Genomic DNA, 52,921 nt, shown 5'->3' with positions numbered 1-52,921 from the left:
GTGGGGTTGCTCATTTATATACAACAGCTTGTGCTGCCGGTGTTGGTGAGGGATTAGTTTTCTACTTAGTAGTTCTTTAATTAGAGTATTGTTTTCTGCTTGTTTATCTGATGTTAATCCCAGTTTATTTGGCTATAGGCTGCTGAAGCAGATGTATTTTGGTCTGTTTCCTTTTAGCTTTTTTATTGTTTCTTTTAAATAGTATGTAAATGTAATTTATCTCTGTGTGTCTATTAATGGCTGATTTGTCAGAATACTGCATTCCCAAGAATTCCCTAGTGGTTTTGAATTTAGCTTGCTCTAGGATGCTCACAGTTTCCCGGATGAAATTATAGTTGAGTTTGTCAATGTGTTGTAACTTCATTGTGTCTTGTGACTGTTAGTTGGTATTCATTGTTGTGCTGTGCTATCTTCTGCCTTCTATCACACATAGTGGATATTAGTCCTTACACTGTATGTTGCAGATAACTTCTGGGGGTGTTTTTGTTTATCATATTTGTATAGTTGCCTGCCTCACATGAAAGTGACTCTGGGCAGTGTTGTTCTTGAACAACTGGGTCTACACTGTGGTTTACTGGATATGTTTTGAAGATTCATGTGGTTGTTTTTAAGATGTCTTTGTTGCAGGGCAGTGTTATCCTTTTCAAGACTTGTATTAATTGTGCCATAGTGAGTTAAATACCTAGTCAGGCACACTTTGATAATGTTGCATGGCGATCCATTCTGTTGGAAGATATATAGGCTGTCTGTTTCCTTTTTCTGGTGTTCTGGATGAATGCAATGGATTTGTACTCATCTGAATAATGTTCTTATACAGCTTCTCTTGTGGGAGGTTGGGTTGTTACCTTGCCAATAGAGTATTTGGTTAGTATGGGTTGTTTTTCAATTGGGTTGTTTTTCTAATTTGCTGTCATTTCTTCTGCTGGTGAGGATATGTAGGGAGGGTAGTGAATTGCTGCTTTTATTCATTTCAAAATGCTGTTGATTGTTTCATGTATCTTTTCCACCTGTTCCTTTTTTTATTATGATGGAGATGTCGTCTACATACTGGATCCACTTTTAGTTGCACATGTTGGAGTGCTATAGTTTCTAGATGTTGGATTATGGCCTCTGCTGAGCCCTAAGTGTGGTGATCCTATGGGCATTGCTCTGATTTGTTGGTCTATTTGTCTATCAAACTGAAAGTTGGTAGTGAGTCAGAGATCAATGAGGCTTAGGATTCTGGTTATTTCAATCTTAGTGTATTGGGCTAGGTTGGTGTTGTATAGTTGTGCTGCTGTAGACCTTTCACTCCTTCTAGAATCTAGATCTATGGGTGTAATGAATGCTGTGACATCAAATGAAATCATACTTTCATTTTCTATTTTTACATCTTTGAATTTTCTGGAGCCACTATAGTGAGGAGTTAATAGAATATTTGTTCCCGTCTGTGAGATGTCCAAGCTTTGGACATGTCCAAACTGCTGATTCTGCATTTGGGAAGAGAACAAAGAATGCTAATCTGAATACAAACAGAAAAGTAGTTAGTCTTTTTTAGAGTTATTTTTTAGAGCCTCATACCTTACCCCCAGGTGATTCCACTTTTAGCTGCTTGAGAAATACGGCTCTACCTCAGCATAATGTGAAGTGGACTTAAAGCATTTGGTATTCTAGGCTCATACAAATAAAATCAGTGTCCTTAACTTTTGGGCCTTTCATGGGTGTGTGAAGTTTTTTGAAGTGGTTTGCTACTGACCTTCTTTTGGATATTTTTTCCACTTTCTATTTTCCCTTAAAACCTGATCCCCAGAAAGGTTAGGTGTTACTATGCACTATGACTCTGCCTTTTATTTGTGATTTAATTAATAAAATGCTGAATGCTCAAACTGAGATCAATTGCTTAAGAAGTGTGGCACCTTTTATTTGTAAATCCTGGATTGTTTACACCAAAATACAAGGACTAAAAAAAAAGTTTTAGTTTTGTATACTGGATATTAAACTGCTCCAGCATCCCAAAACGAATACAACAAATTTCTTGGGTCAGGATTGGTTCTAGATAAGCATTAGGACAAACAGAATTGACTCCCTATAGTTCCAAAATAAAGTTGTATCTTTCATTAAATATACCCCATTTTTCAAAAGGAGGTAAGCAATTAAACACGTCTATACAATTAGCTAAAAGTTAATATTGTATCTCAGAAGCAGGGTGGAGTTTAAGTTGAAATGGTTAGGTCCAGGAAAACCAAATGTGAACCTGTAGTAGTCCAGTATTACAAGTTTAACTTGAATAGTGTAGTAAAATAAAAATAGGCATGACCGCTGTTCCACACTTATTTTAGAACCTTAAAATACTACACTACTTCAATTTAGAATTGAACAATTTAGAATTTGTTCAAGAGAACAAAATTCTAACAGAAACTAATACAGAATAAAAGGGAACAAAGAAGGGGGGAAAGGGGAAAAAAACCCCAATATAAAAACAGAAAGAAGCTTCCAATTTCCTTTTTAGCAAATGAGTACAAAGCTATCTCTTACCTGATGATTTCAAAAACCCCTACCCTTTTCTATTATCCACTTTATTTTCTAATCATCAAAACCGCAAATCAAGTGCATTGTTTTATGCAAAAAAATTATAAGACATTTTCAGTTAGCCATAAACGTATATAAATGTATTTTCTCTAATAAAAAAAAAAGGTAATTTAGCTGTCTCTGCAAATTCCACCAGCTTCACCGATCATTGTGGGTAGTGTTGAATCATTCCACTTTGGAGCATATGATAATCTTGCGGCAAGTGTCATATATAAGAACAAAGATTCATGACTTTTTTCTAGTTGCCTACTAGTTCTGAAAGAAAGCCTCTGGTTTCAATTGTACTTTAATCTTTAAAACGTTCTTAATTAATGTACTGTATGAATTTTGTATCCATTTATTTTAGCTTTTTTACATAATAAAATGTCCCTTCCTATTCTTCTCTCTACTAGTTCTTTGTACAGTATATTTAATTCTACTGTCACTGATTTATTAGGATACTTCTTCTAGAATTCAAGGTTATCTGCCTTTCTATCGCTTAAATCGTTATTCCAGGTTTTATATGATGGAATAAGAGAGAACTGGTCTTTTATTTTCTTATGTGCAGCATTCTTTTAGTGTTTGAAGAATCCCCATAGTCTTTCTTTAACCCTATGGCCCTAAGTTTATTTTATCTTTTGACAGGATTCTGTTCTTAGTCCTCTGATAATCCTCACTGCCCATCTCTCCACTGATCTAAGTCATCTAAAACAGAGGTTGGCAACCTTAAAAACTCAAAGAGCCACAAAGGTCCTAACTGGAAGCCCCCATTCAATTCTGGAGCTGACCGGAAGTTCGATTCCTCCATCATAGTTTTCTCCTAGTGCAGCGTCCTTTTTATTCTGCTGACCGGAAGTCTGGTTTCCCCACCATAGAGTGTCCTCCTAGTGCAGCATCCTTTTTCCTCTACCTGTCCTAACCAAAAGCCCTATCAATTATGGAGCCAACCAGCAACAGGGAGCTGCAGCAGAGGGATGAAAGAGCCACATGTGGCTCCAGAGCCGCTGACCCCTGATCTAAAACCTTCTTCGAAACAAGGCATCCAGGACAGAGAGGGTAGGGCTGGGGATCTGACCAAATACAGAATAAGTGGATTACTTCTTATGACTAAGAAACAGCTCTTCTGTTTATGCAGCCTAAAATTACATTTGCTGCTTTGGCAACCTCTGTTCACTCACATTCAGTTTGTAATCAACTAGTATTCCAAGTTGTTCAAAAGTATCATTAGGAAGTGAGATATCCCTGATCCTCTCTCAAGTAGATTTGATTTGATTCTCCTCTCCAAGACAAATAAAACAAAAAAAAATCCTTTACCTTTCAATGTTATAGTCATGTTTAGCTACTCTTATGAGTAACCTACTTTCTAAAATATAAAAGAATCAAAGAGAGAATTAGGAAGGGAATGAAACTGAAATTGTTCGGAGAATCAGACTGAAAAGTTGGAAGCTGCCTCTGGACTTTGAGACAAGGCATTCTAATAAATAGCCTTCTGTTTCATTAGATTCAGATTTATTTTTAATTTCCAAAAAGGTAGCATTTTAATATATCAAGTTTTATTGTTTGCAGTAATAAATACACTTCAATGAAAAAAATATTATAGAAGTATATAAAGAAAATATTATCTATATTGTTTATATTATGCAATATAAATAAATGTATGAACATTTTACAACATCCTTGGTATTGCACAGAAAAAAAAACTTTGGTAGTCAGATGTCATATTTTCTACAATTTACTTGATGAATGGATGTGCAAAATTCAGTTCAAACATATTACTCATCCAACAAATTCAGGTTATAAACTCAGTTTGTATGAATTACAAACTCAAAAGTTTCCCAAACTGGATGTTTAGGAAATGGGGTCTTCCCAGTATTATAGGTATTTTGCAGAAAGCTGTTGTTTAACAAACTGGTTTATCTTTTACAAAACAAAGACTGCTAAGCAAGCGAGACCTGAGAAAACAGAGGTAGTGTTCGAAGTCATCACTGATTTTTTTTCCCTTCACAAAGCTTGGTTGTTAGATTGGGCATTTGTTTTCTGTCTTCCTAAATATAAACTAATTTCAGACAGGATGCATCTTTCTTAACCTGATGGTTTCCATGGAATTAATGAGATGGAGCATGAAACTTACATGGATTATTTTTGGTTACTATAGGTCTTCATTACAATAGTCATTGGTCTTACGACTTTTCACTTTTTTTGAACTTTGAATATTCTGGACTTCATATGCAATTTGGAATGAAACAGTTTATGTTCTATTGTAGATACTTCTTCATGGATGAGGTAGGGCTGAACTCTCAGGAGGAAGGAAAACAGATCTAGCACAAACCGATAGGTATGGGGGAAATCTGATTCACTGTACCGTCCATGAGGACTGCGCGTCCTAACAAAGAAAGAAATAATGTTGTAAGAAAAGTAGCACAAATGTATTCTAAAATTAAAATGTTCAGGGAAAAAAGAAACCAAATCACAAATACTAATCATCTTGTGGGCTTAAAATAAAGATCTCAAGTCAATTTCCTTGGAGGAAAAGCAAGATATAAATACAAATAAATAAAAATAAATAACATACAAGATAAATTAATTAAGACTGGTTTGTCTTAATGTACTACTTCTGGAATCACAGGAATTATGTCCAAAATACCTGCAGATAAAAGACAATAGGGAAGAGGGCTACTGTTTTCCCGTCCATGTTATTAGCTTCCTGAATGCATCTGGTTAGTCATAATGCTAGGCCAGATGCCCCTCAATGAAACCATCACAGATCATCTAATGTTCTTTACTGCAAAGCACTTAGATACTACCACAAAGTAGTGGTGTCGGATAGAGGTCATTCCACCAGTAAAACAAATCATAATTTCAGATTCATGTTCCTTTCTCTAAAAATATATTTTCCAAAGCAGAACTGGGATACATTTAGGAAATGAGTGAGAAAAGTGAAAGTAAAGTGAGTAATCTATAATAATGGATGTAGTCTATAATCTTTTGCATTGTTTGCCTTCAAAATAAATCTGTCAAGTCAGACAGTCCCCATCTACACATAGATTGCTGACACACTGAGGCAGAAACTTAGATAAGGATCCAGAAACATAAATGTTGAAGACTATAACTTCAACTAGTCATAGTCATATAAACTGGGTAAAAGATGGAGTGGATTAGGAGTTTTTTGAAATGCAAACCACAAGTATATACTACATATAATTAGTAATATTCAACTGCTTTTGTGTAGAAGTTTTCATTCTCATTCGGGTACTGGAAAGTATAAGCTCTAATGGCAAAATTAAAGGAAATGAAACTACACAATTCTCCTTAAAAACTGAGTTTAATGACTAATTGGGTTGATGGAGCTGTCTTAGTCTGATTGATTTTCAACAGCCATCATACTATATTCATGTAGAAGTAACACAAACAGGAATGGCATTTTGTTCTAACCAGGCAACCCTGTAAATTTCTCAAACTCAAGAGCTGGTACAATAACTCCTTTTCCAATATTTTGAGACAGCTAAAAGTCACAGCAGACAAAATGATGCCATCAGAACATTAAGATTTTCAATGATAGTGACAACATAATTTTTTCAGAGTTTATTAGATACGCTTAAGTCTATTTGATTGTTTATATGCCATTTTTGTTTGGTTTTCCATTGAAAACCGGTAGGAAACCTTTACTGTTTATCATTTGCCACAATTTTTGCTTGCCGCACTTAACTTCTATAGTATTTAAAAAGTAGATTTGGGGCCATATGGAGCCCTGAGACTTCCAAATTTATATTAATAGACAAGGTTTACAAGACAATTCAAAGTCATCTATTCTAGTCATTATTAAGTTTATAATATAATTGCTCTGATGCTTGTGGAAAATATCTCTAAGAGTTTCTATAGCTTTACTGGAGCTTACTTTTTAAAAAAAATAAACTTAAATATAAATTTATATTTATATAAAATTATACTTAAATAACTAATAAAAATATAAAAGACAAAATCAAAACAAAAGCAATGTAAAATAAAACCCAAAATATATCGTTTACATCTAACTTTAATTAAAATGCTCATAGTTGATAGGATTCCTCTCAGATCATGTGATTAATAATATTCCTCACTGATCATTTTAAAAATTATTCTTATTTGGTTAACAACTCATAGGAAGCAACTCATCGGAGAAGGAGTGGCAGAACCTGGGGGCCTGAGTTAAAAGAGGAATCAGCCTAGAGTCTCTATGTGGCCACAAATAAACAATGTTCAACTCCTCTTGAATTCCATTGACCCTTATCGAGAGCCAAAATAGTGTTAACCATTAGCTGAATAGATTCCTGTGCTATAAGCATGTTGTCAGTTTAACTGAAACTTCATGCCTGACACAACTTTTGGCAATCTCTCGATTGGTTCACCAACAACACTCGGGCTTTAGTTTGTGTACTGGTGCTCTAATATAGGCACTTTAATTTAGCCATTTTAAATTAGAACATACATTTTCAACAAAAGCATTAAATATTTACCTCTTGCGGTTTTTAACTGTACACAACCAATAGTCTCTGTTCAGAGGGGTAAAGAGATCCCCTTTTTGTTGCAAAAGTGCTCCGAGACTGTGACCATGAAAACAGTCCTTTTTTGTGCTTTCTTCGGTCCAGTTGAACTGGAAAAGGGAAGGTTTTCGCTTCTCAGTTAGCTCCAGGCAGCCTGTCAGACTACGAAACTGTCTCTGAAGATCCATTACCACCTCTATACAAAACAAAATGCTACAATAATAAAGTGCAACCATTCAAGATTGTTTTAGATACACCCAAACATTTCAGGTTTTATGAAGGAAACAAACTTCACATAACACATTCAAATCCTTTGTAAAAGTTGCCTTGAAATTCAGAAGAGATAGAAGTGGTTAAAGTGTTATGAAAACTTGCAAGACTATGGGCGTCTCACAATGTGCATTTTAATTTAATGTCAATTCACACAAATAGTTCTTACAAATAGTTGAGTAGACACAAACAAACTTAGAAAACCTCATCCTTTTAAGAAAGGATGACATAACATTTCCTCGTGAATTTCTGTTCTTGGAGTCTCACAAGTAACTGCAAGAGGGTAGCTCCAGGAACAAGTGAGGAAGGATCCAATTTCTAATTTTGTCTCATTTGTTTATGGGTTTCAATTTAGGTACTATCTGATCCTAAACCAACCATGGGCAGCTAGCAAAATTATAAACAATAAAAACAAAATACAACACAAAACAAATGGGATCTAATTGGTCTACACAAGGACTGTCCCTGCCTAAAAAAAAAAAATCTCAAAGGGAGCCATCATCTCAATTATTAGATCAGACTGAAAGAACAGTGCAGTAGCTCAAACCAGCACTAACATATGCCTGAAATGGAAAGCTCTAACAACTGGAGCTGTCAACAAACTAGAATAGTTAAGCAATATAAGAAAAAAATGCAAAACAGGAATTTCCAAGAATGCTATTTGATGTTAATTTGTTGTTAAATTTGTGGTCCTTTTCTGGTCTTAGAAAAAAAAAAGATGGCCAAACCCTTTCCATGGCATTTAATAGAAATTGACAGTAAGGAAATTATGTGTACATCCAGCACCCGCTTCCTCCCACCCTTCGCTTCAAAAGGAACATTTGCAATCTTGGGATTTAAGAAAGCATTAGAAAGAAGTTTTCTGATTATCAAACATTTCTGCACCACTACTCTCAGCCAAAACAGCTGGACCCAGGCTAAAAAAGTTAGTAAAGAGGGGCATAATAAAACTCAAGTCCTGGTTTGCATAGTTACTATGAGGGAAGCTTAAACCACATCTAATCTATCTAGAAATGGAAATGCAAAATCTTAGTAGCCAAGGACCTCCCGTGAATAGCCACCAAAATATGTGGCACAATTCTTTCTGGAAGGATCCAAGTTGCCAACACTATATTTCTCTTGAGGAGGAAAAGAATGCAGGCAAAGTTAAAAGAGTACTTTTTTGTGCATGGAGGAATTATCCTGAGGATAACATATACTAGACCTCAGCAAGCAAGCACCAACTGAGAAATTTCAGTTGGAAGCCTAGTTTTTGGCCAAGGAGATGGTCAGGTGATTTCAATTACAGATGATACAGGGAAACTTCACAAGCCAATTTCTAAGCCTGCCAGAGTTGTTCGCAACCCTACAAACTTAAAAGGTAAAGGCTGAAAAAAAAAAAGAATTTTAATTCAGTGTGACAGAACATAGATAGTAAATAAAACTAAATGATCTAATCTGAATAAATGGGTGGATAAAAGGAAAAACCTACTCAGCAGAAGCTATTCAATGCTAGTTCTTATATCTTAAGGAATTAGAAGTGAAATCTTTTAACAAATCTGGCCTACAGGTTATTACAAAAACCATCTCCTGAGTTCAGCAATTTTCTTAAGTGAACACCACGGAAGAAAGCTGTTCATTAGAAATTTTGGAGCGCCTACAGTAAAACATCTCTTTAATTCTAACAACATTCAAAATGATGACTTCTTGAGGAATTCCACTCAGCTCACAAAGTAGGACTGGTGTGGGGATCAGGATGGCTCTTTTTTCTGTTGAATTAAAACAAGAAATTAGACTTCGTGCTTTCTGGAAGGAGATACTCTTCTAAGATGTTCTTATTAGGGCGCAGAATGGGAAAGAGAGCCTGGAAATGGATTCCCTGGAAGGAATAGTTCTAGAAAATGTTTAATATTATCTACTCAGAAAGATTAGGGCGAGTGATCTGGCTAGAGAGGATCTGCTCCTGTAATCTTAATATGTCGCACATACTCTGGTAAATCACCTAGTAAGTCACCTGTGTAAGATGGGCAGTCATATAAATCATATAAACAAATAGTCAAATGAATAAAATCGATTTTATAATTGTAGAGCAAGTTATTTTGGCTTCTCATTCTCTGAAAAAAAAGAATATAATGTATATTTTAGGAAAGGGAAGTAACAGTAAGTTTACTCACGTTTCTTCTTGAGGACAACGTACTTTTCAGAGGCTGAATATAATAGTGGCTTCTCACATCGCCATAAACGCCTAAAAATGAAATAATGGCTGTGGGTGCATGGAGGAAACATCTAAATATCCCCAAATGGTCATGTTACAATCAAACCCATATACAGGTCCCCCTTCTCTTAAGTTTTGAGAGCTGAGATACACACAGAGGTTACGTTATGTCATGCTCCCCACATACACAGTTTTATATGACTTCTAACTTTATCTCATTATCTCTTTAGTATCATTATTCTTTCCTCAAATGGAAAATGTTCCAACTTGACCGGTTGACCAGTACTGACCTTAACTGTTAGCAGGGAATATTGCATGCAGGCTAGATGCAACTGAACCGTGTAACTTAGGCTACACTTTTCCAAATCACTGGAAAACATTTGGGGAAAGTTTAATTGACCTCTAGATGGTAGAGGCAAGTACTTAATGGTCTACCTGGTGACTATGGAAAATGGAAGACTATCACATAGAGCAGGGGTCCACAGCACCCAGCCTACGGCCCATTATTAGGCCGTGAGCTCTTCAGAACAGGGCTGCCCAAAGCAGTGTGCAAGCACATGCACATCCCCACTTACGCAAGCAGTGGGCGAGCGTGTGCATGTGTGTTCCATCTGCACAAGCAGCAGGCATGTCTGCCTGCCACTCACACAAATGGAGCTGTGCATGCATGTGGGTGCTTGCCCACCACTCATGCAGTTATCCCCTCCCCCGGTCCGCAAAGCCAAAAAGATTGGAGAACTCTGAGACAGAGAATAAGTGGACTCAATGATAAATACTATGAATTAACAGAAGAAATTAAAAAAAAAACAGTTTGATATGTTGCATATATACAAAACTAAGGGAAACTGGAAGAATTGTAGATCTGAATGATCTTGATATTATAGATCAAAGTTGATAAAAACAGACATGAAAGCAAAAGTATAGGTTTGATTATAAATGAAATGGCTAACCTGTGGTTTAGAGTAAAACTCCAGAAGATGAGAAAAGCTGTGCATGTTATGACATTTATTTTATTAATTTATATGGATGAGTGGGTGTGAACAAAATGAGGGAGTACAAAACAAAAGTGCTTTTGGCCATTCAGAAATGAATACCAATGGTGAGTATTTGATGAGCATCTGCTTGGAAAAGTCATCTTTAATACCAATAGCAGTAGCACTTAGACTTATATACCGCTTCAGAGTGCTTTACAGCCCTCTCTAAGTGGTTTAGAGTATATTGCCCCCAACAATCTGGGTCCTCATTTTACTGACCTAGGAAGGATGGAAGGTTGAGTCAACCTAGAGCTAGTGAGAATCAAACCGCTGCCAGTCAGCAGAGTTAGTCTGCATTACTGCATTCTAACTGCTGCGCCACCACAGCTCATATCTGTTTAATTGTATGTATAGTCAATAAATAATAAGTGTATTAAAAAAGACTGAGTACACTAATGAACGATACGAGAAGAATGAGAGTTTGAAATGTGGGATCATTAGTTGATACAGAGGGAACCTTGGGGAAAAATGAAAAAAGAAATGAAAAAAGAAACCCCAAAATGAAAGTTGAAAGCCTGCAGGAAGACAAAATATTAACTCCATACGAAAAGGGAGTAGCAATACAACACAACAAATAGAAAATAAATAGATAAAAAGATGTGGAAACCCTTTGGAATACACTGAAACAAATTGTAGTACAGAATACTACATAAAAGAGTATGGAGCTATAGATATGAAAAAGAATACTAGGCAGAAATATAAGTGTCTTTGTGAACGAGGAATAGAACAGAACAGAACAGAACAGAATCAGTGAGAGAAATTTGTGAACTTTTTAGAATTATCCATAGTGCTGTATAATATTATGGCTTGCAGTGTGATCTGGGCTTCATCCAGTTCCTGCAAATAAATATTCTGTTTAAATAAACCTCACAGAAAACAGTGCATTTCATTGTTTGTTTAAGCAGATTCTCTTTTCTGTGAATCAGATAACCTCTAACACAGTAGTACAATATTACGTATAGTTCTGAAGAATTTACACTACAGTGTATTAGCTAATGATTGCTGCAAAAATAATGAAAGAAGCATACAATATAATGTGAAATAAAGAAAGCTGCAATGAACAAAAACAAACAGAGCAAGAATTAGTTAAACAAATTATTGCTTAAAGGAGGCTGGGTAATGGAAAACAATTTAGATTATAAAAAAACATAGTTCTTCAAGTGAATGAACATGCCCAATAAGAAACTTCCAGCAGAATGAGTTGAACTAAAAATAAAATTCACGAAATAATTTGAGATAAAACTGACATGAAGGAATATTTGGAATATTTTTGACATCTGTAGGGGAATATAGTGATTTGCCAAAGAATGGGACTAAAATGCACATCCAAGCAATACGCTGATGAAAAGGAAACCATAAATATAGTGGGAATGTTGAAAAATCAGAAGACTACATGCATAGAATATATATTAAAGAAATGTGAAAATACAGACATGCTTGTGAAGTGGCTGGTTGACATGTGAGTATAAAGACTGCCTGAAAATTGAAATGTAACACCAACAATATCTGATAGGGAACTTGAACTTAGAGAACAGCAGCAATGGCAAAACTAATAGCATATATCCACAACAGAAGCCTAACACAAATCCATATATACAATTTATCATGCAACTAGGCAAAAACAACCATTTACAGTATGGCTTCTAAGGAGTTCTAAATATTTATACTCACTACAAATTGGTCCAAGTACAAAAAAAGGGGAGGTTATGACAGGGGAAAACCACAGCAAACAGAGTAGTAGCGTAGCTTGAAATAGTGTTTTAGAATATGTATTAAAGATAGAAAATGAACACATTTGAAGATGAGCCAGTGATGTGATTTGTTGCAAGGAATAAACATTTGTTTAAAAAGCAAAATGGCTACATTTAAGAGAAGGCTTCTGTTCACTTTGTTACCGGGAAGTGAGAGTTGGATGTGTTACGGAAACAAATAGAATGTTGTGGAAAGCGGGTATTTAAGAAGTCTGACATGAAAAATAAAGAGATAAATATCATGACTGAAGAAGATGGACCAAATATTAAACTGAATGATATATACTAAGCTGGTTTGGTTTTTCAAACAGAATGAATGAGGATCGAGTTCCAAAAGAAATATATGAAGGATGAATAGGTTGAGAAGAACAGGAAAACCGATAAAATTATTATTGACTGAAGTCAATGAGAAACTGAAAAAAGGAAAGATTAAAGGACTAAAATAATGGATGAAGCAGTGTATACATGTGAGGGAAGCAAGACTGGTTCAAATGGATATAAAAATAATGGAAAGATGCAATGATTGGTAAACTACATTAAGCTGTATTTTCTTTTCTTATAATGCCCTATTTTCTTTGGCTCACTGTTTCTTACTTCTTTGTTTTGTTTTCCATAACCTAAACAGAATATCACAATAAATAAGAGTATGTATTTAAAAAATATACCTGATTCTTTCTTCATTATATTTCTTCTGCTCCACATCCAAAATATTCTTTATAACCATGTACCATTTTCTAATATCAAAAATTGGACAACCTGTAGAACAAGACAACTTGTAACTCTTCTCATAAAAGCATTCAATAGAGAAGCAAACTCAGAAATAGAGACAAGCCTTATTACACAAACAAAACATGCTAACTCTCTCCACTTTGTAATTAAAAGTGCTACACTGATTTTCCGATATCCTAAGATTAAGGGCATATATTAACTAATATAAACAAGTCTACTTCCTAATGCAGATTTTTAAAGATAATGCTTTAATCCCAAACAACCTACACTGAAGCCCATAAAATGATTTCACAAGCTTTGTCACCCTGTGACAAAACAATCTTCGTTAAACCATAATAGCTCTGGGACACACAGCGCTCCCCTGACCAAAACATGTAGGTCATCAAAACAATTGAATACTAATCACAGCTATGCACAGCAGCAACATTTGAGGGAAACTGCATCAAAAGGGTGAGAGATTGTGAGAAAGAAAAGCATAAACTTGCAGCCAGTCTGTGAATGCCTGTGACTGAAGAAATAGTTGATTCACATGATCTCTGAACTCATTGACTTAAAATCTATATCCTCTAAGTAGCATAGATATATAACTCTAAAATTCAGGCAACCCCTTGAATATTCTTAAAATAATCTGCCAACATATTCCTAACTATGCAGAGTTTTTTGTTTTCTCTTTCCTAATTTCAAATATTTTTCAGATAAGTCTTGACAATTGTGCCACCGATACTTTAAGAGGAATGGTTGAAATTTCAAAACTTAATTTATATTGTTATTTTTAAAAAACTTAGTTACCTTCTTCATTTTTTTTGTTTCTTTCCTCCACATAGTTTGCTAGCAACCTAAAAGTACAAAATACTAATCAGATTGGCTTATTTATTGGAATCATGAACCTGTGTTTAAACTTATCAAATGTATTTAATATTTGAATTACTACCACTGGGCCGTTTAAAATTTTAACAGTCCAGAAATCTACTTTAGTCTGTCAGCCTTATACTACGTACAAATTAGCACCTGCTGCCATCAAAGGGGGGCATTGTTAAATTTCCACATGTAGAAATTCAGGTTGCCAGTGCAGCCCAAATATTAGACCTCATTGTATCAAAACAATTTTTATCTGCCTGCACAAAAGATAAATAATATTTTGATTAACATTAGGTTCAATAAATTCTGACACTATTAGAGCTTCAATGAACACAATCTGTCATGGGAAAATGGCAAAAAGAAATGCAGGTTGCAATTTATTTTTTATTTATTAGGTTTACGTATTGTCTCTTGTACAGGAGCTCAAGACTGTACATTGACTCCTTTTTTTTCCTACAACAACAATCTGGTGAAGTAGGCTGGGCTGAGAGAAACTGACTCACCCAAAGGTATCCAGTGAGAGTCATGGTTGAAAATTAATATTAACCAAGCAAGAAGCTATCTTTTATCTAAACCAATTTCAATTTTTTTAAAGATTTTTATAATTAAGAACATTTGACTACTGATTTTGCAATTCAGAGCTGCAAAGTTAAATATTCTTTTTTTTATAAAGCAAAGGACACTTACCACTCATATTCATCATCCAACAAGAATAGAATTTTCAGCACTACTATAATAATAGCTACGGCAAGTATATCGTATTTCACTTTCCACGTGGATTTATTGCCAGGTTGAAGCGTCAGAAAGTCTGTTTCACCAACACCAATTTTTTTTATCACTCTACAAGTCCATTTATTCATATCATCTGAATGGGGAAAAAAGATTGAGACTGGCCTCAAATGTTACAGAATGCAACATCCTGAAATAGTCACACCAACCAATAAGTTACATGTTGTCTCTCTGAAATAGTTACATAATTGTAAGTAAACATGTTTAGCATTTAGGAATTAGTATTTCAGATAAAATGGAAAATCATATTAGAATATCTCCCAGCGCAAAGTAGCCCAGGTCAGTAAAAATAAAACTCTAACAACTAGTTATTTTGGCATTACATAACCAAAGTAAAACTCCATAAACGTCCATCAATTTTGTTAGAAAATATAAGTAATCAGAAACTTAATACACTAAGTAAAATTAAATTTTACTTACTATAAAAGTAACTACTTACTATAAAATTATAGTTCATGTACTTCAAAAATTAAGTTTAAAAATGTATCTGGTGATGATAGTATGATATCATCAGTCGCTCAGATATAAAAAAAATAATACACTAAATTCAGAGCATAATGAAAGAATATTTCTGACTTCAAGTTAGCAAGGATGTCACAAACCTTCACTAGATCCAGTGATGGTCTGAATAGATGTGATAGATGATAGAAAGACAGACAGAGAGACAGACATAGATCTTTATTTTTGTTTTGTAAAGGTCCAATTGCTTGTTCATTGTACCCATTATCTTGTTTTATTATAGGATCCCCGGTCTCAAAAAATAAGGTTTTGACCAAGAACATATAAACAACTAGAAGATACTAAAGTAGACTACTAAATATTTCCTTACCAGGCAAGTTGATTTCCAGCATGTATTTCATGCAAAGAATATTTGGATGAAGGAAGCTGCCCTCTGTTATATCTGGAAAACAAGGCAGGTCCATGAATTCTGCAAGGGCATGCATTTTTTTATAAACATCATCATATTTAGGCCAAGACTGAAAAACAAAATATGTAAATAAGTATTAGAAGATATTTTGGGTTATGAACGTGTGTGAGTGAACAAACTCATTTTCTACAGGATCATTATCCTCATCTTGCTCAAAACAGACACCTATGTTTTCTTAGCTACCCTACAGAGCCCCAAGTATTATGCAGAATTTCTCCAGCATCAACTTTAATCAGTTACACTCTTTTGAAAAATACATAGCCAAAACATAAATATCACAGGAACAAATTAAGTAACTTTAATTTTAGGTGTCACATCATTTCTCCTTTTTTCTCTGACATATCTAGAGTGCTTGGGACACAGAAGCGACCTGTAATTGTAGTTGTGTTGGGAACTAGCGGTCAGCAGACATGAAGAAAACTCCTTAATTTCACAACACATGGGCAGACTTAACATACCGTATATACTCGAGTATAAGCCGATCCGAATATAAGCCGAGGCACCTAATTTTACCACAAAAAACTGGGAAAAACTATTGACTCGAGTATAAGCCGAGGGTGGGAAATGAGGCAGCTACTGGTCAATGTAAAAAATAAAGATAGAGCCAAGTAAAATAACATGAATATTTATTTGAACGAAAAACAATAAAAGTGCAAAAGGGGGAAGGAGGATTCCCAGCTTTAGAAAATTTAGAACTACTACTTTGGTATGACCTGAGCATAGCTCATAAAATTATCTGCTACAATGTACTTCCTATCAATGACTACTTCAGCTTCAACCACAACAATACACGAGAACACAATAGATTCAAACTTAAAGTGAACCTCCAATCTAGATTGCAGAAAATGTGACTTCAGTAACAGAGTTGTTAATGCCTGAATGTGCTACCTGACTCTGTGGTCTCTTCCCAAAATCCCCAAAGCCTTAACCAAAGACTATCTAGTATTGACCTCACCCCATTCCTAAGAGGTCTGTAAGGGGCGTGCATAAGAGCACCAGCGTGCCTACCATCCCTGTCCTAATGTTCCCTTTAGTTGTATTCCTTTTATGTATTCAATTCATGCTTATATTTATATAATTATTTAATATGTATTTGACAAAATAAAATGAATGAATGAATGAATAGAATAGAATAGAATTTTTATTGGCTAAGTGTGATTGGACACACAAGGAATGAATGAATGAATGAGTGAGTGAGTGAGTTACTTCAACAACATTGTCTCACAGAAATTGACAATACAACTGCAAGCATGAAAATGAGTCCTCCTTTAGCTTCCAAGGGACCAGGGTGCCTCTGAAGGTCAGTGCTCTAAGCACTAAGAACCCAGCACAAATCTAAGCCTGTATGCACACCAATAGTGAAAATACCCTGCACAGTGTCTCTTGGCAGAGAAGGTTAATTTTCATAGACGTTGGGGTGGCTTTTTTTTTTTGGCAGGGCAATAAGGGTCTCTAATATCATTAAACCCAAGTGTGAGGAAAAAGACAGCAGCTAAAATGTTAAGGCCAGTTGTGTGACCTTCTCCAATACAGTTGGCCTGGCTGTTTGCCAAAACTTAAAACACCCTCCCATCCCCCTCCTGCTAAAGCTTCTTTCTTAAAACAATTGTGGTCTTTGCCTTTCATGTCGCTCAACCTTTCACCTGCCAGGTTCCTAGCCCTTCACCCTTGACCCACTGCTGTGTTTGCTTAGCATTGTGCCAATCGACTTTAGAAGTCTGTGTGTGTGTGTGTGTGTGTGTGTGTGTGTGTGTGTGTGTGTGAGAGAGAGAGAGAGAGAGAGAGGGAGGGAGGGAGTGCAAAAGGGGGAAGGAGGATTCCCAGCTCTAAACAAAGGGAAATCCCGGAATGCCAGCGCGAAAGGCGGTGCTCGCGTTCCTCCTCCCTTGCTCAAAAGCCCCAATAACCTTCACCAGCAAGGCAGACCCCCACGGGAAGGAAGGGGACGGGCTGACTCACCGAGCATCTGGCTGAAGAGCAGCTGCTCCAGGTCGCCCAGCACGGTGACTACTAGCTCGGGATCGACCTTCAGGAAAGCCTTCTCCTCCGTCGGGGCCCCCTTCCCGGCCGGTTGAGTGGCCGTTTGGGGCGGCCGTTTGGGGCAGCGCCGCCGAAGAGAAGGAAGGGGACTAGGGCACACAGGCGCGCACACACACGCCCAGCTTCTGAAGCACGGAGGGAGAAGAAAGAATGAAAGAAGGGGAGGAACGGCCCCTCCTTTCTCTCTCTCTCTCTTCCAGCGCCGCCGAAGAGAAGGAAGGGAACTAGGGCACACAGGCGCGCACACACACGCCCAGCTTCTGAAGCACGGAGGGAGAAGAAAGAATGAAAGAAGGGGAGGAACGGCGGTGGCGGCGGCGGCGGCGGCACCACCGCCACGGAGCGAGCCCGACTCCTCCTGCCCGAATCGCGCCGTGCGAGTGCTGATGGGGAGCTGCCGAGTCCGGCCTGAGCTTGGCGGCTGCTAGAGCGCGAGGCCCGGGAGGCTGAGGAAGGAGCGGCGGCGGCGGTGTTGCAGCCCAGCCGGGCTCGCACAGCATGGGTAAGGCGGGAGAGGAAGGAGCCTTCGCTCCATTACTCCGATGGAATGACCTTTTCTTCTGGCCTTTGGGGTGGCTCTCGCGGCGGCGAGCTCTCGCGGTCGGGGAAACCCTCCCTCCCTCAGCCGAGAAGGCTGGCGGCTCCCCTGCCCAGCCCTCTCACTGCACCACCAGGGCTTCCCCGCGCCAATGCACAGCCCGCCAAGTTTGCGCCGTCCGCCCACCAGACACGGGAATGGGGGCCGGCCTGGGGGCGACAAATCCCGCGAGACCTCGGCGGGCCCGCTCCCCGTCCCTCCCATGGGAGTCCGTTCGGTACCCCCTCCTGTGCGGGGTTCCCGAAGACGTAGACTCGAGTATAAGCCGAGGGGGCGCTTTCCAGCACAAAAAACGTGCTGAAAAACTCGGCTTATACTCGAGTATATACGGTACTTTTCACTGGGAAACTCTTGAGTATCCTAGGCCAAGCCAAGTTTCAAAATGCTAGAGAATTTCTAGAAACCTGGTACTCAGAAAAATTGGCCATCAATGGGCACATAGAGATAAATAAGATCTATGTATCATTCAAAAGAGGCAAGCTAAAAGCCAAAAAAGGAAACAAAGACCAAAACACTTCCTCACTAGCAATCACTATTCAGATGAACAGACATTAACACTGAGATTAACACTAGACAACAATCAAGAAGTAATACCCTAATCCAGGAAGCACAAAGTAGAAAATAACATTTCCGGCAACACTGTCAGTTAACACCTAGTACATAAAATAAGAGCAATTCCATCCCTTCTTGTACTGATGATGGTACCCAGCATGATAATGAAACATCTACAAGGAAACAACCAAGCTCAGAGAGCACCAAGGACCTTATAAGAGCCAGCTTCCCCTGGCCTTTTCCTGCTTAAAAGGAAGTATAACACACATGTTGGCGTAGGATAAGCAGCAACAGAAGAGAAGACATTTCGCCTGGTGCGCCAGTTGCGCCCCTTTCTGGACCGGGATGCCCTGTGCACAGTCACCCACGCACTCGTGACGTCTCGCCTGGATTACTGCAATGCTCTCTACATGGGGCTCCCCTTGAAGGGCATCCGGAGGCTGCAGTTAGTCCAGAATGCGGCTGCGCGGGTGATAGAGGGAGCCCCTCGTGGCTCCCGTATAACACCCATCCTGCGCAGACTGCACTGGCTGCCTGTGGCCTTCCGGGTGCGCTTCAAGGTTTTGGTGACCACCTTTAAAGCGCTCCATGGCATAGGGCCGGGTTATCTACGGGACCGCCTGCTGCTACCGAATACCTCTCACCGACCCGTGCGCTCTCACAGAGAGGGACTCCTCAGGGTGCCGTCAGCGAGGCAGTGCCGTCTGGCGACACCCAGGGGAAGGGCCTTCTCTGTGGGGGCTCCCACCCTCTGGAATGAACTGCCCCCAGGACTTCGTCAGCTTCCGGACCTTGGACCTTCCGCGAGCTTAAAACATATCTATTTAATTGCGCAGGACTGAGTTAGATTTTAGTTTATGGGTTTTATCTTGGGTTTTAATTTTTATATTTTTAATTAAGGCTTTTGAATAAGTTTTTTAATTGTTTTTAGAATTGTATTTATTGTATTTCTTGCTTTTAAATGCCTGTAAACCGCCCTGAGTCCTTTGGGAGATAGGGCGGTATATAAATATAAACAATAAATAAATAAAATAAATAAATAAAGAAGTTTTCATGTGCTGAAGATTCTCCATTCCTGTTTTACAAATGGGACTGAACAAAATACTTACATTACTAAATTGGACAAAAAAGGGGAAACAATGCACAAATGGGGGAGGGGGAGGACATTGTTATCTATGACATAACAGTTTTTCTTCCCTTGTTTTTGTTTATTTAAAAGGCTGGTGATAACAACATTCATTCAAAATATTTCAAGCTTTACAGCTCATTAAATATGCTCAAGATTCCAGAGATCAGAAACACACAATATGTATAATTTAAAGAAAAGTTTTGTACCCGAACATAAATAGAAGCTGTATTACTATAGTCATGAATGGTCAGATCAGCATTTTTTTTTTCAAAGTATCTTTCCCACCTGGAGGTTTTTCTTGAAAAACCAGTAATATTTGTATTACCAGACTTTTGTGCATTGGGTTTATGCTGGCCTTTAGACACTTCAGGACATTAGTCTAAAAGCAGGATTTAACCAAGGGAATTACAAACTGGAAGCAACATCCTTTCCTAATATCTATGACATCTCTGTGTATATTAATCTCTCCAAAATTTTAACAACTATAAAATAAGTTTTTAATTAACATAAAATGAACCAAATGTGTAGGAAAGGTTTTATTCTGAAACATATGAATTGAAATAGCAATTTTTTTCCAACTCTAAACAATAATGAGGCATATAAAGATTCATGTGTATATTGAAGCAAATTGTTTAAGGAAGACAAATATTTTTTTAATAGAGAAAATTATATCATCATTTTCATGATAATAAAGGTTTCTAGATTCAGGCAAAACTGCAAGTAGTCTATTGCTTTAAGTGACAATCCCTAGAGTAAAAGTGACACCACTATGCTGTAGGAAACCAAAATTGCCACCAAATTAATTTGTGCATGTTGTAGGGAAGGCATATTTCATTCCACCATATTCCACCACTGGTGGAATGAGACAGTGCACATGAAAAATGTAGCCACTTAGTAGTCATTCACAGCACCAGTCTGATCTCATAGAAATTCAATAAGAAAGAGTCTATACTCTATAGCAGTGATGGCTAACCTTTTTCTCTTCGGGTGCCAAAAGCGTGCGCCTGCATGATAACGTGTGCTGGCGCCCATAATGCAATGTGCATACGCCCCCACACATGTGTACATACACACACACGCCCCCCCATGCAACTCCCACCCCCTGCATGGGCCCGCTTCCGCACTTCCAGAACACATGTGCCATTCCCCCCTACATGCACGCCATTCCCCCCACGCATGTGTGCGCTACCTCCCACGCATGTGCGTGCATCTCCCGCATGCGCCCTGTCCCCTGCATATCCCAAAAATCAGCTGGCCAGTGGGAGGCGCGCATGTGCTCTCTGCTGGGCGACGACTCGCGTGCCAGCAGAGAGGACTCCACGTGCCAGCTGTGGCACATGTGCCATAGGTTCGCCATCACGGCTCTATAGCAAAACACAACAGGCCCCCCTACACACACACACACACACACACACACACCACATATATTTAGAAATACAATTTCTTACATTCAGCTTGTCTTAATGTGAGGGAACTAGAGCAACATACAGTACATGAAATTTCTGAGATTTTGCTTTTATAGGCAGTTTAAATATACTTTAGTGAGCTTAAGACCTATTTATTTGTCCGCGCGGGACTGGCATAGAATTTTTAGTTGTTTATGGGTTTTAAATTTTTAATTAGTTTTTTGGGGATTTTAAATGCATTTTAAATTTGGGCCAAATTTAAATAAGTTTTTTAATTAATGTTTTATTTCACTGTGTATATTTGATTGTTATTTTTATTCTGGCTGTTCACCGCCCTGAGTCCTTCGGGAGAAGGGCGGTATACAAATTAAAATATTATTATTATTATTATTATTATTATTATTATTATTATTATTATTATTATTATTATTATTATTATTATTATTAAAGAAATAACTATCAACCTGCCTCCAGAACAAAATTTCAGAAAAATCTACAATGTCACTAGGATAATTATATGATAATTATTTAAAGGTTTTAAAGAAACATTTAATATAATTTTTAGGTGCTGAACACTTTTATTGGGATAGACCCATTCATTTAAAAAAGCCAACTAACTAAAAGCCATCATGAATATCTTAAATGCAAAAAGTATTTTAACATATACCAAGCCATATATATATGTGTATGTATGTATATGTGTGTGTGTGTGTGTGTGTGTGTGTGTGTGTGTGTGTGTGTGAGTATATATATACAGTGTGTGTGTATATATATATATATTTGTTTTCTGAGGTTTTCGCGGGTGTTTGTATGTAGGTCTTTGGTTATTCGGGTTTTCTCCCGCGTAAAATTGGAAGTGTCTTGGCGACGTTTCAACGAAGTCTCATTCGTCATCTTCAGGCTTCAGCTTCGTGCTTCTGGGAGCAATATGTGATTGCAGCTGTTTCTTCCTTTTTAACTGCTAGTGGGGGTTTGAACTGATTGGGTGGGAGCTTGGCTGTGCTCTCATTGGATGGGGTTTTTTTGTGCTCTGATTGGCTGGGGGTGTGTCCTGTTTGGGTGGGGGCTTGGTTGTGCTCAGATTAGTCTGAGTTGCAGGGGGATTTGAGCTGGTGCTTTGCTGGCTGAGGGACTCTGGGAGTTGAAGTCCACAAGTCTTAAAGGGACCAAGGTTGGAGACCCCTGATTTAGAGCAACATATAACAAATTGACTAGCCTATTACAAACAAGGAACTGTGATCTATTGGTAAATGTGTTAGACTAGGAGCTGGAAGAGCCAAATTCTAGTCCATCTTCAAATAAGGAAAAATCACCTGATAACTCTAAATCAATCTTAGGCCCACCCTCCTCATACGATTGCAGGGAGGCCCACCCTCCTCATACAGCAGATAGATGTGAATGAGTATTTTAAAATACCAAAATACTACTGACCAGACACATCACTAGAAGCCTATCATACGACTACATCTGATTTAGTTTGGCCATGTCATGCTTGCAAATTCATTGGATAATCAATGATGCTAGGAATAGTTAGTGGAACAAGAAGAAGAGGCAAGCAAAGAACATACTGCCTTGATAACATCAAATCTGATATAAAGGTGAATATCCAATCATTGAAAGAAGCTGCACTTGACAGGGTAGCATGGAGAGTCCTTGCCTATAAAATTACCAAGAGTCAGACACGACTGAATAGTTAAAACAACAACAAACTAACTAACTAACTAACTAAATGTGAACAGTAATTGTACCATTTCAATACAGGCAAAAAGATGATGTGTCATTGTTTTTGACTCTTCGCAATCACATAAGATAGATTTTCTCCGCAACAATCTAGGCTTCATCAGTTCTTTTAGGTCTCCCAACTGTGCACTCATTGCCACCTTGGTTCTGGTCATCCTCTTCCCTTTCCTTCCACCTTTCCCAGCATTAAAGCTTTTTCTAAAGAGCTACGTCTTTGCTAATGTGTCCCAAGTTGGATAATTTGTCATTTGTGCTGCAAACTGCATTCGTTTTTTTAATGACACACTGCTTTGTTTTCCTGCTGGCCACAGTATTGTCAAGAGTCTTTTCCAATACCCAAGTTTAAAAGTGTCAATATTCTTCCTATCCTACAGCTATAAAATCTAACTTTCACTCCCAATAGAGTGTCACAAGGAAAACCACGGTTGCATGATTCTGATCTTTGTAGATATGGACGCATCACAATACTTGAGTATTTTTTTTAAAGACCTTCATGTTTGCTCTACCAAATGCTAATCTGCAGTATATTTCTTGACTCCTTGTTCTTTTAATACTGATGATTGGTCCTAAAAGCCAGAAACTACCCAAGCAGTTTCCAACTTTGTTGCCAAATCTAAGACCGGCTGTTCTATCTGTATTTATTGATTTCTTCTTTATATTTTAGTCCCTTTTTTCCCCACTGTGCTCTTTGGCTTTTAGTATTAGGGCTTCCAGAGCCTTTGTATTTTCAGCTATCATTGCAGTGTCACCAGCATAGCGCAAGTTATTGATGTTTCCTCTGCCAAAGGGATTCATAGACATAGTACTTTTTAATTAAGTTTAGGAATGAGTGATGAGTGTTGAAAACTGTATTGTCTGTACTGCTCAGATAGTTCTGGTTGACTATCCAGTACACAGCCAGTCCAGAGACTGCTTCTCTTTTGTAAAACTTTACACTTAATACATTTCTCATAGTATCTATGAGAAATGCTGCAATGTTGCATTCTCTTAAGATCATCCCACATTATATTACTCACTATTGATGTTTCCACCTTATAGGATCTGAGCATTTATAGCTCCACAATGTCTTTCTTTGTCTAGTTTACACTCACTTAATTTTTTTTGTTCTAAGTACAGGTAATCCGACTTACAACAGTTCATTTAGTGACCATTCGAAGTTACAACAGCACTGAAAATAGCGACTTATGACCATTTTTCACACTTAAGTTATGACCATTGCAACATCCCCATGGTCACGTGATTTATATTTGAATGCTTGACAACCGACTCATATTTATGACAGTTGCAGAGTCTGAGTCATGTAATCCTCTTTTGTGACTTTCGGACAAGCAGTCAATGGGAAACAGATTCACTTAACAAACATGTTACTAATTTAACAACTACACTGATTCACTTAAGAAATGTGGCAAGAAAAGTTGGAAAATGGGGCAAAACTCACTTAACAAATTTCTCAATAAGCAACATAAATTTTGGGCTCAATTGTGGTTGTAAATTGAGGACTACCTATATATGAAGATGCAACATTTGCAGGCTTTTCTTCAAAAGTTGCTAGCAGTAAAAAAAATTAATTTTCATACTTTTCGAGTAACCCTTGGCTATGTGTATGAACTTTATGGAAATAACTAATAATTCCGGAGGGGATTTCTACAGATTCGCATTATCTCCATTTCCACTACTCTAATGAGCAAAATACTAAGGATTGTGTGTTTTAGCTTACGTGGGTATAATATCTCCCATTTGACATACTATAGTACTATGGGAAAATGCCAGAGTCTTGGCTCAAAGGAAAGTATTCTATTTCCTTGTGCCTTGAACCAATGTTTATTTTTTTCTTACAGAAACACCACTTTAGAAGCGTTATTTGTCCCCTATGAATGTTTCTTTGTTTTTATTCTTTTGTGCCTTGGAATCAGTGTTGACTTGTGGCAACTGCCTGCACTAATCCTTATAGTTCCCTTGGCAAGATTTTAGAAGTAGATTGATATTGCCTCCTTCCCAGGACTGAGAGAAAGTGACCGCCCAATATCACCCAGCTGACTTTGTGTCCAAGGCAGGACCAGAACTCCCAGTTTCTAGTGTGGTACCTTAATCACTACACCAAACTGGCCCTTGGATATTATAATTATTGTACTACTGGAAAACTCCATATATAGAAAGCTGTGATGCAATGGCTTCTAGTGCAGTTAGCTGACAACTATGCAAAAGTGTATTGATAATATAACCAATTACACCAGATTTAACACTTATACCCAAAATAATAAATGACTTTGTGACGTAACATTTGCAAGGTACTGTAACATTGTAAAATATAGATCAGATTAAAATTTCCTTCCTGGTTATTCCTTTGGATGCATTTCATTTCAGTCTTATTTTTCTGTAGTTCATGAACCTGGTGAAAGCTTGTTCTGCATGAACTATGTAACATCAAAAGTCAGAAGTGCTCAAATGATACACTGCTATTTCATAATTAGGTATATTGAGCCTTTTAAGAAGCATCTTTTCTTTACAGTTAACTCTTCATTTACTCTCAATGTCTATGGTGGCAATTTTATTTGTTTAATTGGCAGTAAAACCTATTAATATTCCTATATTTTATATGGCAATATTCATTTTTTCCTCATTACATTCAGAATAGTTAACCAAGTAATATTTTAATTTCTCTCTAATATGGATATTTCTAGAAATTTTCTTTCAACTGATATATTGATGAGGGGTTTTTAATTATTTCTCTTTGGCCAAAACAGCAGAGTGGTGCAGGAGGCTGTCCAGGCTGAAAACAGCGCAGGGGGGGACGCACACAGCCCCCCCATGCCCCAGTTTGGCCAGCAGGTTGCTGCAGGAGGCATCCATCCAGTTTCTCCTCCACCCCTGCCCACCAGCTGGCCCACAGAGAACTACAATGCTGATCCGGCCCTCAAATAAATCCAATTTGACAATCCTATTCTAGGATGTTCTGAAGTTGCACCTCCACTCTACCTCAGTTCTGACAACCTCCCCTGAAAAGATAGGAGACAAAACAAGGGCTATCTATTACAGCTTGATACAGGGAAGACTTTAAAGAGGAGGCCTCTCTGAAGGTTGCAGGAGATCTGCAGAACATCACCTCCCAGATTCACCTGACCACAATCTCTTGATTCTTTAAAAACCAGGAGAGGTTCAGTCCATGTGAGGTGAATAATATACTACCCTGTTTCCCCCAAAATAAGACATCCCCTGATAATAAGCCCAATAGGCTTTTGAGTGGATGGCAATAAGGCCAAGCGCTTATTTCAGGGTTCAAAAAAAGATAAGACAGGGTCTTATTTTTGGGGAAACACGGTAGCAAGTAATTTATTCACTTCATTGGAATCCATAAACTGAAGACCTCCTGATTAACATGGCAAGATACTATCACAGTCCTTCTTTAGACTCCATCCACACAGAGTCAAGACTAAGGGTGGGTTTATTAGCAAAATTCTCAAAAGGTGGCAGATGTGCTGATATTTTCCTGCCCCAAATGTAATCTATCATTCTAAACAAGGTAACCAACTAACCTTGATGCCATAAGGCAAGGGTGGGGAACTTCAATTCCCAGAATTCCTGAGCCAGCCAATGGAAAAGTAGAGATGCCATACTTGTTTCCTTTACCATCAAGATGTAGACTCAACAGTAAACCAATAGTTGGTCAGATTCACTTGCCAGCTCTCTAGGCATCACTTCTACTACTTCATTTCCTGAAGGTCAATAAACCAAGGAGAGATAACTAGGATTGATAAGCAGAGGCTACTCTAAAATCTGGATTGCCTACTGTTGCCAGCAGCTAACCAGATATTTGATGGATCTACTCATCAGATTGTCAAGAAAAACCCTATGTACCTAATGGAATCTACCATGATCTACCACAGAGGTGTCAAACTCTTGGTGTCACGTTGTCATCATGTGACATATGATGACTTTCCCCCCTTCGCTAACCCAGGGGTGAGCGTGGTCAGCGTGTGATGCATCTGGCCCAAGGGCTGTGGGTTTGACACCCCTGATCTACAAGGTTCCTGGGGTGAGTTATATGAATGGCCCCATAGTGGTTGCAGCCAATATCATTAAGACGCAGAAGTGATCTAAACATGAATCAGATACTTCATTATTAGATAATGAAAAATCAGAAACAACTGAATGACTAAAGAAGAAGCCATTAGATTTGATACCAGGGACACTGCCTGAGAAGGTTCCATACATGGAGGTTTGAATACTGAAGTCTCAGAAAATGGGCCTTTCACCAGAAGAATATATTTTATTTTAACCTGCAGCCTCATACAAACAACTCAAATCTGCTTGAAGTATTGCAAAATTCCCAAGATAAGGAGACGTGTGAGTGCAAAGAAGACAGTTCCATGGTTTGTAAGAGGTTAATATATCTAGTAGCCTTAGCCAAGGGGTGTCAAACTGGTGGCCTGCGAGCCGGATGTGTCGCCCGCAGGGCACGCCCACCCCAGTTCCATGAATGGAAAAAACATCATGAAAAACATCATGACGGCAATGTGATGCCATAAATTTGACACCCGTGCCTTAGCCTGTCAAGCATGTCAAAATCCAACGGGAGAAAAAACACTAAATATGGGAAGAGGAAAAAAGAACATTGTTGCCCACAATGTAGCCAAATTCTGCCAAGTCTGGCTACTATGAGAATGAGGCCACAAATATTGTCTACCACAAATGAATTCCTCCAATATCACTAATGTTAATTTTAATCTCAACTCTAATTCACTCTCCTTTTATCTTTTATTGTTACTTTTGTATGTTTATTTTATATATACAGGTTGGTATAAGATTGTAATAAACCTTATACTAGCTTCCTATCTCCTTTTCCTCCCTGGCAAGTATTTGGAATAGGAGAATAGACTTCTCCCACATCATTTTTATATTTTTTTAACATTTACTATAGAGGTCTGCATAGATTAAAGTGGTCTTTCAGTAACCTAGACCCCAAGCCATAGAAGGCTTTATAGATTCAAGCCAACACTTTGGAGGTGTACTTAAAAAACCAGGAGACAGTGACATTCTTTTAGGAATTCCTTAAATCTATGGCATTATTCTCTTTTTCCATTCATCAGCATAGTTACTATATGTCAGAAACTGTAACTTAAATATAGGTAGTCCTCAACTTACGATCACAATTGAGCCCAAAATTTCTGTTGCCCCATTTTACGATCTTTCTTGCCACAGTTGCTAAGTGAATCATTGCAGTTGTTAAGTTAGTAACACGGCGGTTAAGTGAACCTGCCTTTTCCATTGACTTTGCTTGTAAGGAGGTTGCATAACTGGATCACATGACCCCCCAGGGCACCACAACCGTCATAAATAGGAGTCAGTTGCCAAGCATCCAAATGTTGACCATGTGGATGCTGCAATGGTTTTAAGTTTGAAAAATGGTCGTAAATCACTTTTTTCACTGCTGTTATAACATTGAATGATCATTAAATGAACTGTTGTAAGTTGAGGACTACCTCCTTGACTTAAAAGCAATCCCTAGTTCAACAAAATGCTATCAGGAAGGGATGTGTTGAACATAACGCATGAATGTAGGTTTTAAACAAATGAAGAGTTTGCACCTTCCCATTCTTACGTTATACTCCCTCCATCCCCCCCAAAAAAAAGCACACACAAAAAAAGGGGGGGGGGAACTGTGCAGAGACAAAAATGAGCTTTATGACACCACCTTCAGTGCTTAGAAAATACTGTAATACAGCCAGTCAGAGCTACGTTTGGTATGTATACATTTTTTCATGTCATACAATTTAATCTGGCCAAACAGGTTTGGCAGATATTTGTAAGGCTTCACAAATATGGTTCGTTAGCAATGACAGTGGAAGAAGAGAAATGAGCAGATGTAATTATTGCAAAAATAGCCTATCATACCACCTACAATGTACTTGAGAAAAAAGAACCCAAAAGGGCTACAAACCCAAAAGGGCTACAAAAGTGAGTGTAAGAATACCGTAGTATTTCGTGATCTTACATTATATTAAAACTAATTATATCTTTATTTTGATTTGATAAAAAGGCTGAACGTAAAACATTAATATTGGCTTACCCTTTCAATGTGATTAGTAATGCTTTCAAAATGCCTTACAATGAATACTGATAATCTTGAAATAATTTTGATTGACCTATTTTATTTATGATATGTCATGTCTCTATAGTTTGCTTTGATTTCCCTTCTTTCTTAAAACCAATGCTGCTTACGACAACTACCAAAACAAACCACAATAATATGCTATGGCCATTGGCGTGGGAGTTAATTCCTCCCTCGGTGGGACTGTGAATATTTTTTTTAAAAAACTACTCATCTGAAATGTTGTATCTATTGTGATTCATTTACTGGCAAAACAAAACTCGCTAGCAGAACAATTCTACCTTCTTTCCCTATAACACTTAAACACCAAAGATGAATCCACCCACTTTTTTTAATATCTGATGAAAAAAATATATGTATACAAAACCAGACAAAACCATGTGAATAAATTGATTACTATTTTTTTTTAAACTTTGTGTCACATTTGGCTCAATACTGAAAACTTCTGTAGTTTCTCCATCTTCCAATATGATTGTTTTAAAAGCGCTAAATACCGAGCAGGTATGAATTACTCAAGAAATACAGAGCAGTAAAGAAAGGGAAGACCCTTACCTTCTAAGACTTATGAGGCACGTGCTCATACAATGTAACAATCAGGGCGTGCCATGGATTATTAAAGGACAACTTGAGGGTAGAAAAGAACTATGTGGGCGAAACACCTACTGTTTAACTTGGAGAACTGCTTAATATCCTGAATCGCTCCAAGGAATAAGCAATATATAGTACAAAGAGCTACAGAAGTTGCTCAGTGACAATGGAAAAATTCCAAAAAATTTTCAATGTCACAAATTACCAGGCCTGGCAATACCAGTGAAATGCAACTGTCTTGAGAGGGAGGCAGAAGAAGAAAAACAAGAGAGAGAAGGCAACAGTGGGGGAAGCAAACATAATTCATATAGATCAAGGCTTAACAAAGGAAAGCAACATTTGGGGGGAAAATGTTGAATTTAAAAGCAATTCAGTTGTGTTGGGCGTGATAATTTTAATGGCTAAGTCTGCTCTCTCCCCACTTTTAACCAATTCTTATTTTAATCTGGAGCAGGTGTTACATCCTAATTGGGATACTTCATCAATCATGAAAGATATCAAAAGACTATCAGGGTCCAATTCACACTATGAAAATATAACTGCTGTGTTTTAGTCTCATTGTGTCTCTCACATGCTAAGCTTCTTTGTTGCATTCAACTGTGCAATCCAAATTGCAGATCCACTTAGGTAATCCGCAACATTAGGAAAGAGATGATGTATAGGGGCATCAGTTATACCATGCAATTCTAAATTACCACAACTACATATGAATTCTAGTGAGCAGAGGAAACATGTAATTCCACATGGATGTTTAGAGTAGCAGCCACTGTATACTGCTATTGACAATGCTTGGATTAATGTTATTTAACTAGCAAATATATTGGGAAGCCTATAAAGCCACAACAGTTTAAAGCGTCACTCCCTCAGAGACACAAAGATAGATATTAAAGGACACACGTCTCAGTCAACCCATTTTCCTTCTCTATTAAGCAATGCTTCAACAGGTAAGGACAAGCAAGAGTTTCTGTTACACAACAGCAGATTCCAATGATAAACCTGATTAAAATAAATGTCAGAAGTGAACTTCCTCCTCAGCTCTTTTTAAAGAGCCTCACCCTTGCTTACTGTCATTTTTGAAGTTGTTTCAAGAGAGAGACAATAAAATGCTACCTGCCCACCTTCTGATTTCATGATTATAAATATTAGAAGATAAAGGGTCTTTCCTTTCATTACTGGTCTATATTTCTTAAATACAGCAATAGAATTTTGAAGTGCTTCCACTTCCAAAATATTAACTGGACAGATGAGAAAGTTATTAAATGGCATGAAAGGAGAAAAAACCCAGAAATCTGATTTTTTGACTTGCTAGCTCATATAGGCATTACAAGAAAATAGCACTGGCTGAAATATAGACAATCTCAAGAGGCATAAGCGTCTCATTAAAATGAGCACAGTATGTCACGTTAGAGAGAACTTTAAACATATAAAGTGACAAACACCTGCATCCGGAACTTCCTGTTTATCTCCATATAGCCACCTCACATTGAGCTGGTAATCTGCTCTATCGACCAACTTGCTAAATGCTATTGACTCGGAGCAGGAGGAAGGTACTTGCAAAAACTCAGCTAGATGCTGACAAACCGGACTCTAAAATTGGGCCTATGATCTGACCATTTTTATAGCCCATCAAAATCAAAAGACTCTAGATAGATAAATAGTTAACATATTAAGAATTACTTCAAAAAAAAAAAGTATCAAACCAATACACACACACACACACACACACAGACACTCTACCAAGGGTCAACATCAGGAAGTCCCAGGGGAAAGTCTAATACCATGGGGAAAAGAGCTTAATCAACCTTTGGAGCTACAGAGTGCCAAAGCCGAAGTTTGCCCCAGAAAAAGTGTATCATCTCATCCATGCTGAGTCACTTCTGCTGAAATGGGCAACTATATAAGATGATAGATAGATAGATAAGATAGATAAGATACATACATACATACATACATACATACATTCATACATAGAGGCAGCCAGGCAGGCAAACTTTCAATGGAGGGGGGGATCTTAACAACTCTTCCCAAGATGCTTTCATTGGACAGGGAGATTCAATTTTGGAAGGGGTGCAAAGGAATCAACTTTTTGGGGGGGAGGCGGTTTTCTTATAATTTTCAAACAATTCTTTTTTTCTCAAAACTCAGTTCTGAGAAAGTGAGCATAAGGACCTGTGACACAAAATGATTCTGACAGAAAGAGAAGTAGCATGGAAGGTTGAGCCAGTTATAGAATTGTTATAAAAAATAAAATAAAATAAATGAGATGGTACTTTACTGGAAGACAAAGAATAAACCAAGAAAGGTGGATGGAAATTAGATATAGTTTGTATAGGCTCAGCTAATCATTTTGTTGAAGGATTGATGGACAGAATGTTGTACATATAACCCTTGTTAAGCAACTGCCTCATTTAGGAACCATTTGGAGTTACAATGAGGATGAAAATGAAACTGTATGACCAATCCGTGCATTTACAAACTTCAGAGGTCAAGTAGTCAACTTACAATCACAACTGGGACTGGAAAATTCAACATTAAGCAATGTGGTCATTAAATAAGGCATTACTTACTACAACCTCTTTTTCAGCAGTTGTTATACAAGACATCATGTAATCGTAATTTGCAACCTTCCTGTTGGCTTCCCCATTGACTTTGCTTATTGAACACTAGCTGGGAAAGTTGCAAATGGGGATCATGTAACCCCAGGATGCTGCATCATAATCACGTGATTGCGAGGATACTGCAACAGTGTGAGTGTGAGGACCAATCACAAGTCATTTTTTTTAGTACTGTTGTAACTTCAATTGCTAAATGAATGGTCATACGTTGAGGACTACCTGTAGAGCAAAGTTGAAGGAAGATCGTGAGTACAGTTGCAGTTTCATTCAATGACTGCTTTGCTTAATGACTTAAGTTGCCAGGCTCAACCAAAAAAAAGACTACCTGTAGTTTTATAAAAACCATGTGAACGAAGTTGTAATGAATTGACTTCTTGTATGCACCATGGCAAGAGAATAGCACTTAAGACTTATATACCACTTCACAGTGCTTTACGACTCTAAACGGTTTACAGAGTAAGCACATTGCCCCCAATAATCCGAGACCTCATTTTACCAGCCTTGAAAGGAAGGAAGACTGAGTCAACATGGAGCCAGTCAGGATTGAAGTCTTGACAGTTGGCAGAATTAGCCTGCAATACTGCATTCTAACCACAGTGCCACCTTTGCTTTGCTGGCTTTTGTTGGTTAATCATAGAGTTTTACAAATGGAATAGCCACTGGATGCTGGATCCAAGTTGGTGTAATCTCGCCAGAACAAAGGAGAGATCATTGAGATTATTCATGTTATTCTGGATAGCTGCTCCTCACGAGTAGACCACAGAAAGTTTTTTTTTCAGTTGGCTTATGAGTGGAGTGATTGAGAGTTACATCAACTTCCAAGTTTCAACTTGCCTTTATGGATACTAGGCTTGACCTTAATCACTTTTTTGGATTATTTTCTGTATTATTTGCATTTTGCAATTTAAGATCCTTCAGCCTGGCAAGGTTCTATTGCATTCATTGGATGAGTTTCCTTCTACTTAAAAGATTATGATCCAAATTTAATTTTGATGCACAGATTTCACAATAAATCACCTTTTATGGGAAATATCATTTTTTCTCCTGCCTTGTTTTCAGTATATAATTTACAACACATACTGATTTATGTAAACCTGACTCAACAGAAGCAACTGCGAGAAGGATCTAGGGCTCCTAATAGACAAAATCACTTAAATATGAGCCAGCAGTATGTTGCAGCCACCAAGAAATCCAATGCAATCCTAGGCTTCATTAACAGAGGGATAAAATCAAGATCACGTGAAGTGTTAGTAATGTCTTGATAAGACCATAGAATAGAATATCATCCAGTTTTGGTCACCACAATATAAAAAAGATGTTGAGACTCTAGAAAGAGTGCAGAGAAGTGCAACAAAGATGATTAAGGGGGCTGGAGGCTAAAACATATGAAGAATGGTTACAGGTATTGGATATGTCTTGTCTAATGAAAAGAAAGGTCAAGACTGATATGATAGCAGTGTTCCAATATTTGAGGGGCTGCCACAAAGAAGAGGGGTGAACCTACTATCCAAAACACCAGAAGACAGGACAAGAAACAATGGATGGCAACTAATCAAGGAAAGAATCAACCTAGAACTAAGGAGAAATTTCCTTAGAACAATTAACCAATGGAACGACTTGTCTTCAGAAGTTGTGGGTGCTCCTTCTCTGGAGGTTTTAAAGAAGAGATTTGATAGCCATTTGTCTGAAATGGTATAGGGTTTCCTGCTTGAGCAGGGAGTTGGATTAGATCTAGAAGACCTCCAAGGTCCTTCCAACTCTATTATTCTGTTATATAACCAGTATCCATGTCAGTAATAGCTGGATATATAAAAACCTAATACAAATAATTCACATAGAAGAACACTGAAAGATTATCATTGTTAATAAAACTGCATGACCAGTTGTAAGTTGTCGACAGTTGTAAAGAGGGTAAATAAATGACTAGATTGAATTTTATGACCTTTTTTGTGGTGGTCGTAAAATGAATGCCATGGTCATTAAGCGAATTCATTGTTTACTTAAGGCTGGATTTTGCAGAACGAGAAATAAATGGCTGCTTCCGGCAAAACTATCATAAATCATGCTCATGTGACTGTGGGGCACTCCAAATGGCTGTAAATAAATCCCAGTTGCCAAGTGCCCTACCAGCAATAGCATTCATATACCTCTTTTAGTCCTTTACAGCACTCTCTGAGAGGTTTAAAATGTCAGCCTATTGCCCACAACAACCTGGGTCCTCATTCTATGAACCTCAGAAGGATGGAAGGCTGAGTCAACCTTAAGCCAGTCAGGATCGAACTCCAGGCTGTAGGCAGAGTTAGCTTGCAATACTGCATTCTAACCACCGTGCCACCATGGCTCTTTATCTAACCTATAAAAAGATGACTATGGAGCACTTTAATTCAATCTCAAATCAGCTATTTTAACATGTGAAACACATACCCCTATAGACTCTGAAATGCCACCTAGAAATTGAATTCAAAAAGCAGTAGAGTCCTAACAAATATATTACGTATTAGTAATAGTCACCTGCACGTGAAAGATCTTAAAGTCAGATCCATACATCTTCATCTCCTCTGGGAACTCTTTAAAAGCATTCAAGTAAGGAATGTGACCATCCATTACCAACCTGGGTTACAGAGGTTAAAGTAAAATCAATAAATGTATTACAGTTTGGTTCACAACACAGAACAAATGTTACTTTTTAAAGATGTCATTTCTGACATTCCCTTATCCATGATAAATATTATATTAAAGTATCTTAACTTATCAGGGTAGTCTTTCTGGCTGCATTCTACTAGGTGAGATAACTCTACATGCCAACATAGGAATGTTTCATGCAGCATGGACTGAATATTTGGAGACAGACCAATGTAGAAATGTGAATTAGTTCAATGACCCCTTTTCAAAGATAAATTAAGGCTCTTTTGTCCTGCTTTGGGTTTGCTATTAATGACCGGTACTAGTTCAAACTATTTTGTTTGAATAGCACATATGTTTACTTATAATCGATCCTGTAAATTAAAAAGGCAATCAACTAATATTTTAAGTATGTAGTGTAAATCTACTAATTCACAGATGAACAAAAAAGTGACATGTTTTACTCGGTGCAACTAATGATAACTTTTTCTACCTGATGCATAACCCTGTAAATTCATAGAACGTAGGATTATAACCCAAATATTTATTATATGTTATTTTTATTACCTTAACAGATCTGATAATGTAATGGATTCCCTCAGCCATAGTAATGCTAGAGAACAGAAAGCCAGAGTCATCGGCATGGACAAGCTCAGATCCCCTTTCTTTTTTTTCTGTAAATATGAACCACCGTCCACTGATCCAGACCAGCCAGACTTTGCTACAAAAAGAATTCCATAAGGTAAACAAAGTTAACCTTTCTATGGTGCCTCCAGACTGAAAAAAGCTACAGAAATAACAAACCATGCCTGTTTTAAAAAGAAGCACATTAGCATCCCTCCACTGGTTTAATTTTTCAACCAAGCAAGTAGGATAGCAAAGGGACCTACATAAGCTTCAAAGATAACACAAATAATTAAGCCTACATGGCTTCACTTGAAGCACAGCTGCGTATTACCAATTAAACTGATTTATACAGTTAAAAGTAAGGAATAGAAGTATTTATTCCTCAAAAATAAAAATAGCTACAGCTACAAACAATCATTTAATATACATACAATGGAGGAAATATTACATCAATGAAATATGAGCATTCAATTGCAAGATCTTTATTGCTTAACATACTGTAAGCCGCCCTGAGTCTTCGGAGAAGGGCGGGGTATAAATGTAAATAAATAAATAAATAAATAAATAAGATCAGTAGGAGGAAAAACAGTAATTCTTTCTTGCCTCTGCACCCACATATAAAAGGCACTATAAAATTAGCATCTGTTCCACCTCAGGAACTCCTATCTAAAACTGCAGAGAGATTGATTGGACAGTCAATCAACAAGACACAAATTACACAAATAATGTTTGAGAATTATACCTGTTCACAGCTTTTATAATAAATATACAGATTATAACATATCCATATGTGAATTAATTTACATATAGAAAGGGTGTGCTGAGAATCCAAAACAACTTCCAGATAGCACAGGGGTGTCAAACTTACGGAGTCACAGCGTCGCCACATGTCACAGTATTGCAACTTTCCCCCCTTCCCTAAACTGGGCATGGGTATGGCCAGCGCATAAGCATCTGGCCCATGGGACACAAATTTGACACCCCTGAGATAGCGCACCAGTCTTGAGAAGGGTGCTACCTCATCCAAGACTAGAAATAATGGAATTTTAGTTTAAAACAGCTGGAAGCTATCCTAGTGCCCAATTTAGCAAGTTAGCTATAAAGGCTTATGATTTTTTTGATGTATACATTTAACCTCTATCATAAATAGTTTGAACATATATTTTATGTATTTTATAACATGTTTTTTAGTCACACTGAGAGCCACTGCAATTTAGTTGGTAATAAGATTAAGCATGGGAAGACCCATGTTCTAGTCCGTCTTCAACTATGGAATCAATGGATTACTCTTACAGTTCAAAGTACCTGATAGCATTGTGGTGATGGTGAAAAACAGGAGGAGGAAACATTATACCTTATGCTTTGAATAAAAGGCAGGACACAAATATAACAGATTAAGAGCTAGCAATATCTTACCCAGAAACATATTACAAAATCTCAATGGACTGTAGTATAGTTTCCCATATTTTCCAAAATCTAGCAAGATATTCATATTTCTTATTGATCATATTTTATTTTCAATGTATATACTTAATTAAATCCATTAATAGCAGCATTCTACCACACGCAGTTTCAAGCTGCTTCTACTGTCGCTGTTTAAAGACAAAGTGCCTTTGTTTAGATTGAATATAGTTACTAAGAAAATATTCTCTAGATCATGGCTTCTAAAAACTAGAAGGAACCATAAGAATTGTTTTGGGTATGATGCATATATGACTCACAAAAGAAAAACTATGAAGCTCAGTTAATTTTTTCAGTGATCTGTCTGCCTTTTTTAACACAAAGGCTGTGTCTTAAAAATATCTCTGATATAAATTTTATCACTACCTCCAGATTAAGTTCAAAATGCAATTCTTTGTGCTCTTATTTCTAGCCATCATGTTAAAAACATCACACTAGCAGTCTTTCTTTTTTTTGTTCTAGTTTATATAACACAGATTAGACAGTCAGCACTAAATCTAATTCAACGTATTATATGTCTTGACAAGCCACAAATTTAAGTGCTTCCCATTTAATGTGCATCAAGTGGAAAATTTCAACTTGCCATTTTTGTTAACTAAACTAACGTTAGTTTAGTTAACAATGTTAACTAATTAGTTAACTAATGTTAATTAATTTTAGTTAAACATTTTAAAACCCATGATCCCATAATACCTAATTGCTAAAGAAATCTCCCAACCACAAGAACAAGAAGGATTCAGATTTAATTTTCCCTGCATTATATTTATCCATGTTACTTTTAGACCTAGATTCTAATTTATTCAATGTACACAATAAAAAGAAAGACTACCTAGTGTTGATGGTCTTCCAGATTATATTGTTAGAACTTCTACAGTAATAATTAGACGGTTTACATGTATTTTTATACTGTTTGTTAATTCTATATGACAGCCTGCATAATTTATCAACACATATTAAATGAACCTTCAAGAAAAAAAGACACATTTTGGGGCCTTTGGTAGCAGTGTAATAGACTACACCTTCAGGTGGCAGCATGACCTATAAAACCTATGATTCACTCTTCTCCCTGTATTTGCTTTAGCCACAAAATGAGCCACAAAACTCATTTTGTGTTCAAGCAGTACTCACATGCCTTCCAAATGGGTTGGAATACATCTTCCTTCATCTCTAGACATATTGACCATACTTTGAATTGTGTACCTAAATCTACTGAGAGAATTCTAAATGGGAAATATTGCTCAAGAAGACTTCCTTGGAGCTTTCTGTAATGTACAGGAATTCCCAGTCTGGCAATCAAAAAATTGTTTCTGTATAATTTGTTTATTCCCCCATTATTCTTAGGGTTAATTTTTAGACCATGTTTTCTATAATTTTTCTATGTAGACATGAAGGTTGTATGCTTAAATTTCCAAAGTAATCAAATAGAAATATATTTTCATATCTCAAGTAACTACACAAAGAACTAAACAAGGTACATTTGCTCTTACCTGATGCTTTACTAACAGAAGAAGCAGCGGCAGTGCTAAATTCTGATATCACATCTATATCACTTGTTGAACAAGTCAAGTTAATTGGACTAGCACTTTCAACTTCTGTTTCAGTGTCTGTGTGCTGTTTAAAAAATAGTTGAATAATAACAACAACAACAACAACAACAAAGTTAATCCAGAATTAAAGGAGATTCTTTCTTCTTTATTAAATCAAGCCTTATTAGTCAAAAATTTTAATTTGCTAAAAAAGATATCAAACAGAACACATTTTTAGAAAGGGAGCATTTTGCTGAGTTAATGCAAAATTATTTCCATAAAAACTAAAACTGTCAATGAGTTCCTTGCTTTTTACTTATTTTCTTATAGGATGCAAGTAGAAATAAAACAAAAACAACAAAAATGTACTATCAACAATTCAACCGAAACTATGTATTAGGAAAACTAAAGACATCAAAATAATAAGATTCCAAAAAAATGGAATAAACATTTTATACATAGAAAGTGTAAATTAGTTGTAGATAATTCAAGACACCCTTACATTTATACCAACTGATACATAGTAGATGTAAGAGTAAAAAAAGACACATTGTTTTCATTGCATTATTAAGCTCAGGTCAATACAGATAGTCCTTGCTTAATGACCCTAATTGGGACTAGCAACTCTGTTACTAAGCAAAGTGGTCATTAAGTAGGAAATCATGTGACTTGCCTTTGTGATTTTGGATGGAAGGTGATAAGACTAGTCAGTTTCACATCTTCTGCCTTTGTTTGCCTCCTAACTCCTCCCCCACTTTTAGAATGCTCCAGTGCCTGCTTATTGTCTTGTACATCAAAAGCAACGCAATCATGTCACAGCCTGGGATTGGAAGCCATTGCCATACTACACAAATACCCTCTTATTCTTTTGAAATACCTTGGTTTCCAATCTCTCCTCTCAGGATGGCAGAGAGGGAAAAAAGTAAGTGATTTCTCTCCTTTGCCTGACTTTCTCACTCACAGCACAATTTTCATGTGTAGAAGAAACAACTTGCTCTCTCAAAATTTCTTCCTTTCCTCTCCAATTTCTCTACTCTGGGTGTGTGTGTGTGTCAGGCAAAACAGAGATTGCCTAGAGAAATGGCTCTACCTCCCACCACAGAGCAGAGAGATTAGAGACAAAGGGATTTCAAGACAGTACTGTAAACTGTTTGCAGAGCGTACCAATGGTTCCCAGTCCCAGGCTGCTGGCTGAATTGCACTGCTTTTGAGAAGAGCAAACAACTTACTTTTTTGCAATCCCTTTCTCCAAGTTTGCTGCTTTGAAAGGGAGAAAAGGAAGAAAAAACCCAAAGATCAGGCACAGGATATTATATACTGACTCTAATGGTGATAATGGGATTTTGAAGGTTGCAAATTTCAACAGTATTGTAACTTCGAAGAGTGGCTAAATGAATCGTCAGTAAGCAAGGACTACTTGCACTCTCACGCAGTCACAATTATAAGCATTTATATATAATCTATGCTTAGATTACTGAATTACAGCAAGTGTGTACTCTTCCAAGGCAGCACTCTTCACATCTACAGGTAGTCACTGACTTATAACCAGTCAAGGTTATAACCATTCAGTGGTAATAGCCATGGAATGGCTGTTTTATCTCAGATGTCATAAAACATTATGTTGCCCTCCCCCAATAATGTGACTCCAATTCGGGTGCTTGGCAACCTCTCTGCATTTACAGCTGGTTGCCAAGTGCCCTGTGATCACATGATCGCCATTTGCAAAATTCTCTGCCGGCTTCCCCAGAAGGTTAATGATAAAAGTTCCGCATGGGAAGGGTACATGAATGAGCATGGGAGGATGACTGCATCACACGAGTATGGGAGTGTGTATGTTACAGAGTGTAGGTGGGTGGCCACATGTTATGGAGTGCAAGATTCCTGAGGGCCTCCTCTGGAGGAAAAGCAAGGGAAGCGGTTTACAGGCAAGACCTGTGACTTTCCCTGCCAGCTTCCCATTGGCTTTGTTTGTGGGAAGGTGGCAAAGATCACAAATGCAAACCATGTAACCTCAGGGCACTGCAATCATTGTATAAGTGTGAATTGATTCCAAGCACCTGGATTACCATCACATGAACACAAAAGTGCTGGAACAGCCAGAACTTTGAGGACTGGTTATAAGTCCCGCCCCCTCCCAAGTTCAGTACCTCAGTTGCTGAACAAGTAGTACCGTAATTAACTGAGGACTACCTCATCATTGTAGCCTTCATCACTGAAGTACCAATGTATTTAAAAAGCAACAGCAAGCAGTGTGGAATCTTAAAGGATGATCAACTATGAGACAATGTAAGTTTTCATGGACTTCAACCCCCCCCATGAATTACATTGGATGAAGTATACAAAAGGTTGTGCTTCAGTACCTGTCAATACTTGAGAAATCACAAGCACTGCTGTTTTTGCTACATCAAACTAATAGCCACCTTCAGGAAACACGTATCTTAGCTATTATTCAGTAAGACTTAGGAAAATGTTCTGGAAACCAGAATATTTAAGAATTGTTAAAAATTACTATAAAATTAGCTTATTTTGTCAAAGATAGTAGCAAATGCATATTTTCAAGAATATTTTAAGCTTTGGGTGCAACATCTTTATATAGCAATAGGACTTAGACTTGTATACTGCTTCACAGTGCTTTACAGCCCTCTCTAGGCGGTTTATGTAGTCACCATATTGCTCCCAACAATCTGGGTCCTCATTTTACTGACCTCAGAAGGATAGAAGGCTAAATCAACCTTGAGCCGAACTCAAACTGTCGAACTGCTGGCAGTCTTAGCATGCAATACTGCATTTTAAACACTGCTCCACCACGGCTCTTATATAAGTGCTATATAACTGTATGAATGTAAAAAAGGTAGTTGTTATTTCTTTTGAACGCTATACTTACAGATGAAATGTCATAAGTAACAGCACCGAGAGGCTTGTCACTATAACCCTGTTTGCTCTTGTGAAGATATCGTCTCCAAAAATTATACAGAACTTCATCCTGATAAAAACCAGCATATTATTCATTAATATAAGTACACAGGTGGATTTCTCAGAGCATATGCACCAAGACAAATTTCTTGTGTGTCCAATCACACTTGGCCAATAAAATTCTATTCTATTCTATTCTATTCTATATGGTAGAACCCACATTAAACTATGGGTTTTAATATTTTAATACAGAAAGAAAGGGGGGGAAAAGGAAAATATAAAAAGGAAAAAAGTGGATATACAGTATTGCTAGTTTGCAATATTCCTCACTCAATAATTCAAATTGGTTAAAAATATTGATGGGTAGTAAGTTCACCTAAAGCATTAGTATCTCTGTTTTTGTTTTTATCGCCCAGGCTCACTCTGTAAATGAGATGGGTGATCTCTAAGTTTGGTAAATAAATATTAGCCCATGAAATTAAAAAGGTTTACACACTTGAGTGGGAGGTCCTTAGTTACTCATGTCCTAACCATCTCTCAGCAACTCCATCACTAAAATAATTACTCTACATGGGGCTGCCCTTGAGAACCACTTGGAAGTTACAGCTGGCCCAGAATGTGATGGCACAGACAGCAATGGACATGTCACGTTCTGCTTCATGAACAGCATTGGTTGCCAGTTGGCTTCTGGGTTCAATTCATGGGCCTGGTCACTACCAGAGCCTGTTTATTTGAGGGTCCGTGTGTGTCAGATAATTTCTGACTGCCCAGTTACCTCAAACAAACTACATACACTACAGGTCCAATCAATTAAACTGAGTCTTATCAGGACCTGGGCAGCACCTCCTTTCTGTTCTGGCACTTGCCCTCTAGAAGAGCATCCCCTGAAGATTTGTACAGCTCCAACTCTACAGCTGTTTTTCAAATTGCCAAAAATGTGGTTCTGCTCCCAGGCCTGGGCTTAATTAGGGTCTATGTTTTGTAATCTGTTTTGCCCCTAATAAATTCCCTGAGGTTAGATAAATTTTATGTGTACCTTCTTTTTCAGGATCTAAAACAATTTGTCACGCGCGCAGTAGCGAAACTGTGTTGCTGTGATGAACCTAAGACATAATTGATTAAAAATGTATTACCTTTGTTTTAAACTTTATTTTTGGTTTGATATATCTTAACTAATAAATTGTTATGGGATATATGGTTTTCAATTTTATAGCTATTAGCTTTTTAGATGTGTACCACTGGATAATAAATGCACTGACATAGTAAGAGGAATGAATGTTACATTATGTGATTCCCCCACCCCAGTTATTAGCATATCATTGTTTCTACTTATTTCACTCTGTTTTTATTCTTTTATATTTGCTGGTCATTGACCAAATAAATATTATTGTATTGTATTGTATTGTCTATTTGGTGTATGCTTGGTTATTTTTTCAGGCATGGATGCTTTTTTTACTGATCTGTTTTTATTGTAAGCCACCCATAGTTTTCTGTGAGTTGGACAGTCTCCAAATCTAATAATAAATAAATGCTACTACACCCCAAACATCAAATAATAATTGTAATACAAAGAAAGAACTTTTAGGAAAACTTTATCCTTCACATAAAGGGTTCCTACAGGATATCACTTACTTGAAATGTGCATAGTCTAGCAGACTGTGTAAACCCAGAAAAGTGTTTTATTTTTCAAACGCTTAAGCAAACCGTGATTAACTTCATTACTGAAAAGAGCAAAATACCTTCATCTGAGAAGAAACTCCTAAAGATTGCAGAGCTTCAGCTTGTTTTCGAAGAATATACTGAAAACCTTCACATATAAACCATTCCCAGCCTTTATCTGAAAATTAAGAAAAAGTGAAATCTTATAAGTAGCTTATATTTGTCAGGGATCAAATTATATCAGTTAGAAACTTTAAGAATAGGTTCTTAAACATACTTATTAGGGAGCAAATACTGAAAACAGACAAAGATCAATTGCGCGATCAACATCTACCTACCAGATAGATCTAAAAGATGACAATGACAAACCACCTTTGTATCATACCAAAAATCCTACATGATGTGTATTATCAGCATTCTGGTTATACCGAATCCCAAAATGACATATGACCTTAGCCAGGAGATTCATGCTGATTTCAAACAGAAGGGGCATGAGTATCTTGCCTTGTCGCACTCCACTTCTCCGGGGCGTTAAGCCCAATTTCTGCCTTCCAACAACAACATCTGAAAGCAACTATGAAGAAAGGAGAACCCATGTACCAGTGTCTCCTACACCTCATCCCTGCAGGTGCTCCAGAAGGATACCTTGATCAATAGTTAAACCCCTTGAAGAGTCTTCAGCAATCAAGAATTAAGGTCCTCACACCATCCCCTTCCTAGCTACACTAGAAATAACTGAAAAGCATGAGCAGTGCTGTTTCAGGCTTACAACCGCTTATTCAGTGACTTTTCAAACTTGCACAAGGGAGACTTGTGATAGGTCCCGAGTTCTGGTTGTTGTAGCAAGCTGCCATGATGTGATCATGACTGCCATAGTTCCCTGTGTCGCTTAGCGATGACTGTTCCAGGCCCTATTGCTATTGTAACTTGAGAACTACCTGTTTTCCGATCCAAAACACAACTGAAAAGATTTGAGATAATCCATTTTCTCCAGGATACTTTTTTATAACTCACTATGTATCCATGTGTCTGCAAGGCTATATTTTTTTTAAAAAACTGAACCTTAAATTTTAACACTATGAAAATTAATATAAGTATTGCTGTGTTCTTAATTGTTACAAGTGAATAGTAAAATACTTTATGCCCTAGATCAGTGATAACGAACCTATGGCATACCTGCCGGAAGTGGCACACAGAGCCATCTCTCTGGGCATGCCAACCGTTGCCCGTTGCTCTTCTGGGTTACCGCGTACACATGCACGCCAGCCAGCTGGTGTTCTTGCATGCAGGAGCACCAGAAACTGGAAGAATAGCTGACACGCATGGGGAAGCTGAGCTTCTTGTTTCCAACGCGTATGCATGCCGGCCAGCTGTTTTCACATGAGGGAGTGCTGGAAACCAGAAAAGCAGCTCCCTGGCGCATGGGAAAGCTGAACTTCAGGTTTCTGGTGCGCGCATGCACGCTGGCCAGCTGCTCTTTGCGCATGCATATGCACCAGAAACCGGAAGACCAGATGACCGGCAGTGCATGCACATGCTGGAAAGTTGCTCTTCCACTTTCTGGTGCTCCCCTGCGCGTGCGCGCTCCTGTTTCGGCACTTGGTGCCAAAAAGGTTCGCCTAGATGTTAGAGATTGAAAAAAATGGCAAAAATGGCAGCATTGTTCTTTTTTTTTAAGATGCAAGGGTAGAGAAAACTATTTAGATCCAAAAGCCAAATCAGCGCTCTGTCTCATAATCTAGAGGAGCCATAATCAATTTACATGTTTTGTTTGAATACATTTGGCATGCTTGAATCTATTATTCCTCTGTATAGTCTTCCTATATATAGCTGTTTTTAATAAATACCAGTCCTAATGCACTTTTAATAGTACTGATTGTGAAACACATTCTCAATTTTGAGAATTAAACAAAAAAAGTTTCCGAAATGTAGTCTTGCAAAAGAAGACTTTTAGAAAACACAATAAAATTGTCTTCATATAAGTTAATGACTTCAGATTCTTACCATTGTGTAACCATGTGTCTAGAGCAGCAGTTCCCAATATTTCTAGCTCTGCGGACTGGCAGTGGGGGGGGGATTGTTTTCTGCATACACCTGCCGCTTATGAAAAACACCCCCCCCACACACACACACACTGCTTCTGCAGCCCGAGTATTAGTTTGCTCTAGAGTATTAGTTTCATAAACTGATGTGAAAACTCCAGCTATGAATAAACCTATAACCCAGATTATATTTATTATAAACCTATAGCCCACAGATTGTATTTATTACCCCTACTGAAGAACTGATATAAACAAGCACACCATATTGGATGAGAAGGTTGTAAACCTGTTCAGCATTAGCTGTATATGACGGAAAATAAATATTTTATACTTTTATAAGAAACTGATAAAAAATAAATCTTACCAAATTTATTCTTCTTTTTTCTTAGTCCTCTGGAGATAGACTGTGCCCTTGCATTAGTAATAACATCACCAGTTTGAACTTCTCTGGTCTTCTGCAAGTTTTGAAAACATGTATCGTTAATACACATGCCCAAAATTATTCAGCTAAAACAACTAGACCACGTCTACAACTATTTAAGAAGTTCATAGATTGCATTCATGTATTTGATGTTAATAATTAATATTTAAAGATTCACACTTAAACTTAAGGTGAGTTTTAAAATCGGGAAATAAATAACAGCAACCTTACTTCTATGACAGTGTGGCAAGATGTGCAGTAAAATCTGCCTTCTTCTGTAATGCTCCAGCTGACAGCAGAACAATATCCACAAGGTTCATTGTAGTCTCTCTAAAACAATATGAAAAGGTCCATACTTTTCATTCTATCCAAATGCACAATGCAATAAATATTTAAGGCGAAAAAAACAGCATATAACAAGCAGCACCCTATTCTATAAAATAAAGGCTATACTATTTAGTCCTAATATACTGTCTGCATGTAACATAGCTTTTTAAAACTACTATTGTCTTGCATATCTGGAAATAAATTCAGGACCGTTTCCTTCAACTAAGCATGAATAAAATTGCACTTGATTTTTTGACATACAGTCCTATGTATGTTTACTAGACAAAAGCCCCTTCATTGCAGTGAAGTTTATTTTATAAAAACAAAGCGCTATCACCACTATTATGCAACTAAATTTTTACTCTCACAACTGTGCTTCTTGGCTTTACAATTCAAATCCACAAACCCTATGTAGCACAATTGGGGGAGGGCATAAAACAGTGGAGAAGGAATAGCGGATAGATACAATAAATTCTACTTCACTATTATGATACATGATTTCATCTCACAGGTACGATTTTTGAACGTTGCAAATTTTATTCCCTTTTCCCTTGCATCCAACCATGCAAGGAACAGCAGCGCAGGAAGAGGTTGGCAACCCCAGCACACCTTACAGAGGGATGAAAAATTCAAGCAACAAATTCAAGAAACGGTGAAATAGTGCCACAAGAGCCAGATTATCATTAATTAGATGGCTGTTAAGAAAGCATTCGGTGCCTCTTAACTGCTGCAAGTTGGGTCTTCCACAGTTTTATTTTATTTTATTTTGTCACAACAGTATATATAAGCATAAGCATGAAACAACTACACAACATATAAGCATATATATAACGAAAGGAAACAATAGGACAGGAACGGTAGGCACTTTTGTGCACTTATGCACGCCCCTTATAGACCTCTTAGGAATGGGGTGAGGTCAACAGTAGACACAGTTTTTGGTTAAAGCTTTTGGGAGTTTGAGTTTTACATCCAGATCGTAGCTCCTAGAATAGATTAAATATGTCCTCAAGCTGCGTCTTTCCTCTCTCTTTTAAAAGAGTCCTGAATTCAACCAATTAAACTTTCTCCAGCTTGGCGGTGAAATAAAATTTTAAAAAGAAAAAAGCAAACAGCCTCCCACAGCTACCGACAGGCTGTTACAGAGTCGTGCTTTTAAAAAACAACAACATAGATTCCCTCAGGGGACGACATTATTTGTCCGCAAATGAATACATTATTTTCCCGCCTTTTTCCCCTCTAATGTGTTTGTCCGTTGCTGAAATACCGCCCCCTCCCCCCACCGGCTATACCCCAACCTCACCGCGTCCTCTTCCTCCATCGCGCGCGCCCGTTTCACGCTGCAGCGATCATCGCGACTGCGCCATAGCAACCAAACTCGGTATGCCGGGGAGCAACGGAAACAGCTGCCGGCCGGGAAACGAAACGTCCTCCTCTTAGGTTCCGCGGTTGGTCATAACACCGTCCGTTTTCTTGCTTGAAGATAGAAGATTTTTAAGCTTAAACTTAAATCGAAGTCCAACCTATCTCCGAGAGATGATGGCTGGAAATGAAAAGTAGAAATGTTTATATATGTATACCCCACCCGATCCTCTCAGAGACCTGCAACATCAAAATTATTTGCCAGCCTAATGTTGAAAAATAATGCAATATTAAAATCCCGCCAATCATGAGAAGCGGTAGCAGCAGCAGTGGCGTCTTTTTAAAATTTTTAATATGGTGCATATTGATAAAATAGCTCAGGTGAACGAAAGTTGTTTTCGGGTCCTCCGCATTTTAAAAAAAAAAAACAAGCAATCCTGAGAGAGAAAAAGTTTTAAGATACATTGAGTACCAGAGACCCAAATTTATATTGTGTGTGAATCTCCCACCCCCCTTCCATTACAGCTGCTTTAATAGGGAGCATTTCTTGCCCCTCCCTCTCTGCCAGATGTCCCTGAACTATAGATCCTGGCCTATGTCACCATTAGCCTTACAGGCTGAAATACAGGGAATTGGAAATTTAGGAAGAGTTAGAGAAATGCTTATTTCTGCTAGAAATCAAAAGGGTCTGATTCTATTGATACATTAACCAGATTTGTTTGAACAAGGGGCTACAGTTGGTTTAAATTATGGACTAATTGATAGTTATCATAATTTAACAGTGGTGTATTATTTGGCTTTCTTGGGAAAATTCAAAGTAATAAACTGAGTTTAATTTAAAATAAACAGATACTTCCAATCACCTCCTTGCAGCAACATTGTAAGCGAGGAAGAGTACAATGGCTCATTAGTATTTTACAGTGTTGAAAGTACAACGGGTACAATCCAAACATTGCTGTCTCTCTACATTGGCTAAATTTTATTTACATTCATTTAGGCTATTTATAATCTGCATTTCTGTCAAGCAGTGAATATTTAAGGCAGCTAAAAACATTAAGATAAGGAAAGAATCTGAAAAAATACAAATGTAATTTGATCCTAAAGGTAACTAGCAATTAAAGGCCAGGGAAGAAGGTATATCTTTAACTGTTTCACTGTAAGATACTGATTCATTTTTTCCCCAAACAATTATTGTTGTGATACTTTATAGCATTGCGTACAGTGGTGAAATCCAGCAGGTTTTGACAGGTTCTGGAGAACCGGTAGTGGAAATTTTGAGTAGTTCGGAGAATCAGCAAATACCACATCTGGTTGGTCCCAGAGTGGTGTGGGAATGGAGATTTTGCAATATCCTTCCCCCAGGAGTGGGGATGGAATGGGGATTTTGCAGTATCCTTCCCCTGCCATGCCTACCAAGCCACGCCCACAGAACCTGTAATAAAAACATTTGAATTTCACCACTGACTGTATCATAGAAATTAAATAGATTATGTCTTTTTATGTTCCTTTTCTTCCTTTTATGATTTTACTTCTAAGAGCAGAAACTGATTTCACCAGTTCAAAGATACTATCAAATGTACAGTTATTTTGTCTGTCTGATACTTTAGGCCTCATGCAGCATCATTTTATGAATGAAGAAAAATCCAGCTCCAGGTCCAAGCTGGGAATAAAATGGAGGCTGCTTAAGAAAGAAGGTCCATTTATTGATGAACAGAACCACCAACAGCCTGTGGTTCAGGGGTCAGCTGCCCCAGAATCACAGGCTGGTTCTGTTCATCAATAAACAGAATCTTTCTTTCCAATCAGCCTCCATTTTATTTCCAGCACCTTTCTCCCAGCTTGGAACTGAACCAATACTTTCATGCATATTAATATTTTATAGGTGCAATTAAAATCTGCATATTTATTTTAAAAATAAAATTATAATTTTGTTTTCATTTCCTGGTAAAGAAGTCAAAAATATGCATTTGCTGTTGGAAATGTGAGTGTTCTCAGAATTACATTCTGTAATACACTACATTTTGTGCATTTGCTTCATATATTGTCAGCTTTATCAAATAAAAAGTTCAAATCAAAGATATTAACTATGCAACCTTTCTCCTGCATTTATCAATATGAACTTAGTTTTTCTAAATCCTGATTTTTATATTGCAAACCTATTTTTATTTCTTAGACATGCTGTTTGGGTTTTTACAAATTAACAGACTTAGTAGCAGGTAAAATGCATTGCTTATTGCCCACCTTGGTCATTGTACCAGAATTTGAATTACTAAACTACTGCATTGCCTGCACATTTTTTAAATTTTTCATTTATTTTACCAAGGTTATCTGATTGGAGTCCTGTGTGATGCCTCTATGCCTCAAGTCAAAGATTTACTAACAATAGTATGCCCAGTTGCCCTCTACAGATTGATGGCCAGCAACAGCAAAAAATGAGCGGGCCCTACATGTGATGAAGCTACATGTGATGGAAATGTGAAAGCTCCGATGGTATCTTGAACTAATGTAATTTGATACCATGAACTATGACATCTGATGTCGACTGGGAGTCGCACCAGCTATAGAAAAACTGCTGGAAGAAAGACTTAGATGGTATGGAACACATCATATGCAGTAAAGAAGACTCAGTGGCAAGGACAGCCAGCGTCTGGACCCTCGTGGTCGGCGACCCTTTGGGAAACCAAAGGATCAGTGGATGGATCGCATCAAGGAGAACATGAAATGCATGGGTGAGGATGCCCTGGATTGACCCAAATGGAGATGAATATGCTGATGTACAGACCCTGCCATAGAGCAGGAATGCTAAGATATATCAAAACTTAACAGTATGTAATTTATCAACATATGTAATTACTTTTCATAGAGAATTTTCACACAACATAGTAACTAGTTTTACTCACAAACTAGCCTACCATATTTTAGTCTGTTGTGTTGCATGAATATAGCCTGTGTAATAAGTTTATGTTTTAATGGGTTCGGCGTATAGAACTCAAGTTTAACTGAGTAAACCAGTGGTTAATACAACCATGCAAAAATTTGTCATGGAAATAGAATCTTTTGAGTAGCAAACTAGCTAATTATATATCAGCTGGTGATTTGTGAGTATAAATGTGCTGCAGAAGATCTGTATCGTATTGTCTAGTGTTTCTTCCTTTGGAGGAAAGCTGGGCCGGATAATTCGGTTGAAAAGTAGGCACCTATGTTAGAGCCACCCTTTTTATCTATTTGCTTAATTGCATCTTCAAGGAAGCATTTAAACTGTGAAAATAATACGGAGGAAGTGTTTGGTCCTGGTTTAATATGCATGGAAGTATCCAGGGCATAAAGCCAGTCTCACAAGTCATCAATTATAAACTTCCAAGCATTCAAATGTCAAGTAAACAATGTGCATCTTGAAAAAAGGGTATTTGTATTATCAATTGATAACCATAGAGAGATCTATAAAACTCAACATATCACCGGGAATGGGGAGCAAGCTGGTGCAGTTGGTTTCATGCTGAGATTTTCCCCTCCCTCAAAAAACAAAACAAAAAAACAAAACAAAAAACACCCCCCCCCCCAAAAAAAACCCAGACATACTTAATTTCAGATTGAAAAGTGCTTTTGAGTGAAGAGACATTGAAATAGTTGAAAATATTTGTCAAAGTGAAAAACTGAAATATTCAAATTTGGAATGCAAAATAAATGCATACTGAAAAAAATAACAATCCTGAAACAGTTATATAATTATTGGAAGTCAAATTAATCATTTCAGTTCCACCTCCATTTACTCATCTGACCTAATATGAGTAGAGACTTTCTTTTTGTCTCACATTTACTCACAAGGCTGCTGGGGAAAGCAAGTCCTGCCTTTGAATAATAGCATGAATATAACTGGTTATTCAACATATAAAATTATGTGTTAACCTTTGTCCCTAATTATAGGTTACCCAAGCATACTGAGGCCCTGATAGGAATATGATAATTTTGGAGTTAGGAGACAGCCTGTCTTCTCGCTTCAGTTCAGTTTCTAATTAAAAGGATTGCATGCGGCATATTCAAGTTGATGCACACTCTGATAAATATATGCCCGGTGGATTCTAACTAGCTACATTTCTAATGAGCAAGGTTCCATGGATAATATTAAATTCTGATCTTTGTTTTCCCAAACCTGCAAAGCTGAATAAACATATGTAACTTGAATACAAAACCATTTATTTTAGAGGTGGGCGGCACATGAATTAACAACCAGTTCGCCCAGTAACAAAAATGTGAAAATGTGCGCGGTTTTAAAAATGTGGCTAAATAGGACGACATAGCACCGGGGTGGGTGGTGGTGCACCCACAGGTCGCAACTACCGGTTCACCCGAACTGGCAGTAGCCCACCACTGATTTATCTCCTTCAGTGGAACAAAAGTCTGCTTTTGAGCCATATTGTTAAAGGAAGCGTTTGCTTTCAGAATACAGTCAGGCTCCCTCAGATGAAGCTTCAAAACAGAATTTCAGGGAAGAGTCCCCAAGGAACATACCAATTATTTCTTGCAAGTCCCTGACAAAGAAGGGTTACAGATAATTGCTTCTCATCATAGACTTCCGAGTTCTGTACGTCTTTCTGATATACGGAGATGCCATTTTCTTTGCCTCGCAAAGCAGGCTGCATTTTCCACTTTATAGATCGCATAACACGGAGCAGAAATACTCCTCTTGAATGCTGGGTTTCTTCTTTCTGGCTGATAAGTAGGAATTGCTTTCACTACAGACTACTTCTGCAAACTTGCTGGATGGAGTGTCAATAGGGGGTATCCCAAATACTGTAAATATATTTAGCAACTGAGTGTGAACCTTGAGTTTCTGGCAAAAAACAACAACAACAGACATTGAAGGAAGCTCGTAATATTTTTTTTAAACAAAATATTGGCAGGAAACAACAAACCAGCCACTAAGAATACTATTAAAAACATAGGAAACACTGTTAAAAGCATCAGTAACAGAGACTACACCCAGCCAATTTAAGCCTGATTCAGCTCCCAACCTCGCTTACTCACCAAAGGCTGACCAGATTTTAAAAAAACAACAAAAAACCCCAACAGGATTTTCTTGCCATTGAGTGGATAACAGGGAGGGAATTTGCCTGATCTCCATCATAGGGAATTGTAAAGCTTGTAGCAACCACTGAAAAGGCTAGTTTTCAGGTGTGGGTGTTTGGCCTACCCGCCACCAGAGACTTCGCATGATAAACCCTTTATGGGATCACACTTCCCTGTTCAGGAAAGGCATGCAATTTGAGATTTTTCCTTTTGCTTGAAGAGCAAATGGCAAATATGGGCAGAATGGCTTCATCCTCTGAACCAGTGATGCCTGTTTCTGGACCATGAGGATCCCCAGATACTGTTCATACCATGGTCATCGTGGATGGACTATCGTGGATGGACTATTGGACTGTAGTAATGGACTATTACAGCACATTCTTCATGGTACTCTTATTGAGGTCCAATTGAAAGTGGTAGCCAGTTTAGTATACGGCAGTACAGGCAATTATGGTAATGCTGTGGTTTGCCCATGTTACATTTCTGCTTTGTGAATGTTC

At 37.7% G+C, this 52,921-nt stretch overlaps 1 protein-coding gene across 2 annotated transcripts; it reads right to left on the bottom strand.

The window, feature by feature from the left end:
- Positions 1-4,056: 4,056 nt before the first annotated feature.
- Positions 4,057-47,449, bottom strand: TAF1B (TATA-box binding protein associated factor, RNA polymerase I subunit B). Of its 2 annotated transcripts, XM_058178281.1 has the most exons (15): positions 47,296-47,448; positions 45,900-45,998; positions 45,612-45,702; positions 43,286-43,383; positions 41,518-41,616; positions 38,595-38,718; positions 35,587-35,740; positions 34,909-35,008; positions 15,522-15,669; positions 14,591-14,768; positions 13,835-13,881; positions 12,982-13,072; positions 9,491-9,561; positions 7,041-7,263; positions 4,057-4,930 (listed from the first exon to the last, which is right to left on the bottom strand). In XM_058178281.1, exons 1-15 carry the CDS (start codon positions 47,311-47,313, stop codon positions 4,738-4,740), a joined length of 1,734 nt encoding a protein of 577 aa, XP_058034264.1. In that variant the 5' UTR covers positions 47,314-47,448; the 3' UTR covers positions 4,057-4,737. The 2 variants fall into 2 exon arrangements, with proteins under 2 accessions (XP_058034264.1, XP_058034268.1); XM_058178285.1 differs by lacking the exons at positions 4,057-4,930; positions 7,041-7,263 and adding an exon at positions 8,416-9,085 and having other exon boundaries at positions 47,296-47,449.
- Positions 47,450-52,921: the final 5,472 nt, after the last annotated feature.

This window comes from Ahaetulla prasina, chromosome 1 (assembly GCF_028640845.1).
Source record: "Ahaetulla prasina isolate Xishuangbanna chromosome 1, ASM2864084v1, whole genome shotgun sequence".
NCBI classification, from domain to species: Eukaryota; Metazoa; Chordata; class Lepidosauria; order Squamata; family Colubridae; genus Ahaetulla; species Ahaetulla prasina.
Note: the sequence above shows the minus strand (reverse complement) of the source record. Positions and strands in the feature narration are given on the sequence as shown.

What these genes read in the sequence shown, in the direction of transcription:
- TAF1B (XM_058178281.1), bottom strand. An exon ending in TTACTTATGACATTTCATCT is followed by an intron (nt 38,719 to 41,517) that starts GTAAGTATAGCG and finishes TTTTTTAAACAG; the next exon opens with CACACAGACACTGAAACAGA. An exon ending in ACAGTTAAAAACCGCAAGAG is followed by an intron (nt 4,931 to 7,040) that starts GTAAATATTTAA and finishes TTTCTTTGTTAG; the next exon opens with GACGCGCAGTCCTCATGGAC.